Below are 69,459 nucleotides of genomic sequence, written 5' to 3' on the forward strand. Positions count from 1 at the left end.
GCCCGGGGAGGGGCAGGGTGGGTCCCCTCAGGGGGCGCAGGGCCAGCTCGCCCCCCCTGCTCTGGGACACCTCTGTTTGCCCTTGGGGTGCCCCAGGGCCCCCATGGCAGTCTGGTCCCCTCAGGGCTGCTCCTATCCTCGCCTGCTCCCCCCTGACCGTTGCTCGCTGCCCCTGTCCTCATGCACGCCAGTGAGCACCCCACGGGGACACACATGGCATGAGGTGCGAAGGGAACGAGCCCCGAAGGAAAGCTCTCCTCCACAGGGACCCTCTGGGCTGCTTCCTCACTGCTGCCACCCACCCCCTGGGGAGCAGAGCCAAACTCAGGGGTCTCCACCAGCAGCCTGGGGTCCCCGGGGCCCTCACACACCTCTGGGGCCTTTGAGTCCTCCCAAACCCTGACACTACTCAGGGGTCCAGAAGGGGTCCCCCATCTCCCTCACGCTGTGGGACTGTGGAGTGTTTGCCCTCGGGGGCCAGTGCCCCCAACCCCTGACCTGATCTGTGACAGGATCCAGGTGTCCGGGCCCTCCTGGTGTGCTGCAGGGGCCCTGCAGCCCTGCAGCCCTCTCCCACGGGGTGGGCAGTGGGGCTCCGCTCTCCCTGCCTCCCCTTTCTCAGGGAACAGGGGCAGAGACAGAGGCATCTTGAGGAGATCCCCTCCTTAGACCAGGAAAACAAAGCCCAAAACAGGGAAGGAAAGAAAGAGATTTAGAAAAGAACGGGGCAAAGAAAGGACACTGATCTTAGGGCTCCTTCAAGCAAAACCTTCACCTGGTTTCTTTCCAGCACTGCCGGGAGCAGCCTGGGCCGCCATCCTCCACCACAGGCACCCAGACAGGGTGTCTGGCAAAAAGGGAACAAATTAATCCACCGGGATCATGGCATAGGGTCACACTCATGCAGGGGACCAAACCTCCCACCCAGGACCCTGCTGCCAAGTGGCAATATGAGTGTCTGTGACAGGGTCCTTGCAGTGGTGTCCGCGGCTGAATCAGGAGAGACTCCCCGCACCATAGTTCTGCTCCATCCTTATGACCTACCTGCAGCAGTCGTCCTTGTAAGCTACCTCCATCTTTGTAACCTACCTGTAAGCTTGGGTGGCCAACCCAGCACATGCATGACCCATTGCTATTGATACACCTTAACTACGTACAAAAGCCTGTCTTAAGTGACCATTTCTGCAAGAACAATGTCTCCTGACTCTTTACACATGTCTTAACTGTGTCCAATTTGGTCACTTAGGCAGCAAGACCTACCCACGGGAGTCTTTAGGACATTCCACCCAGGATGGTAACCAACACATTTAAGCGTACACATTGGGCTAGACACAGCAGGAATTGCCTGAGGACATTTCTTAAACCGTCCAAAATTTCTACCTGGCGGGCTCTTGTAACAAGCAGTCGACTACTGAATTGTGAAGGGTCAGTCCATCTGTCCTTTGTCTCCAGCCACTCTCTTTTCTTGGAAGTTCAGATAACCAGCCGGGGAGTCCCTGGTCCACCACGGAAGTAACGGCCGATGTGAGCTGCGTGCACGTACAGCCTTGATGCCCAGCAGGACCACAATAAGTAAAGAATAAGTTGCATTTTTATCCTTACAACTCACTTTTAATTTCAGCCCTGTAGCTCTTGAAATATGAAGCATCTGAATTAGGCAGTGATGTCTGGGCAGAGGTTCATCTCAACCACCTTTTTGGTGCAAGAAATTTGGGCATCTGGTTAAGGGTAGCTGTGCGGGGCCTTTCATGGGTAGCTCTTACGATAGGATAGAAAGGCCTGTCTCAGCTTACTCTTAGGGGAACCTCGACATTGAGTTGGCACTCAAAGACTAATTTTTCAAAGATGGCAATTTAGGTGAAACAAATTTGTAGGTACAAATGAATGTGTCTATTTGTGGACAGGCAGAGGATTGAAAATGTAAGAAAAGACTTTTTCACTCTGAGGGTGGTTGAACACCGGAACAGGTTGCTGACAGAGGTTGTGGAGTCTCCAGTCTTGGAGCTATTCAAAACCCAACTGGACACGTCCCTGGGCAACCTGCTCTAGCTAACTCTGCTTGAGCAGGGGGTCAGGACAGATAATCCCCCGAGGTCTCTTCGAACCTCAGCTACTCTGTGATTCTGTCATTGGGTGGGTGGGAGTGCGAAGCGGGGAAGGTGCTTGCACTTCTCGGTCTAGTGAGGCAAGAGATCCTTTTATGCAAAATTGAGTCATTCTTGAAGTCACAGCAGTTTAGACATAAGAAAGGAATGAGATTGCAGTAGATAAAATGTTACGGTATTTCAAAATGCAATAAAGAACAAAACTTGGGGCTGTATTTTCTTGATGTGTATTCTCTTTAATGCTTCAATCCATAGGTTGTCCTGGCAAGAGCTTCTTAACCAAATACTCATATTTTATCTGTGAAAACCTTAATTGCGATGATGTGGAGTGGTACAGTGAAACGGTGCTGTGGTGAGGCAACAAAAGGTGCTGAACGAATAAAGATGGCAGTAAGAGTCAGAAAAATGCTTTTAGCAAGAAAGAAAAATGTCAGCAGCAGAAGCAGACGAAACTGAAAAACTACTCCTTTTGACACAATCCTGGTCTATGTTACTGACAGCGGAGATACACAAACACAAAGCACCCAGGAGCAAGGTCAGACCCTTGTCCCCCCTCCCCAGTCTGGGAAGTGCAAGTGAGTCCTAGGCCACAGTCTAATTACAAGAGAGAGGCACCATAACGTCCTTTGGGACTAAGGTGCTGCCTGTGCTAAGAGGACTAGAAACCTTCAGGCCCAGCAGGCAACAGCCACTTCTCTCGGCCTTTGAGCAGGAAACATCAGTAGCGAAGTATCCTCCTGGGGTGGGATTCGAGAGCTATGTGAGCCCCCAGGCTGACCCATTGGCTTGGGACTGGCAGGTAGGATGTGGGGCGGTAGGAGGATGGGACCCCCGCCCTCTTGGAGCATTGCTGGCACGCCATGGTGCCACGAGTGCCCGTGTATGGGCAGCCCTGGAGTCTATCTGCTGGGTGTCTCAGGGTTTGCGTTGCCTCCCAGAGAAGTTAGAGGACAAAGCAAAGACAGAGCAACGCGGGGCAGGCAGCAGGGGTTTCTGGAGCCCTGGCTTAGGTGATCTGTCCAAAGGCTAAGCATTTTAGGCACACCAGCCTGGTGAGGGGCTTAGGAACAAGGGCACGCAGAGGCTTCTGCACCACACCAAAAGGCCCATTGATGCTCCTGGATTGCAAAGCAAGTCAGCTGGAGGCCCCTGGGGCATGTCATAAGGCTCTTGGAGGGCCCTCAGTGCAGGGAAAGACCAAGCAAGTGATTTGGGGAATGCTGAGAAGTATTCGGAGAGCTCTTGGGCCGTCCTGCATTTGCCGCTTTACCCACCTCCTCGGCTTCTGGCAGCCAGTGCCCGCTGCAGCTGCTGGACAGGCACTGCTAGAAAAGCTTCCTCCCCCCGCCGGAGCGCTGCAGACCGGGCTGCTCCTCCCCAGCCACCGAGTCCTCAGGTGCCCAGGGGCCAAGCGGGGCTGGGTGCAGGGGCAGGCCATCTCACTGACTTCTGCTACGGCTTCCGCAGTGCTACAAAGGGACTGAGAGCCCTTCATTGCCCCCAACACAAGCACCGGCCGGGCTGGGCTCAGCACCTCCAGTGCAGTGAGAGCAGGATCTGGCCATCTGCTCTGGCCGTTGCAGGGGCAGAGAGGGCTGGAGCCAGGGCGGGCACCCCTGGCTGCCTGCTGCTGGCGCGGGGCTCTTGCCTGGGACACTCGGTGTGGTGTAGCCTGAATGGGAGGGCGAGAGGGCTTGGGTGGGACACGAGCGCTTCTCCCTCTTCTTCCTCGCGCTGGCTATGGCCTGTGCAATCCCCGGCACCACAGCAGTGTTTCAGCAAAGCCCAGCATGCCCGCGACAGGCCTGGGGCTGCTCCTTGAGGCTCAGCCATGCTGGTGTTCTTCCCGTCCCTGGCCCCATGCAGCACAGGGGCTTTGCTCTGGGGTGGGACCCCCTGGGTGGGACCCCCGGGTGGGACCACCCCCCCCCCCACGCCGCCCTGCCTGGGCTCAGCGCTCAGCCCGGCGGGAAATTTGCCATGCAAGCAGACTTCTCCTGACACCCCATCAGCTGTGCCAAAAGCATCCCCCCCCTCCCTTCTCCTAGCTATCCCAGGGACCCTGCTAGCACAGCTCTCCTTGCTCCACCACCAGCTCCTGCAGCAGCTAGTGCCAGCTGCCTCCCACTCTGGGGGGGGTCAGGGCAGGGCTGCCCCACACCTGCCACCAGCCCCAGCCAGCCCTGATCCCCCTTCCTTCTTCTGCGCCCCGCTCCCCAGGGAAGGGACACCTTCAATCGGCCCCTGCACCCCAGTGCCTTCCCTTGCACTCCCTGGGGGGAGTGGGCAGCCCCATGCCTCCACCAAGGGCTGCGTGTGCAGGCGAGGGCAGCCCCAAGGGCTGCGTCAGCCCCCGTCTCCCTGCCGTGGCGCTGGGCACTACGGCACTTGCAGGGACCCACGCACACGGCCCTCGGGAGCCTGGGGCCCCGGTGGGGCTCCTCTGCCTCCAAGGTGCCCGCGCTGATGCTCCACACGTCTCTCCCGGGACTCGGAGACCAAGAGAGGGCCCCAGTGCAAGGGAAGAGCAGCAGAGGGCTGCGGGGACACGGACACCGCAGGCGCCGGGGCGTCCTGGAAAGCAGGCAGAGGGAGGCAGAGGGCAACAGCAGGCAGAGAGGAGGGCGGGAGAGAAGGCGTGCGGGGTGTTGGTGTCGCCTTCAGCACTCGCACGGGCACTGCTGGTTCTGCCCTCCCCGAGGGCCGCAGGGGCAGCCCGGTGGAGAGCCAGAGCCGAGCGGTCGAGGGCAGCGGCCGCACGGGGCTGGGCGAGCTGCCGAGCCCGTGACACCGACTAGGGGGTTAGGGTCTAGTGAAGTGAAGTCCCCACTCTGCAGCACTGATGTACTGAGCACCGCTGGTTGCACAAGGGGCCCAGAGGCCTGATGCCTCCTGGATGGGCTGTGGTGATCTGCTTTATGCACAGCTATTTAGGGGCTCCTGCTTTTAATTCTGGCTGATCAGCAATAGTGATGGGGGGTGTTACAGCAGGGATCACCCTGATTGTGGCCATGGAGAAGAAGGGCCTTGAAGGAGAGAAACCACCAGGCATCAAACCCTCATCGGAAAGGTGTAAAATCTCTGGGCAAACAACATGCCATCGCTTTGAAGGGGCACGCTCAGCATCTTCCTGCTGTTACACTGGGCTTCTGCAGTCAGGGTGCCCGAAGAGCTCCAGCTGCAGAGGGGCTGGAGCCTCTCGTGCCTGTGCAGAGCTCGGGGCCCTGCTGCGCTGGTGCCTGCATGGGCAAATCCTGCGGGGCCTACCAGAGCATCCCAGCAGCCTGCTAACTCCTGGGCTCAGCCACACCAGGGGAAGCCAGAGCCAGCGAGGGGCCAGCTCATGCAGGGCCCGTCCTCATGCAGAAGAGATCATGGCTTTGCAGGGCAGAACCCTGTCAAGACTGCTGCCATTCCTGACCCTGCTGTCCGGAGAAATGGGGTGCTTCTCTGACTGCTGGAAGGGGGGTATGTTGTGGCTGCCCCAGACTGCTGGAGAGCGTGTGTGCCCTCCCCCTCCCAGGGTGACCCCGATTCCTTCAGCACCTGACTTTTCTACCCATTCCTTTGCCCAAAGAAAAGACACTGAGCCGTGGTGAAGAGACAGGGCTGCTTCTTTGGGGAAAGCCCAGCAGAGGGGGGACTGGCAGCACAAGCCTGGGACGGGCTGGGCCTGAGGGCTGGAGCTGTCCTGCGGGCAGGGAGAGAGGCCAGGAACCCCCCGACTTCCCCGCACACTCAGGTGGCCGCTGCGGGCAGAGCAGCCTGGCATCAGGAGGCAGCCGAGCTCCAGCAGCAGACACGGCCACCGCGCAGAGGACAGTGCCACCGCTCCCACAGTCTCCTCAGCCGGTAGCACAGGCCTTCTGTGGTGCCTGGGGAGGGAGACATCTTCCCTAGAGCTCTCAGGAGCAGGATGGTTTGTGTCGCCAGGGAACGGATGGACGGGCTGCTGTCCTCCTGCAAGCCTTGCAGGGCTGAGAGAGAAAGGAGCAGAGCAGAGATCAAGGCGCCGTGTCTGCACAGACGCCAGGCATCCCCTGCTGACGCAGCCAGTCCCACCCAGCTCTTCCCACAGCCAGGAGGCAGCAGGAGCAAGAAAGGGATGAGGTGGGAGTTGCTGGCCAGGACCGTCCCAAAGGCGCCTGAAATCTTCTCTCTACTCTACCCACAGCGGCCCTGCTCTGCACGGGCAGCAGAGCCCTCCTCGCCTGGGGCAGGGGTGGCAGCTCCCTGCCCAGCATCTGTCTGCCTCCCACCAGCCCTGCCTGACACCCTGCTGCCCTCACTCACCCTTGCAGATGTCCTCCAGCTTCTCCTTGCTCCGGCCCCTCAGGTGCTGCCCAATGAGCCCTAGGCACACACACAGCCCCCCATAAATCCTGCTCCCCAGCCCACCCCCAGCAGCGAACCTGTCCCCCGGCTCGGCCATGCACTCACCTCCCCTCGGGCAGGGCTGACCCCAGTGTGCTTTCCCCAGCGTAACACCCAAGGGCGTTGCTGTGAGGCACTCAACAAGGCCCCCACCAGCCCCACACGTGTGGACAGAGATGGCGGAGGGTGACACGGAGCCCCCAGGCACCCAGGCCCTGCATCAGGCACACAGCAGCTGCAGCTGCAAGGCTGCTTCTTGCTGCTAGCGCAGCAGCCGGGGCTGGGACCAAGCTGCCCCGGGACAGAGAGGGACCCCAGGGGTTGGGACTCACCAGTGAACCTCACGGCTGCCTCTCGCAAGGACTCCTGCGGGCTCTCCAAGTACGTCAGGCTCTGGCTCAGGTACTCTTCTGCTCTTCTGCTGCCCCCCTCCAGCTGGGGAGGGCACAAGGGCACGGGCTTGGCGCACCCCCCCCTCACCCAGCCAGGCAGTCCCTGCGCCCAGGACCGGCCTCCCCGGCCTTGCCCTGCCAGGACGCTCATGGCTCCCACACACGAGCTGGGCAGTGCCGAGCTTCGGAGGGAGCAGAGGGCAGGCTGCTCCCCAGGCACGCTGAGGTGCCCTCCTGCTGCCAAGGCCCAGCTGGGCCAGGGGCTGCTTTAGCATCCCAGGGGGCAGCGAGGGCAGAGGAGCCTGGAGAAGAGCTCGCCAGGGCAGCGTGCTTGGAGAAGGGCAGCGTGAGTGCTGCTCCAGCCTGGCGACTTTGGGTGCCAGCCAGGGCCAGGGGCACAGCTGCCTGCCCCACACACTGGGCATGGAGGGGGACAGGCCTTGCGCAGGCTGGCTCTGGGGGCTTTGGGGCCATTCTTACCAGGCACTCGCCGATCCTCCATGTCTGCGCTGTCTCAGCCAGGTGCCTGAGCTGCTTCCACTTCAGGAACTTGGCAGCGCCAAGGAGGGCTTCCCGAGAGGCCTGCACAGCAGCAGAGACGGGGAGGTGCCACTGCAGCCCAGGGGACAAGACCCTGTGTCCCCCTGCTCTTGGCAAGCCTCGGGGCCTTGCCTGGCCCACCATGGGAAGAGGCAGCAGCTGGGACCTGGGTCTGCCATGGGGTTCAATGTCCTGGGCAGAGATGGGGGGCAACCACCACCTCAAGCACCTCGTCCATTGCTGCTGCCTCGTGCCCCAGCTCCAGAGCTGGGTACCTGGGACGCAGGGCCCAGCCCCTCCCCTGACTGCATCTCCCTCCCTGGGGCTCTCCCCTCCCCAGGCTCGGGGGCTGGGGAACATGTTGGCTCCCCAAACCAGCTTGCAGGTGCTGCACCTCTGTGCAGCCCAAGGACACTGGGGCCACAGGGTGAACTCAGGGAGCAGGTGTCTCCTCCTCCTGGAGAGGGCTGGGCATGCCCCAGCCCAGCCGTCTCCAGGAGCCCTGGGCAGAGCACAGGGGCAAAAGGGATTGGGGGTCAAACCCCATCCTTGGACACCTGCAGGCACAGCTGGGAAGCTGGGGCTCTGCACCCTCCTCAGGCACTCAGGAGGTTGGGCCTCAAGGTGACCCATGTTCAGAGGGGCCCACTGCCAGCAGCCCTTGCTCCTGATGCTCACGCCCACCCAAAGGGGGTCACCCCTCAAAATGACCGCTCAGGGTAGACATCCATACCTGGGCCACACCTGGGCTCTCATCATGCAGATGGAAGAGCAGTGGGAGCAGGCTCTTGTGCACTTGCATCTTCAGCTGCTGGTTTTTGCTGCCCACTGCAGCCTCCACCACATCTCTGAAGACGTGCATGGAGAGTTTTCGCACACAGCCAGACTCCTGGAGGCAAGGAAGAGGGGACACCTCAGCACTGCCTGCTCCAAGCCCACAGTCAGCATAGGGGGCACTGTGGCTGATGGGGAGATGACGGTTTCTGACCCTCCCTCCGCACCAAGGAGCTGTGGGCCAGGTCTGCAGACCCTGCAAAATGGCCCCAAGCCCAGGCAGGGCAATGCAGTGCGCTTCTGTAACAGGCTGCAGCCAGGAGAGCACAGCTGGGGGAGACGTCTGTGCCTCAAACGGCTCCTCTGGCCCTGGCCACATGCCCCCGGTCACCCCCAGCCGAGGCCCAGAAGAGCTGCCCCAGGAGAGCCCTCCACAGTGCCTCCTGGGCGCATCCCGCCCACTCCAGGCCTCGCCTGCCTGCCCCGGGGAGAGGCGCGAGCTCGCGGTCTTGCCCAGCCACAGTGCCTAGCAGGGCCGTCGGGGTGCTGGGAGCAAGCCTCGGCCTGCAGACGGTCTGCCCAGGGGCTGGGGTGGGCATGCAATGCCTGGCACAGAGGCTGGGATCCCCCGGGGATGGGAGAAGCCGTGGGGGGGCTGCTAGGGGCTGCGGGGACATTGGCATTGTCGAGCGCGCGTTTCCAGGGAGGGGCAGCAGCAGGACAGGCTTCTCTGAGCTCTGCCTGCCTGGCCCTTCCGGGGAGCCTTTCTCCATCGCCCTGGGGCTCCACCAGTGCTCCCAGCTCAAGACGCCAGCAGAAAGAGGCAGCCATGGGGCACAGCTGCTCTCTCGCGCCCAGGCCTGCTCCTGGCTCTTTGGGCAGCACCTGCCCAGGCCTCGGGAAGGGCCGCAGGGGCCAAGCACAATACAGTTGCCCAGGGCACGGAGGGGGCTGCTTCGATGCAGTCCTGCAGCCCAGGACACCATGGGCAGCACAAGGCAATGATCCCAATTGCCACCAGGCAAAAAGGCTCCTGGCAGCGCCCGGGGCCTGTGGTGGGAAGCACAAATTCACACGCCGGGGGCACACGCACAGGGGAACACACCACAGCCGTGACCCTGCACACAGCCTCACAGACACACCAGCAGGGCCCCGGGCTCTCCCCCCAGCCTCACCTCATCAAAGAGCGGCAGGAGCTTCTCGGCCAGCAGCGGAGCGATGTGGGCAACCCTCCGTCCATCCGTGACAGGGACCACATTGCTGAACACCAGCAGGGCATTTGTGCTCATGTCCCTGTCCACGTCCTGCAGGTGCCTCATTACCAGTGGCCACAGGTACTGCATTTTGCTTACCTGTGGGAAACGCAACCTCATTTCCTGAAGCAATAAAAGACTGCCCTGGCAAAAATGCCGCCTTATTAGACACCACCTTCCCCTCTGGCTTCCCAGAAGCTGGCACAGCAATTACTGCAGCAACCTTCTGGCTGGCTGGGCTTACTGGCACATGGGCCTGAGCGGGTCTGGGGCATAGGGAGGGAGGAGAGGCCAACACAGTCTCCTCTGCACCTGACCAGTCGCCCTCTTCTCCGCCAGACTTGAATGGGCACCGTGGTTAGTAACCAATGCTGTCTGGAAACCTGCCCGGCCCGTGAGCAGTCCCAACCCTAGCAGGCTCCTTTCCCAGCGAGGCTCAGCGCTCCGTTGCCACGGCCCTGCGGACACCCACGGCTTGTGCACAGAGGCTGCAGCGCAGCGCAGACACCCCCAAGGTGGCACTCAGCACACGGTGGCCTCTGCAGAGTGGGGGCTGCTGCCTCGCGCCCCGGAAGCTGCCTGTGCCCAAAGCCTGGCCCCGCGCTCAGGCTCCCCCTCCACCTCGCAGCAGGATGCTCCCTCTGGGCACAGCACTCTCGCGACACAAACCGTCTGGAGATGGCTTGCTTGGTGCTGGCTCAAGATATCTACAGCATCCCCTGGCCAGCCCCACGCTGCCTGCACAGCTTCACCCGGCTATCCCCTGCTCACCATCTCCTGTCTCTTGCACAGCAGGACAAGGCCTCGGAGGGCCAGCCCACGCATCACTCTGCACTGACTCCGCAGAGACATCAAAAGGGTTCCCAGGAAATCGTCCTTGTCGCCAGGAAGGTCACTGCAGGCCAGCAGCTGAAACACACAGCACAGAGAAACTGGCAATGGCGGCAGGACTCCCTGCATCGGGCAGTGCTGCATCCCACCAACAGCTCAGGACAAGGGGCCACCAGGCACAGACAAAGCCCAGTGCACAGGCAGCAGGGAGTGTGGAGAGCCCCTGGGGCCCCACTCCCTGCCCTGGGCCTCAGGGCACACCATGCAGATCCCCTGCCTGCTCCTCTGCTCCTCTCCACCAGCTGCAGCCTCTTATCCTCAGGCCTTTGAGGAGCTGCTGAAGAGAGAGCTGGCACAAAGGAGGCATCAAATACAGGTGGCGACAAGAGTTACCCCACCACAGAGGGGCCAAGGCCAAGGGCACTAATTGCAGGGCACTCCCTGCCCCACTTCCACTCGCTGCCATCCATCCCACAGGTGGGTAGAAGAGAGCACCGGAGCTAGAGGCACTCCAGAAAGGCACCGTCTGCCATCAGGCTCACCTCCACGAGGAAAGCCATGGCGGGGATCTCCCGGCAGGACTCCTTGCTCTTGAGCAGCGCTGTCAGCCGTTGGAAGAGGAAAACACGTACGTGTCTTGGGGTCTTCCTCATCTCTCTGGCAGAGGGAAGAAGGCACTGTCAGTTCTGAGCAGCCCAGGCAAACCTGGGCTTCTGCGACTGCCCTCCCAAACCCTCTCACCAGTGCCCTATGGGCCATGACAGGCAGGGCAAGGCCACGGTTGTGCTCGGCTCTGGCAGCCAGCAGCACTGCCCAGCGTCATCAGGCTCCTTTTGCCAGGGGAGACTGGAAGAACACCCTTCCGGCCCTGAACTCCAGCCTTCCAACGTGACCCCTTTCCTGCCCCCTTGAGTCAGGCACCCCTGGGCTCTTCCAGGGGCACCTTGCCCCTTCCCTGGGGGCTGCCCTTGACGGGGCTGCCTGCACACACACACCCCGGGGCTCCTGTGGCACGAGCCCAGGCCCCACGGGAGGGGACTCCACGCCTTTGGGAGGGAACTGCTCCTGGCCATCCCCCTCTCTTGTGCCTCCCAACACCGCCTCTCCCCCAGCAGCTCGCAGAGCCTGGCAGCGATGGAGCCGGGGCTCCCTTGGCCGCTCAACTCGGCCAGGCCGCTGTCACAAGCGCTGAGGCTGCAGCCCCTTTCTTGGGGAGCTGGGCACCCCTGCGGGCTCGGTGGGGCACCGCATCTGCAGGGGAGAAATGCTGGGGCAGAGCGGGCACAAGGGGGCTCTCACCTGGCCAGCAAAGCCACTCCGCTGTGGTGGGTCTCAGCGCTGAGGAGCATGTCCCAGGCGCTCTTCCTCACCATGGCCAGCACCAGATTCTCATAGCCAGCATGGCAGAGCAGTGCTTTCATGGTCCGCACTGTTAACCTGTGTGCAGAGCAAACACCAGCTCACACTGGCACCCTGGCCCTGCCTCCAGGTCCGTGGCAGAGATGGTGGGGCTGGGATGGAGCACCTCACGGGGCTCGTGGGAGTGGACTCTTCCCCTCCGCATTCCTTCCAGCACATCTCAGCCTCTTCTGGTGTCAGCTCTGCGGTGAAGGAAATCTGGAATAGCAGCGCCAGGAAGAGCCGGGGGAAAAACTCCTCTAGCACCTGCAGGCAGGGGGGCTGCTGGAGGACCTCCTGTAGCGCTCTGGTTGCCTGCAGAAAAAGCCCAGAGGCAGCTCTCGCTGCTGAGACGTCCCTGTTGCGCTGCCCGAGCTTGGGGGTGAGGCTCAGGCACTGCCCTGCACCTGGGGAGAAGCAGCAGTGCCTGCCCTGGCTGTGTGGCCTCCCTCACATGCTGTGCCTGTGCGCCCTGGGGGAGGTCAGGGCTTGGCGGTAGATGAGGAAGGGGAGAGGGCTCCCTGCCTCTTGCCTGCAGAGGCAAGCGCAGCCCTAGGAGAGAGCGAGGCTTCCTCCAGAAACTCACGGCCAGGGAAGAGACGTCCACGACATCCCCAGCCGAGGTTACTGTCTCATACAGCGGCCAGTCCTCCAGCACGCTGAGCAGCTCCTGCAGCACCCGCTCCGCAGCCGCGGGCTTCGACGCCAGCACCCTCCACATGGCCGCGGCAGCACTGCAGGCCCAGAGCGCCCTGTCAGCGGGTGCCGCAGCCGCAGCGCCGTGGCCTGGGCAGCCCCACAGGGCCTTGGCTGGCCGCCAGCCCTGCCGCTGCCCGCTGCCCGCTGCCCGCTGCCCGCTGCCCACTGCCCCGTGCCGGCAGCACCCAGCCGGCCCTGCCCCAGCAGGCACCACACCGCCAAGCTCAAGTCCCTTGTGGGGCAGGGAGGGAGCCCAAGGCAGCCAGGCTTGCTCAGCTCTGGCTGCTGCAGCCCTGCCTGAGGCAGCGGGGCTGGCACACGGGGACACCGGGAGGGCCCAGCCCCTCAGCAGAGTCCTGAAAAATCTCCCTCTCCCCCGCAGCCCACACGGGACGAGCTCTAAGGCCTGCGGGGCCCCAAGCACTAGAGGCAGCAGGGCCCGTACCTGTCGCAGGATGGGGAACAGCGCAGCAGGCTCACAACCACCTCCTCGGGGTACGCGCAGGCCAGCTTGAGAAGGGCCCTGTCCAGGCTGTGCTGCGCAGACTCCTCCGTGATGGACAGCACGCTTCTCCACAGGCACCTCACCATCTCTGGCACCTGGAGGGCACACGGCTCCGAGTGGGGCTGCTGCCAGCCTGCAGCCGTTTGCCCAGCTCCCACCCAGAACTTTGGCCTCAGAGGGTGTCGGGTGCCTGGCATGCCTGGACTCAGGGGAAAAACAATCTCCCAGAGGCCTCGAGCCTCAGCCACACCACCCACAGGCTACTTACATTCGCCAAAAGGGAGGCATCGTCCGTCACAAACACATCCAGCATGTGAGTAGCTGCCTGTGTGTCATAGGTGCTGCAGGCTCTCATGCCCCTGATGGCTGTGACGATGATATCGGCCCTCTCAGCGGGCTGGAGGTATTTCCCAAACAGCTATGGGAGAAAGGAGGGCAGCCAAGACGGATACATCACACCCAGGGTCCCAACAGCAGTGCCTGGCTGAGTAGCAAGTGGCCCTGGAGAGAGTCGTGGGGCAGTGCTGGCACAGAGACTCCTGGAGAGCCAGGAGCAGGGCTTCTGCTGGGCTGGGTGATGGCACTGGGCTGGAGCTGGATGGTTGGGGTCAGGGTCCCCATGCACTGGTCCTGCGGGGAACCAGAGCTCGCTGGGGGCAGGAGGGAAGCCTTTGGCTAGCCCCAACCCATGGGCAGTGCGAGCCCTCACCCAGTGACCGCAAGGCCCCATCAGCCTCACGCGTTAGCCATCCCTCTCTTCATCCAAGTCGCATGCTGACCCCACGGCTGGCAGCCCCAACCAGGGAGGTGCTCCTTACCCTGCTCATTTCGCTGGCATCCTTGCACCCTGAAAGCCAGAAGGGGTTCGCAGCTTCCCCGTCCCTTTGGAGCTGCAGGTGCTCTGGGCTATCCTGCAACAGCTCCCTGCCTGCACAAGAGGGGAAAAGCAGGGCGGTCAGCAGGAAGGCTGCAGAGGTGGAGATGGCCCACTGAGGGCATCAGGGAGGAATCTGCCCTGGCAGACAACGGGGGCATGCCAGGAAAGTCTGGGCGGCAGGACGCCCAGGGAGGGGCTGCGCCTGTTGCCAGGCGGGGGAAGGAGAAATGGCTTGCAAGAATACAGAAAGGCAGAAGGACTCTGATCAGATGGTCTGGTGTGAAGCAAGACAGCAGACCTCGGAGCAGCAGGTGCTGCTGAAGGTTTCCCAGGCCGCTGCTAAGCAGAACAGGGCTGAGTGTCTGTGGTCTGGCTGCCCGTGTGTGCAAGAACCCAGCCCAATGCAGCTTCTTACTCTCTTCCCGCAGCAGGAATCTGTACAGGTGCCAAAGAGCATCCGCTGCCCTGTGACTGCTCCCCTCGTCCTTGTAGGCGCAGCACAGGGTGAGATGCCCCACCAGCTGCCCCAGGATTGGCACATGCTGCTGGTCGAGGGAGGCAGAGCTGGCACTGGATCCTTGAAAGCAGCCGCGGGCCTGGGGGAGGGAGGTAGCGCTGACACCAGGCCTGAGGGGCAGCGCTTGGGTCAAAGCCCTGAACCCGGGCTCCATGCAGGGCTGCATCCCAGGTGAGCCAGAGCTTTGGTGGCCCCTTCTGGCCCTGGCTCCCAAAGCAGCTGCGCAGCAGCCCAGGGCACGGAGGGCTGCCAGACGCGCTGGGCCCACGGCATGCGCCCAGGGCAGGCCTGGCCTGCATGGGCCAGGGGCACCGCCGGCTCCTGAGAGAGCAGAGACCACAGGGCGAAGCCCAAAGAGGCAGGCCAAGATCTTAGCTCCAGGGCAGGCTCTTGCTGAGGGCCCTAACCTCTGCCCAGGCTTCCCTCAGAGGGAGCCCGCAGCTGCAGGGCACTCCGGGGAGCTGACAAGGGGTGAGGGGGGGGCTGGAGCTTCCCTGCACCACAGGCTCCTTACCGGCAGCAAGGAAGAACTGGTCAGGAGACCACTCAGCCTCGCAATGCGTCCCACGGCCCTCTCATGCACAGCTGCTCGCTGGCAGTCGGTGAAGGTCAGCAGGACCTGGGAGGAGAAAAGCTGCTGCTCTGCCCTGCGCCCTGACGGCTGCTCCAAGGCAGGCAGCTCTGCTAAACACCTGGCCACATTTACGCTTCGGCTCCTTGGAGCACGAGCAAAGGCTCTAAGGAGGTTCTTGCCTCCAGAGTCCCTCGCAGCCATGGCGCAAATGCCCCAGACGGGCCTGCTGCGGCCACACTGATAGCTGAAGGCCATGAGGGCTCCAAGAGCACTGTGGGGAACCCTGCTCCCATGAGGGAGCCAGGCCCCTCCCGGCAGCATGCTCTCCGCTGCTGCTGCTGGCAGGGGGGTCCACCTGAGGGGGGAACTTCCCTTACAAACGAGGGACTGGTCCTGGGACCCTTTCTCTTGTCAAATACCAGACCTGCAGGATGCTCTGCATCTCCAGGAGGCCAGAGGTCGGGGAGTAGAGCACCAGAACCTGCAGCATGTTGTCCATAGCATCCAGGGTCTGCGAGGGGGACAGAGGGTTGAGGTGCTTCTTCCCCATTGCCCCCTACCTGCCGGAGAGGGGCTGGAATTCCTCCTGCCGGAGGGGGACACCTCTGGTCCTGCGGAGCCCAGGGAGAGGCCCCAGGGCAGGGGAGCTGCCTGGCGGCACTGCCCGTTGGCCTGCGCAGGGCAAGGGGAAGAAGGGATGCAGGTGGGAAACCGAGCTGGCAGCCAGCCCTACCTTGGAGCTCACTCTCGTCTCTCAGCACAGGGCAGCCAGGCAGCAGCCCAGGCAGCCTGGCGGGCCTCTGCAACCCACGCAGCACATACCTTGGAGTAGAGGGCAGCATCCAGGCACTGCAGCTCCTCCCTTGGAGGCAGAGTGAAGATGCTGCAGAAGCAGGCATGCAGCAGGCTCTTCTTGTTCTCCAGAAGCAGCCCGACTTTGCTGCAAGCACAGAGAGGGGCCTGTCACTCCCTGGGGCTGGCAGCAGTACCTTCCTGCCCTGGGAAGGTGGACGCGCACCTGGGGGTGGGAGACCTGCGGGGGATATCTGCACTAGGTGGGGGAGCCCTATGGGCAGCCACCTCTTCCCCCCAGGATGCTGGCCAGGGACACAGGACACGCCTGGCAGGGAGAGGGCATCAGGCCCCATGTGCCTGCCTCACCCTTCTGGGGGAAGCCCAAGAGACATGGCGCAGTCCCAGGGCCCTCTCTGCCCTCCCATCTCCACCACTCTCGGGCCCAGCGCAAGCCCAGCAAATGGCACTGGGAGACTCCTCCAGGATGGGGGAAGCCTCCCAGCTAGGACTGGGGCCATCGGGCCATCTGATGGGGAGGCCCTGGCCAAGCCAGGGGCTGGGGCAGCTACCTCATTGCGCTGATGGCGAGCATGACTTGCTGCCGCACCACCGTGCCCAGGTGGTCGATGGGCTCCTCTTGCAGCAGCACCTGGAGAGCACAACCGGGATGGGCCATGGGAGCTGCCAGGGCCCAGCAAGCAGGCTGCAGGGCTGGCAGAGCCCGGGTGCCCCCACGCCACCACCGACACCCGGGGCAGCCCCCTCGTTGCCCAGGGCTCAGCTCCCCCGACTCCTCGGTGGCTCCTGCAGCCCCCGCAAGGGCTGTGGCCACGAGCCAGGGCCCCACACCTCCCTGTGCTCAGACACCCCCATCCTGCCCTCATCGCTGGGCCAGTGCCCCCTCCACCAGGCCTGCTGGCGGTCCCCTCTCCCCTCACCTCCAGCGACTCCGCCAGTTCCCATTTGCGCAGAAAAAGCTCCTCCCATAACACGGCATCGGAGCAGGCCCCTGTGCAGAGGGTGCAGACGCAGGCCAGAAACCACAGCTTCTCGGCCTCTCCCTGGTACCAGGAGCAGAGGGACAAAGAGAGCGCGTAAGAGGGGCAGGGGCAGGGCCAGCAGGACCAGAGCACTGCAGGGCCTGCAGCGACAGTGGGGCTCCACAGCCAGCAGCCCTCCGGGGGCTTCTGAGCGTGGTGCAGCCCGAGGGACCCACCGGCAGAGGCGGGCACAGCCCCGAGGGAGATGGCGACACTCACCTCCCCTCGGTGATTGAAAAAGGCACGCACATACTGCATGGGTTCCATGTCCTCTCTGGGCAGAGCCAGGTGAGGAGCTGAGGGGAGGAAGAGAGCAGGCAGAGCTGCAGGGCTGGCAGCGAGAGGAGAGGAGACAGCCGAGCCCTCTGCCCCACCGCACACCTGCGGCCACGCGCACAGGCAGCCCCGGGCTGGGCACCTGCACCGGGGCACGGACACCGCGGCTCCCTGGGCTCGCCAGGCCTGGGAGGTGCCCAGCGGATGGGGCGCAGCGCTGCAGCGCTTTCAGGCCCCACGGCCCGGCACCCCCACAGCAGCCGGCTAGACAGCCAGGAGACCGGGGCAGAGCAGGGCGGGCTCGCAGCCCCCGGCCCTGCCCAGCCCAGCGGTGGCCCCTCACTCACCCGTGGGCAGCGCCTGGGGCTCCCACCCCTCCTGGGGCTCCAGCTCACAGCTGCTTGCTGCAAGGGCCCCACCCTCCTCCTCCTCCTCCTCCTCCTTCTCCTCCGAGGCCACCCTGGGGCGGCTGGGGGGTCTCTCCGCCATCTTGGGCCACACGGCAAAAGCTCCGCAGGGCTCGAGGTGTCCCCCAGACATCTGCAGGAGAAAGGAGGGCAGCCCAGATAGATGCGGAGCACCCAGCGGTGCCCCCTCACTCAGCCGTTGGCAGCGCCTGGGGCGTGCGCACCTCGTGGGGCTGCAGCTCGCAGCTGCTCTCCGTAGGGACCCCACGGTCCTCAGCCTCCTCCTCCCAGGCCACCCTGGGGCGGCTGGGGGGTCTCTCCGCCATCTTGGGCCACGCGGCAAAGGCTCCGCGGGGCTCGAGGTGTCCCCCAGACATCTGCGGGAGAAAGGAGGGCAGCCCAGATAGATGCGGAGCACCCAGCAGTGCCCCCTCACTCAGCCGTTGGCAGTGCCTGGGGCGTGCGCACCTCGTGGGGCTGCAGCTCGCAGCTGCTCTCCGTAGGGACCCCACGGTCCTCAGCCTCCTCCTCCCAGGCCACCCTGGGGCGGCTGGGGGGTCTCTCCGCCATCCTAGGCGACGCGGCAAAGGCTCCGCGGGGCTGCCCGGGGACAAGAGGGAAAGGCCTGAGTGCACTCAGGGGGCTCCTTTGCCAGCCCCACGCACTCCCGTCCTCTCCCGTCACCGTCCTCCCGGACACTGCGGGGGCTGAGGCCGCAGGGGTGCCTGGCAACCCCGCGGGGTGTCACAGGAGCCCAGTCACAAAGGGCCCCACTGTCACCCTAGCGACGCTTGTCACCGGCCCGGGGAGGGGCAGGGTGGGTCCCCTCAGGGGGCGCAGGGCCAGCTCGCCCCCCCTGCTCTGGGACACCTCTGTTTGCCCTTGGGGTGCCCCAGGGCCCCCATGGCAGTCTGGTCCCCTCAGGGCTGCTCCTATCCTCGCCTGCTCCCCCCTGACCGTTGCTCGCTGCCCCTGTCCTCATGCACGCCAGTGAGCACCCCACGGGGACACACATGGCATGAGGTGCGAAGGGAACGAGCCCCGAAGGAAAGCTCTCCTCCACAGGGACCCTCTGGGCTGCTTCCTCACTGCTGCCACCCACCCCCTGGGGAGCAGAGCCAAACTCAGGGGTCTCCACCAGCAGCCTGGGGTCCCCGGGGCCCTCACACACCTCTGGGGCCTTTGAGTCCTCCCAAACCCTGACACTACTCAGGGGTCCAGAAGGGGTCCCCCATCTCCCTCACGCTGTGGGACTGTGGAGTGTTTGCCCTCGGGGGCCAGTGCCCCCAACCCCTGACCTGATCTGTGACAGGATCCAGGTGTCCGGGCCCTCCTGGTGTGCTGCAGGGGCCCTGCAGCCCTGCAGCCCTCTCCCACGGGGTGGGCAGTGGGGCTCCGCTCTCCCTGCCTCCCCTTTCTCAGGGAACAGGGGCAGAGACAGAGGCATCTTGAGGAGATCCCCTCCTTAGACCAGGAAAACAAAGCCCAAAACAGGGAAGGAAAGAAAGAGATTTAGAAAAGAACGGGGCAAAGAAAGGACACTGATCTTAGGGCTCCTTCAAGCAAAACCTTCACCTGGTTTCTTTCCAGCACTGCCGGGAGCAGCCTGGGCCGCCATCCTCCACCACAGGCACCCAGACAGGGTGTCTGGCAAAAAGGGAACAAATTAATCCACCGGGATCATGGCATAGGGTCACACTCATGCAGGGGACCAAACCTCCCACCCAGGACCCTGCTGCCAAGTGGCAATATGAGTGTCTGTGACAGGGTCCTTGCAGTGGTGTCCGCGGCTGAACCAGGAGAGACTCCCCGCACCATAGTTCTGCTCCATCCTTATGACCTACCTGCAGCAGTCGTCCTTGTAAGCTACCTCCATCTTTGTAACCTACCTGTAAGCTTGGGTGGCCAACCCAGCACATGCATGACCCATTGCTATTGATACACCTTAACTACGTACAAAAGCCTGTCTTAAGTGACCATTTCTGCAAGAACAATGTCTCCTGACTCTTTACACATGTCTAAACTGTGTCCAATTTGGTCACTTAGGCAGCAAGACCTACCCACGGGAGTCTTTAGGACATTCCACCCAGGATGGTAACCAACACATTTAAGCGTACACATTGGGCTAGACACAGCAGGAATTGCCTGAGGACATTTCTTAAACCGTCCAAAATTTCTACCTGGAGGGCTCTTGTAACAAGCAGTCGACTACTGAATTGTGAAGGGTCAGTCCATCTGTCCTTTGTCTCCAGCCACTCTCTTTTCTTGGAAGTTCAGATAACCAGCCGGGGAGTCCCTGGTCCACCACGGAAGTAACGGCCGATGTGAGCTGCGTGCACGTACAGCCTTGATGCCCAGCAGGACCACAATAAGTAAAGAATAAGTTGCATTTTTATCCTTACAACTCACTTTTAATTTCAGCCCTGTAGCTCTTGAAATATGAAGCATCTGAATTAGGCAGTGATGTCTGGGCAGAGGTTCATCTCAACCACCTTTTTGGTGCAAGAAATTTGGGCATCTGGTTAAGGGTAGCTGTGCGGGGCCTTTCATGGGTAGCTCTTACGATAGGATAGAAAGGCCTGTCTCAGCTTACTCTTAGGGGAACCTCGACATTGAGTTGGCACTCAAAGACTAATTTTTCAAAGATGGCAATTTAGGTGAAACAAATTTGTAGGTACAAATGAATGTGTCTATTTGTGGACAGGCAGAGGATTGAAAAAGTAAGAAAAGACTTTTTCACTCTGAGGGTGGTTGAACACCGGAACAGGTTGCTGACAGAGGTTGTGGAGTCTCCAGTCTTGGAGCTATTCAAAACCCAACTGGACACATCCCTGGGCAACCTGCTCTAGCTAACTCTGCTTGAGCAGGGGGTCAGGACAGATAATCCCCCGAGGTCTCTTCGAACCTCAGCTACTCTGTGATTCTGTCATTGGGTGGGTGGGGGTGCGAAGCGGGGAAGGTGCTTGCACTTCTCGGTCTAGTGAGGCAAGAGATCCTTTTATGCAAAATTGAGTCATTCTTGAAGTCACAGCAGTTTAGACATAAGAAAGGAATGAGATTGCAGTAGATAAAATGTTACGGTATTTCAAAATGCAATAAAGAACAAAACTTGGGGCTGTATTTTCTTGATGTGTATTCTCTTTAATGCTTCAATCCATAGGTTGTCCTGGCAAGAGCTTCTTAACCAAATACTCATATTTTATCTGTGAAAACCTTAATTGCGATGATGTGGAGTGGTACAGTGAAACGGTGCTGTGGTGAGGCAACAAAAGGTGCTGAACGAATAAAGATGGCAGTAAGAGTCAGAAAAATGCTTTTAGCAAGAAAGAAAAATAAGTCAGCAGCAGAAGCAGACGAAACTGAAAAACTACTCCTTTTGACACAATCCTGGTCTATGTTACTGACAGCGGAGATACACAAACACAAAGCACCCAGGAGCAAGGTCAGACCCTTGTCCCCCCTCCCCAGTCTGGGAAGTGCAAGTGAGTCCTAGGCCACAGTCTAATTACAAGAGAGAGGCACCATAACGTCCTTTGGGACTAAGGTGCTGCCTGTGCTAAGAGGACTAGAAACCTTCAGGCCCAGCAGGCAACAGCCACTTCTCTCGGCCTTTGAGCAGGAAACATCAGTAGCGAAGTATCCTCCTGGGGTGGGATTCGAGAGCTATGTGAGCCCCCAGGCTGACCCATTGGCTTGGGACTGGCAGGTAGGATGTGGGGCGGTAGGAGGATGGGACCCCCGCCCTCTTGGAGCATTGCTGGCACGCCATGGTGCCACGAGTGCCCGTGTATGGGCAGCCCTGGAGTCTATCTGCTGGGTGTCTCAGGGTTTGCGTTGCCTCCCAGAAAAGTTAGAGGACAAAGCAAAGACAGAGCAACGCGGGGCAGGCAGCAGGGGTTTCTGGAGCCCTGGCTTAGGTGATCTGTCCAAAGGCTAAGCATTTTAGGCACACCAGCCTGGTGAGGGGCTTAGGAACAAGGGCACGCAGAGGCTTCTGCACCACACCAAAAGGCCCATTGATGCTCCTGGATTGCAAAGCAAGTCAGCTGGAGGCCCCTGGGGCATGTCATAAGGCTCTTGGAGGGCCCTCAGTGCAGGGAAAGACCAAGCAAGTGATTTGGGGAATGCTGAGAAGTATTCGGAGAGCTCTTGGGCCGTCCTGCATTTGCCGCTTTACCCACCTCCTCGGCTTCTGGCAGCCAGTGCCCGCTGCAGCTGCTGGACAGGCACTGCTAGAAAAGCTTCCTCCCCCCGCCGGAGCGCTGCAGACCGGGCTGCTCCTCCACAGCCACCAAGTCCTCAGGTGCCCAGGGGCCAAGCGGGGCTGGGTGCAGGGGCAGGCCATCTCACTGACTTCTGCTACGGCTTCCGCAGTGCTACAGAGGGACTGAGAGCCCTTCATTGCCCCCAACACAAGCACCGGCCGGGCTGGGCTCAGCACCTCCAGTGCAGTGAGAGCAGGATCTGGCCATCTGCTCTGGCCGTTGCAGGGGCAGAGAGGGCTGGAGCCAGGGCGGGCACCCCTGGCTGCCTGCTGCTGGCGCGGGGCTCTTGCCTGGGACACTCGGTGTGGTGCAGCCTGAATGGGAGGGCGAGAGGGCTTGGGTGGGACACGAACGCTTCTCCCTCTTCTTCCTCGCGCTGGCTATGGCCTGTGCAATCCCCGGCACCACAGCAGTGTTTCAGCAAAGCCCAGCATGCCCGCGACAGGCCTGGGGCTGCTCCTTGAGGCTCAGCCATGCTGGTGTTCTTCCCGTCCCTGGCCCCATGCAGCACAGGGGCTTTGCTCTGGGGTGGGACCCCCTGGGTGGGACCCCTGGGTGGGACCACCCCCCCCACACACACCGCCCTGCCTGGGCTCAGCGCTCAGCCCGGCGGGAAATTTGCCATGCAAGCAGACTTCTCCTGACACCCCATCAGCTGTGCCAAAAGCATCCCCCCCCTCCCTTCTCCTAGCTATCCCAGGGACCCTGCTAGCACAGCTCTCCTTGCTCCACCACCAGCTCCTGCAGCAGCTAGTGCCAGCTGCCTCCCACTCTGGGGGGGTCAGGGCAGGGCTGCCCCACACCTGCCACCAGCCCCAGCCAGCCCTGATCCCCCTTCCTTCTTCTGCGCCCCGCTCCCCAGGGAAGGGACACCTTCAATCGGCCCCTGCACCCCAGTGCCTTCCCTTGCACTCCCTGGGGGGAGTGGGCAGCCCCATGCCTCCACCAAGGGCTGCGTGTGCAGGCGAGGGCAGCCCCAAGGGCTGCGTCAGCCCCCGTCTCCCTGCCGTGGCGCTGGGCACTACGGCACTTGCAGGGACCCACGCACACGGCCCTCGGGAGCCTGGGGCCCCGGTGGGGCTCCTCCGCCTCCAAGGTGCCCGCGCTGATGCTCCACACGTCTCTCCCGGGACTCGGAGACCAAGAGAGGGCCCCAGTGCAAGGGAAGAGCAGCAGAGGGCTGCGGGGACACGGACACCGCAGGCGCCGGGGCGTCCTGGAAAGCAGGCAGAGGGAGGCAGAGGGCAACAGCAGGCAGAGAGGAGGGCGGGAGAGAAGGCGTGCGGGGTGTTGGTGTCGCCTTCAGCGCTCGCACGGGCACTGCTGGTTCTGCCCTCCCCGAGGGCCGCAGGGGCAGCCCGGTGGAGAGCCAGAGCCGAGCGGTCGAGGGCAGCGGCCGCACGGGGCTGGGCGAGCTGCCGAGCCCGTGACACCGACTAGGGGGTTAGGGTCTAGTGAAGTGAAGTCCCCACTCTGCAGCACTGATGTACTGAGCACCGCTGGTTGCACAAGGGGCCCAGAGGCCTGATGCCTCCTGGATGGGCTGTGGTGATCTGCTTTATGCACAGCTATTTAGGGGCTCCTGCTTTTAATTCTGGCTGATCAGCAATAGTGATGGGGGGTGTTACAGCAGGGATCACCCTGATTGTGGCCATGGAGAAGAAGGGCCTTGAAGGAGAGAAACCACCAGGCATCAAACCCTCATCGGAAAGGTGTAAAATCTCTGGGCAAACAACATGCCATCGCTTTGAAGGGGCACGCTCAGCATCTTCCTGCTGTTACACTGGGCTTCTGCAGTCAGGGTGCCCGAAGAGCTCCGGCTGCAGAGGGGCTGGAGCCTCTCGTGCCTGTGCAGAGCTCGGGGCCCTGCTGCGCTGGTGCCTGCATGGGCAAATCCTGCGGGGCCTACCAGAGCATCCCAGCAGCCTGCTAACTCCTGGGCTCAGCCACACCAGGGGAAGCCAGCGCCAGCGAGGGGCCAGCTCATGCAGGGCCCTTCCTCATGCAGAAGAGGTCATAGCTTTGCAGGGCAGAACCCTGTCAAGACTGCTGCCATTCCTGACCCTGCTGTCCGGAGAAATGGGGTGCTTCTCTGACTGCTGGAAGGGGGGTATGTTGTGGCTGCCCCAGACTGCTGGAGAGCGTGTGTGCCCTCCCCCTCCCAGGGTGACCCCGATTCCTTCAGCACCTGACTTTTCTACCCATTCCTTTGCCCAAAGAAAAGACACTGAGCCGTGGTGAAGAGACAGGGCTGCTTCTTTGGGGAAAGCCCAGCAGAGGGGGGACTGGCAGCATAAGCCTGGGACGGGCTGGGCCTGAGGGCCGGAGCTGTCCTGCGGGCAGGGAGAGAGGCCAGGAACCCCCCGACTTCCCCGCACACTCAGGTGGCCGCTGCGGGCAGAGCAGCCTGGCATCAGGAGGCAGCCGAGCTCCAGCAGCAGACACGGCCACCGCGCAGAGGACAGTGCCACCGCTCCCACGCTCTCCTCAGGCGGTAGCACAGGCCTTCTGTGGTGCCTGGGGAGGGAGACATCTTCCCTAGAGCTCTCAGGAGCAGGATGGTTTGTGTCGCCAGGGAACAGATGGACGGGCTGCTGTCCTCCTGCAAGCCTTGCAGGGCTGAGAGAGAAAGGAGCAGAGCAGAGATCAAGGCGCCGTGTCTGCACAGACGCCAGGCATCCCCTGCTGACGCAGCCAGTCCCACCCAGCTCTTCCCACAGCCAGGAGGCAGCAGGAGCAAGAAAGGGATGAGGTGGGAGTTGCTGGCCAGGACCGTCCCAAAGGCGCCTGAAATCTTCTCTCTACTCTACCCACAGCGGCCCTGCTCTGCACGGGCAGCAGAGCCCTCCTCGCCTGGGGCAGGGGTGGCAGCTCCCTGCCCAGCATCTGTCTGCCTCCCACCAGCCCTGCCTGACACCCTGCTGCCCTCACTCACCCTTGCAGATGTCCTCCAGCTTCTCCTTGCTCCGGCCCCTCAGGTGCTGCCCAATGAGCCCTAGGCACACACACAGCCCCCCATAAATCCTGCTCCCCAGCCCACCCCCAGCAGCGAACCTGTCCCCCGGCTCGGCCATGCACTCACCTCCCCTCGGGCAGGGCTGACCCCAGTGTGCTTTCCCCAGCGTAACACCCAAGGGCGTTGCTGTGAGGCACTCAACAAGGCCCCCACCAGCCCCACACGTGTGGACAGAGATGGCGGAGGGTGACACGGAGCCCCCAGGCACCCAGGCCCTGCATCAGGCACACAGCAGCTGCAGCTGCAAGGCTGCTTCTTGCTGCTAGCGCAGCAGCCGGGGCTGGGACCAAGCTGCCCCGGGACAGAGAGGGACCCCAGGGGTTGGGACTCACCAGTGAACCTCACGGCTGCCTCTCGCAAGGACTCCTGCGGGCTCTCCAAGTACGTCAGGCTCTGGCTCAGGTACTCTTCTGCTCTTCTGCTGCCCCCCTCCAGCTGGGGAGGGCACAAGGGCACGGGCTTGGCGCACCCCCCCCTCACCCAGCCAGGCAGTCCCTGCGCCCAGGACCGGCCTCCCCGGCCTTGCCCTGCCAGGACGCTCATGGCTCCCACACACGAGCTGGGCAGTGCCGAGCTTCGGAGGGAGCAGAGGGCAGGCTGCTCCCCAGGCACGCTGAGGTGCCCTCCTGCTGCCAAGGCCCAGCTGGGCCAGGGGCTGCTTTAGCATCCCAGGGGGCAGCGAGGGCAGAGGAGCCTGGAGAAGAGCTCGCCAGGGCAGCGTGCTTGGAGAAGGGCAGCGTGAGTGCTGCTCCAGCCTGGCGGCTTTGGGTGCCAGCCAGGGCCAGGGGCACAGCTGCCTGCCCCACACACTGGGCATGGAGGGGGACAGGCCTTGCGCAGGCTGGCTCTGGGGGCTTTGGGGCCATTCTTACCAGGCACTCGCCGATCCTCCATGTCTGCGCTGTCTCAGCCAGGTGCCTGAGCTGCTTCCACTTCAGGAACTTGGCAGCGCCAAGGAGGGCTTCCCGAGAGGCCTGCACAGCAGCAGAGACGGGGAGGTGCCACTGCAGCCCAGGGGACAAGACCCTGCGTCCCCCTGCTCTTGGCAAGCCTCGGGGCCTTGCCTGGCCCACCATGGGAAGAGGCAGCAGCTGGGACCTGGGTCTGCCATGGGGTTCAATGTCCTGGGCAGAGATGGGGGGCAACCACCACCTCAAGCACCTCGTCCATTGCTGCTGCCTCGTGCCCCAGCTCCAGAGCTGGGTACCTGGGACGCAGGGCCCAGCCCCTCCCCTGACTGCATCTCCCTCCCTGGGGCTCTCCCCTCCCCAGGCTCGGGGGCTGGGGAACATGTTGGCTCCCCAAACCAGCTTGCAGGTGCTGCACCTCTGTGCAGCCCAAGGACACTGGGGCCACAGGGTGAACTCAGGGAGCAGGTGTCTCCTCCTCCTGGAGAGGGCTGGGCATGCCCCAGCCCAGCCGTCTCCAGGAGCCCTGGGCAGAGCACAGGGGCAAAAGGAATTGGGGGGTCAAACCCCATCCTTGGACACCTGCAGGCACAGCTGGGAAGCTGGGGCTCTGCACCCTCCTCAGGCACTCAGGAGGTTGGGCCTCAAGGTGACTCATGTTCAGAGGGGCCCACTGCCAGCAGCCCTTGCTCCTGATGCTCACGCCCACCCAAAGGGGGTCACCCCTCAAAATGACCGCTCAGGGTAGACATCCATACCTGGGCCACACCTGGGCTCTCATCATGCAGATGGAAGAGCAGTGGGAGCAGGCTCTTGTGCACTTGCATCTTCAGCTGCTGGTTTTTGCTGCCCACTGCAGCCTCCACCACATCTCTGAAGACGTGCATGGAGAGTTTTCGCACACAGCCAGACTCCTGGAGGCAAGGAAGAGGGGGCACCTCAGCACTGCCTGCTCCAAGCCCACAGTCAGCATAGGGGGCACTGTGGCTGATGGGGAGATGACGGTTTCTGACCCTCCCTCCGCACCAAGGAGCTGTGGGCCAGGTCTGCAGACCCTGCAAAATGGCCCCAAGCCCAGGCAGGGCAATGCAGTGCGCTTCTGTAACAGGCTGCAGCCAGGAGAGCACAGCTGGGGGAGACGTCTGTGCCTCAAACGGCTCCTCTGGCCCTGGCCACATGCCCCCGGTCACCCCCAGCCGAGGCCCAGAAGAGCTGCCCCAGGAGAGCCCTCCACAGTGCCTCCTGGGCGCATCCCGCCCACTCCAGGCCTCGCCTGCCTGCCCCGGGGAGAGGCGCGAGCTCGCGGTCTTGCCCAGCCACAGTGCCTAGCAGGGCCGTCGGGGTGCTGGGAGCAAGCCTCGGCCTGCAGACGGTCTGCCCAGGGGCTGGGGTGGGCATGCAATGCCTGGCACAGAGGCTGGGATCCCCCGGGGATGGGAGAAGCCGTGGGGGGGCTGCTAGGGGCTGGGGGACATTGGCATTGTCGAGCGCGCGTTTCCAGGGAGGGGCAGCAGCAGGACAGGCTTCTCTGAGCTCTGCCTGCCTGGCCCTTCCGGGGAGCCTTTCTCCATCGCCCTGGGGCTCCACCAGTGCTCCCAGCTCAAGACGCCAGCAGAAAGAGGCAGCCATGGGGCACAGCTGCTCTCTCGCGCCCAGGCCTGCTCCTGGCTCTTTGGGCAGCACCTGCCCAGGCCTCGGGAAGGGCCGCAGGGGCCAAGCACAATACAGTTGCCCAGGGCACGGAGAGGGCTGCTTCGATGCAGTCCTGCAGCCCAGGACACCATGGGCAGCACAAGGCAATGATCCCAATTGCCACCAGGCAAAAAGGCTCCTGGCAGCGCCCGGGGCCTGTGGTGGGAAGCACAAATTCACACGCCGGGGGCACACGCACAGGGGAACACACCACAGCCGTGACCCTGCACACAGCCTCACAGACACACCAGCAGGGCCCCGGGCTCTCCCCCCAGCCTCACCTCATCAAAGAGCGGCAGGAGCTTCTCGGCCAGCAGCGGAGCGATGTGGGCAACCCTCCGTCCATCCGTGACAGGGACCACATTGCTGAACACCAGCAGGGCATTTGTGCTCATGTCCCTGTCCACGTCCTGCAGGTGCCTCATTACCAGTGGCCACAGGTACTGCATTTTGCTTACCTGTGGGAAACGCAACCTCATTTCCTGAAGCAATAAAAGACTGCCCTGGCAAAAATGCCGCCTTATTAGACACCACCTTCCCCTCTGGCTTCCCAGAAGCTGGCACAGCAATTACTGCAGCAACCTTCTGGCTGGCTGGGCTTACTGGCACATGGGCCTGAGCGGGTCTGGGGCATAGGGAGGGAGGAGAGGCCAACACAGTCTCCTCTGCACCTGACCAGTCGCCCTCTTCTCCGCCAGACTTGAATGGGCACCGTGGTTAGTAACCAATGCTGTCTGGAAACCTGCCCGGCCCGTGAGCAGTCCCAACCCTAGCAGGCTCCTTTCCCAGCGAGGCTCAGCGCTCCGTTGCCACGGCCCTGCGGACACCCACGGCTTGTGCACAGAGGCTGCAGCGCAGCGCAGACACCCCCAAGGTGGCACTCAGCACACGGTGGCCTCTGCAGAGTGGGGGCTGCTGCCTCGCGCCCCGGAAGCTGCCTGTGCCCAAAGCCTGGCCCCGCGCTCAGGCTCCCCCTCCACCTCGCAGCAGGATGCTCCCTCTGGGCACAGCACTCTCGCGACACAAACCGTCTGGAGATGGCTTGCTTGGTGCTGGCTCGAGATATCTACAGCATCCCCTGGCCAGCCCCACGCTGCCTGCACAGCTTCACCCGGCTGTCCCCTGCTCACCATCTCCTGTCTCTTGCACAGCAGGACAAGGCCTCGGAGGGCCAGCCCACGCATCACTCTGCACTGACTCCGCAGAGACATCAAAAGGGTTCCCAGGAAATCGTCCTTGTCGCCAGGAAGGTCACTGCAGGCCAGCAGCTGAAACACACAGCACAGAGAAACTGGCAATGGCGGCAGGACTCCCTGCATCGGGCAGCGCTGCATCCCACCAACAGCTCAGGACAAGGGGCCACCAGGCACAGACAAAGCCCAGTGCACAGGCAGCAGGGAGTGTGGAGAGCCCCTGGGGCCCCACTCCCTGCCCTGGGCCTCAGGGCACACCATGCAGATCCCCTGCCTGCTCCTCTGCTCCTCTCCACCAGCTGCAGCCTCTTATCCTCAGGCCTTTGAGGAGCTGCTGAAGAGAGAGCTGGCACAAAGGAGGCATCAAATACAGGTGGCGACAAGAGTTACCCCACCACAGAGGGGCCAAGGCCAAGGGCACTAATTGCAGGGCACTCCCTGCCCCACTGCCACTCGCTGCCATCCATCCCACAGGTGGGTAGAAGAGAGCACCGGAGCTAGAGGCACTCCAGAAAGGCACCGTCTGCCATCAGGCTCACCTCCACGAGGAAAGCCATGGCGGGGATCTCCCGGCAGGACTCCTTGCTCTTGAGCAGCGCTGTCAGCCGTTGGAAGAGGAAAACACGTACGTGTCTTGGGGTCTTCCTCATCTCTCTGGCAGAGGGAAGAAGGCACTGTCAGTTCTGAGCAGCCCAGGCAAACCTGGGCTTCTGCGACTGCCCTCCCAAACCCTCTCACCAGTGCCCTATGGGCCATGACAGGCAGGGCAAGGCCACGGTTGTGCTCGGCTCTGGCAGCCAGCAGCACTGCCCAGCGTCATCAGGCTCCTTTTGCCAGGGGAGACTGGAAGAACACCCTTCCGGCCCTGAACTCCAGCCTTCCAACGTGACCCCTTTCCTGCCCCCTTGAGTCAGGCACCCCTGGGCTCTTCCAGGGGCACCTTGCCCCTTCCCTGGGGGCTGCCCTTGACGGGGCTGCCTGCACACACACACCCCGGGGCTCCTGTGGCACGAGCCCAGGCCCCACGGGAGGGGACTCCACGCCTTTGGGAGGGAACTGCTCCTGGCCACCCCCCCTCTCTTGTGCCTCCCAACACCACCTCTCCCCCAGCAGCTCGCAGAGCCTGGCAGCGATGGAGCCGGGGCTCCCTTGGCCGCTCAACTCGGCCAGGCCGCTGTCACAAGCGCTGAGGCTGCAGCCCCTTTCTTGGGGAGCTGGGCACCCCTGCGGGCTCGGTGGGGCACCGCATCTGCAGGGGAGAAATGCTGGGGCAGAGCGGGCACAAGGGGGCTCTCACCTGGCCAGCAAAGCCACTCCGCTGTGGTGGGTCTCAGCGCTGAGGAGCATGTCCCAGGCGCTCTTCCTCACCATGGCCAGCACCAGATTCTCATAGCCAGCATGGCAGAGCAGTGCTTTCATGGTCCGCACTGTTAACCTGTGTGCAGAGCAAACACCAGCTCACACTGGCACCCCGGCCCTGCCTCCAGGTCCGTGGCAGAGATGGTGGGGCTGGGATGGAGCACCTCACGGGGCTCGTGGGAGTGGACTCTTCCCCTCCGCATTCCTTCCAGCACATCTCAGCCTCTTCTGGTGTCAGCTCTGCGGTGAAGGAAATCTGGAATAGCAGCGCCAGGAAGAGCCGGGGGAAAAACTCCTCTAGCACCTGCAGGCAGGGGGGCTGCTGGAGGACCTCCTGTAGCGCTCTGGTTGCCTGCAGAAAAAGCCCAGAGGCAGCTCTCGCTGCTGAGACGTCCCTGTTGCGCTGCCCGAGCTTGGGGGTGAGGCTCAGGCACTGCCCTGCACCTGGGGAGAAGCAGCAGTGCCTGCCCTGGCTGTGTGGCCTCCCTCACATGCTGTGCCTGTGCGCCCTGGGGGAGGTCAGGGCTTGGCGGTAGATGAGGAAGGGGAGAGGGCTCCCTGCCTCTTGCCTGCAGAGGCAAGCGCAGCCCTAGGAGAGAGCGAGGCTTCCTCCAGAAACTCACGGCCAGGGAAGAGACGTCCACGACATCCCCAGCCGAGGTTACTGTCTCATACAGCGGCCAGTCCTCCAGCACGCTGAGCAGCTCCTGCAGCACCCGCTCCACAGCCGCGGGCTTCGACGCCAGCACCCTCCACATGGCCGCGGCAGCACTGCAGGCCCAGAGCGCCCTGTCAGCGGGTGCCGCAGCCGCAGCGCCGTGGCCTGGGCAGCCCCACAGGGCCTGGGCTGGCCGCCAGCCCTGCCGCTGCCCGCTGCCCGCTGCCCGCTGCCCACTGCCCCGTGCCGGCAGCACCCAGCCGGCCCTGCCCCAGCAGGCACCACACCGCCAAGCTCAAGTCCCTTGTGGGGCAGGGAGGGAGCCAGGCGACCAGGCTCAGGGGCCCAAGGCAGCCAGGCTTGCTCAGCTCTGGCTGCTGCAGCCCTGCCTGAGGCAGCGGGGCTGGCACACGGGGACACCGGGAGGGCCCAGCCCCTCAGCAGAGTCCTGAAAATCTCCCTCTCCCCCGCAGCCCACACGGGACGAGCTCTAAGGCCTGCGGGGCCCCAAGCACTAGAGGCAGCAGGGCCCGTACCTGTCGCAGGATGGGGAACAGCGCAGCAGGCTCACAACCACCTCCTCGGGGTACGCGCAGGCCAGCTTGAGAAGAGCCCTGTCCAGGCTGCGCTGCGCAGACTCCTCCGTGATGGACAGCACGCTTCTCCACAGGCACCTCACCATCTCTGGCACCTGGAGGGCACACGGCTCCGAGTGGGGCTGCTGCCAGCCTGCAGCCGTTTGCCCAGCTCCCACCCAGAACTTTGGCCTCAGAGGGTGTCGGGTGCCTGGCATGCCTGGACTCAGGGGAAAAACAATCTCCCAGAGGCCTCGAGCCTCAGCCACACCACCCACAGGCTACTTACATTCGCCAAAAGGGAGGCATCGTCCGTCACAAACACATCCAGCATGTGAGTAGCTGCCTGTGTGTCATAGGTGCTGCAGGCTCTCATGCCCCTGATGGCTGTGACGATGATATCGGCCCTCTCAGCGGGCTGGAGGTATTTCCCAAACAGCTATGGGAGAAAGGAGGGCAGCCAAGACGGATACATCACACCCAGGGTCCCAACAGCAGTGCCTGGCTGAGTAGCAAGTGGCCCTGGAGAGAGTCGTGGGGCAGTGCTGGCACAGAGACTCCTGGAGAGCCAGGAGCAGGGCTTCTGCTGGGCTGGGTGATGGCACTGGGCTGGAGCTGGATGGTTGGGGTCAGGGTCCCCATGCACTGGTCCTGCGGGGAACCAGAGCTCGCTGGGGGCAGGAGGGAAGCCTTTGGCTAGCCCCAACCCATGGGCAGTGCGAGCCCTCACCCAGTGACCGCAAGGCCCCATCAGCCTCACGCGTTAGCCATCCCTCTCTTCATCCAAGTCGCATGCTGACCCCACGGCTGGCAGCCCCAACCAGGGAGGTGCTCCTTACCCTGCTCATTTCGCTGGCATCCTTGCACCCTGAAAGCCAGAAGGGGTTCGCAGCTTCCCCGTCCCTTTGGAGCTGCAGGTGCTCTGGGCTATCCTGCAACAGCTCCCTGCCTGCACAAGAGGGGAAAAGCAGGGCGGTCAGCAGGAAGGCTGCAGAGGTGGAGATGGCCCACTGAGGGCATCAGGGAGGAATCTGCCCTGGCAGACAACGGGGGCATGCCAGGAAAGTCTGGGCGGCAGGACGCCCAGGGAGGGGCTGCGCCTGTTGCCAGGCGGGGGAAGGAGAAATGGCTTGCAAGAATACAGAAAGGCAGAAGGACTCTGATCAGATGGTCTGGTGTGAAGCAAGACAGCAGACCTCGGAGCAGCAGGTGCTGCTGAAGGTTTCCCAGGCCGCTGCTAAGCAGAACAGGGCTGAGTGTCTGTGGTCTGGCTGCCCGTGTGTGCAAGAACCCAGCCCAATGCAGCTTCTTACTCTCTTCCCGCAGCAGGAATCTGTACAGGTGCCAAAGAGCATCCGCTGCCCTGTGACTGCTCCCCTCGTCCTTGTAGGCGCAGCACAGGGTGAGATGCCCCACCAGCTGCCCCAGGATTGGCACATGCTGCTGGTCGAGGGAGGCAGAGCTGGCACTGGATCCTTGAAAGCAGCCACGGGCCTGGGGGAGGGAGGTAGCGCTGACACCAGGCCTGAGGGGCAGCGCTTGGGTCAAAGCCCTGAACCCGGGCTCCATGCAGGGCTGCATCCCAGGTGAGCCAGAGCTTTGGTGGCCCCTTCTGGCCCTGGCTCCCAAAGCAGCTGCGCAGCAGCCCAGGGCACGGAAGGCTGCCAGACGCGCTGGGCCCACGGCATGCGCCCAGGGCAGGCCTGGCCTGCATGGGCCAGGGGCACCGCTGGCTCCTGAGAGAGCAGAGACCACAGGGCAAAGCCCAAAGAGGCAGGCCAAGATCTTAGCTCCAGGGCAGGCTCTTGCTGAGGGCCCTAACCTCTGCCCAGGCTTCCCTCAGAGGGAGCCCGCAGCTGCAGGGCACTCCGGGGAGCTGACAAGGGGTGAGGGGGGGGCTGGAGCTTCCCTGCACCACAGGCTCCTTACCGGCAGCAAGGAAGAACTGGTCAGGAGACCACTCAGCCTCGCAATGCGTCCCACGGCCCTCTCATGCACAGCTGCTCGCTGGCAGTCGGTGAAGGTCAGCAGGACCTGGGAGGAGAAAAGCTGCTGCTCTGCCCTGCGCCCTGACGGCTGCTCCAAGGCAGGCAGCTCTGCTAAACACCTGGCCACATTTACGCTTCGGCTCCTTGGAGCACGAGCAAAGGCTCTAAGGAGGTTCTTGCCTCCAGAGTCCCTCGCAGCCATGGCGCAAATGCCCCAGACGGGCCTGCTGCGGCCACACTGATAGCTGAAGGCCATGAGGGCTCCAAGAGCACTGTGGGGAACCCTGCTCCCATGAGGGAGCCAGGCCCCTCCCGGCAGCATGCTCTCCGCTGCTGCTGCTGGCAGGGGGGTCCACCTGAGGGGGGAACTTCCCTTACAAACGAGGGACTGGTCCTGGGACCCTTTCTCTTGGCAAATACCAGACCTGCAGGATGCTCTGCATCTCCAGGAGGCCAGAGGTCGGGGAGTAGAGCACCAGAACCTGCAGCATGTTGTCCATAGCATCCAGGGTCTGCGAGGGGGACAGAGGGTTGAGGTGCTTCTTCCCCATTGCCCCCTACCTGCCGGAGAGGGGCTGGAATTCCTCCTGCCGGAGGGGGACACCTCTGGTCCTGCGGAGCCCAGGGAGAGGCCCCAGGGCAGGGGAGCTGCCTGGCGGCACTGCCCGTTGGCCTGCGCAGGGCAAGGGGAAGAAGGGATGCAGGTGGGAAACCGAGCTGGCAGCCAGCCCTACCTTGGAGCTCACTCTCGTCTCTCAGCACAGGGCAGCCAGGCAGCAGCCCAGGCAGCCTGGCGGGCCTCTGCAACCCACGCAGCACATACCTTGGAGTAGAGGGCAGCATCCAGGCACTGCAGCTCCTCCCTTGGAGGCAGAGTGAAGATGCTGCAGAAGCAGGCATGCAGCAGGCTCTTCTTGTTCTCCAGAAGCAGCCCGACTTTGCTGCAAGCACAGAGAGGGGCCTGTCACTCCCTGGGGCTGGCAGCAGTACCTTCCTGCCCTGGGAAGGTGGACGCGCACCTGGGGGTGGGAGACCTGCGGGGGATATCTGCACTAGGTGGGGGAGCCCTATGGGCAGCCACCTCTTCCCCCCAGGATGCTGGCCAGGGACACAGGACACGCCTGGCAGGGAGAGGGCATCAGGCCCCATGTGCCTGCCTCACCCTTCTGGGGGAAGCCCAAGAGACATGGCGCAGTCCCAGGGCCCTCTCTGCCCTCCCCTCTCCACCACTCTCGGGCCCAGTGCAAGCCCAGCAAATGGCACTGGGAGACTCCTCCAGGATGGGGGAAGCCTCCCAGCTAGGACTGGGGCCATCGGGCCATCTGATGGGGAGGCCCTGGCCAAGCCAGGGGCTGGGGCAGCTACCTCATTGCGCTGATGGCGAGCATGACTTGCTGCCGCACCACCGTGCCCAGGTGGTCGATGGGCTCCTCTTGCAGCAGCACCTGGAGAGCACAACCGGGATGGGCCATGGGAGCTGCCAGGGCCCAGCAAGCAGGCTGCAGGGCTGGCAGAGCCCGGGTGCCCCCACGCCACCACCGACACCCGGGGCAGCCCCCTCGTTGCCCAGGGCTCAGCTCCCCCGACTCCTCGGTGGCTCCTGCAGCCCCCGCAAGGGCTGTGGCCACGAGCCAGGGCCCCACACCTCCCTGTGCTCAGACACCCCCATCCTGCCCTCATCGCTGGGCCAGTGCCCCCTCCACCAGGCCTGCTGGCGGTCCCCTCTCCCCTCACCTCCAGCGACTCCGCCAGTTCCCATTTGCGCAGAAAAAGCTCCTCCCATAACACGGCATCGGAGCAGGCCCCTGTGCAGAGGGTGCAGACGCAGGCCAGAAACCACAGCTTCTCGGCCTCTCCCTGGTACCAGGAGCAGAGGGACAAAGAGAGCGCGTAAGAGGGGCAGGGGCAGGGCCAGCAGGACCAGAGCACTGCAGGGCCTGCAGCGACAGTGGGGCTCCACAGCCAGCAGCCCTCCGGGGGCTTCTGAGCGTGGTGCAGCCCGAGGGACCCACCGGCAGAGGCGGGCACAGCCCCGAGGGGGATGGCGACACTCACCTCCCCTCGGTGATTGAAAAAGGCACGCACATACTGCATGGGTTCCATGTCCTCTCTGGGCAGAGCCAGGTGAGGAGCTGAGGGGAGGAAGAGAGCAGGCAGAGCTGCAGGGCTGGCAGCGAGAGGAGAGGAGACAGCCGAGCCCTCTGCCCCACCGCACACCTGCGGCCACGCGCACAGGCAGCCCCGGGCTGGGCACCTGCACCGGGGCACGGACACCGCGGCTCCCTGGGCTCGCCAGGCCTGGGAGGCGCCCAGCGAACGGGGCGCAGCGCTGCAGTGCTTTCAGGCCCCACGGCCCGGCACCCCCACAGCAGCCGGCTAGACAGCCAGGAGACCGGGGCAGAGCAGGGCGGGCTCGCAGCCCCCGGCCCTGCCCAGCCCAGCGGTGGCCCCTCACTCACCCATGGGCAGCGCCTGGGGCTCCCACCCCTCCTGGGGCTCCAGCTCACAGCTGCTTGCTGCAAGGGCCCCACCCTCCTCCTCCTCCTCCTCCTCCTTCTCCTCCGAGGCCACCCTGGGGCGGCTGGGGGGTCTCTCCGCCATCTTGGGCCACACGGCAAAAGCTCCGCAGGGCTCGAGGTGTCCCCCAGACATCTGCGGGAGAAAGGAGGGCAGCCCAGATAGATGCGGAGCACCCAGCGGTGCCCCCTCACTCAGCCGTTGGCAGCGCCTGGGGCGTGCGCACCTCGTGGGGCTGCAGCTCGCAGCTGCTCTCCGTAGGGACCCCACGGTCCTCAGCCTCCTCCTCCCAGGCCACCCTGGGGCGGCTGGGGGGTCTCTCCGCCATCTTGGGCCACGCGGCAAAGGCTCCGCGGGGCTCGAGGTGTCCCCCAGACATCTGCGGGAGAAAGGAGGGCAGCCCAGATAGATGCGGAGCACCCAGCGGTGCCCCCTCACTCAGCCGTTGGCAGCGCCTGGGGCGTGCGCACCTCGTGGGGCTGCAGCTCGCAGCTGCTCTCCGTAGGGACCCCACGGTCCTCAGCCTCCTCCTCCCAGGCCACCCTGGGGCGGCTGGGGGGTCTCTCCGCCATCCTAGGCGACGCGGCAAAGGCTCCGCGGGGCTGCCCGGGGACAAGAGGGAAAGGCCTGAGTGCACTCAGGGGGCTCCTTTGCCAGCCCCACGCACTCCCGTCCTCTCCCGTCACCGTCCTCCCGGACACTGCGGGGGCTGAGGCCGCAGGGGTGCCTGGCAACCCCGCGGGGTGTCATAGGAGCCCAGTCACAAAGGGCCCCACTGTCACCCTAGCGACACTTGTCACCGGCCCGGGGAGGGGCAGGGTGGGTCCCCTCAGGGGGTGCAGGGCCGGCTCGCCCCCCCTGCTCTGGGACACCTCTGTTTGCCCTTGGGGTGCCCCAGGGCCCCCATGGCAGTCTGGTCCCCTCAGGGCTGCTCCTATCCTCGCCTGCTCCCCCCTGACCGTTGCTCGCTGCCCCTGTCCTCATGCACGCCAGTGAGCACCCCACGGGGACACACATGGCATGAGGTGCGAAGGGAACGAGCCCCGAAGGAAAGCTCTCCTCCACAGGGACCCTCTGGGCTGCTTCCTCACTGCTGCCACCCACCCCCTGGGGAGCAGAGCCAAACTCAGGGGTCTCCACCAGCAGCCTGGGGTCCCCGGGGCCCTCACACACCTCTGGGGCCTTTGAGTCCTCCCAAACCCTGACACTACTCAGGGGTCCAGAAGGGGTCCCCCATCTCCCTCACGCTGTGGGACTGTGGAGTGTTTGCCCTCGGGGGCCAGTGCCCCCAACCCCTGACCTGATCTGTGACAGGATCCAGGTGTCCGGGCCCTCCTGGTGTGCTGCAGGGGCCCTGCAGCCCTGCAGCCCTCTCCCACGGGGTGGGCAGTGGGGCTCCGCTCTCCCTGCCTCCCCTTTCTCAGGGAACAGGGGCAGAGACAGAGGCATCTTGAGGAGATCCCCTCCTTAGACCAGGAAAACAAAGCCCAAAACAGGGAAGGAAAGAAAGAGATTTAGAAAAGAACGGGGCAAAGAAAGGACACTGATCTTAGGGCTCCTTCAAGCAAAACCTTCACCTGGTTTCTTTCCAGCACTGCCGGGAGCAGCCTGGGCCGCCATCCTCCACCACAGGCACCCAGACAGGGTGTCTGGCAAAAAGGGAACAAATTAATCCACCGGGATCATGGCATAGGGTCACACTCATGCAGGGGACCAAACCTCCCACCCAGGACCCTGCTGCCAAGTGGCAATATGAGTGTCTGTGACAGGGTCCTTGCAGTGGTGTCCGCGGCTGAATCAGGAGAGACTCCCCGCACCATAGTTCTGCTCCATCCTTATGACCTACCTGCAGCAGTCGTCCTTGTAAGCTACCTCCATCTTTGTAACCTACCTGTAAGCTTGGGTGGCCAACCCAGCACATGCATGACCCATTGCTATTGATACACCTTAACTACGTACAAAAGCCTGTCTTAAGTGACCATTTCTGCAAGAACAATGTCTCCTGACTCTTTACACATGTCTGAACTGTGTCCAATTTGGTCACTTAGGCAGCAAGACCTACCCACGGGAGTCTTTAGGACATTCCACCCAGGATGGTAACCAACACATTTAAGCGTACACATTGGGCTAGACACAGCAGGAATTGCCTGAGGACATTTCTTAAACTGTCCAAAATTTCTACCTGGAGGGCTCTTGTAACAAGCAGTCGACTACTGAATTGTGAAGGGTCAGTCCATCTGTCCTTTGTCTCCAGCCACTCTCTTTTCTTGGAAGTTCAGATAACCAGCCGGGGAGTCCCTGGTCCACCACGGAAGTAACGGCCGATGTGAGCTGCGTGCACGTACAGCCTTGATGCCCAGCAGGACCACAATAAGTAAAGAATAAGTTGCATTTTTATCCTTACAACTCACTTTTAATTTCAGCCCTGTAGCTCTTGAAATATGAAGCATCTGAATTAGGCAGTGATGTCTGGGCAGAGGTTCATCTCAACCACCTTTTTGGTGCAAGAAATTTGGGCATCTGGTTAAGGGTAGCTGTGCGGGGCCTTTCATGGGTAGCTCTTACGATAGGATAGAAAGGCCTGTCTCAGCTTACTCTTAGGGGAACCTCGACATTGAGTTGGCACTCAAAGACTAATTTTTCAAAGATGGCAATTTAGGTGAAACAAATTTGTAGGTACAAATGAATGTGTCTATTTGTGGACAGGCAGAGGATTGAAAATGTAAGAAAAGACTTTTTCACTCTGAGGGTGGTTGAACACCGGAACAGGTTGCTGACAGAGGTTGTGGAGTCTCCAGTCTTGGAGCTATTCAAAACCCAACTGGACACATCCCTGGGCAACCTGCTCTAGCTAACTCTGCTTGAGCAGGGGGTCAGGACAGATAATCCCCCGAGGTCTCTTCGAACCTCAGCTACTCTGTGATTCTGTCATTGGGTGGGTGGGGGTGCGAAGCGGGGAAGGTGCTTGCACTTCTCGGTCTAGTGAGGCAAGAGATCCTTTTATGCAAAATTGAGTCATTCTTGAAGTCACAGCAGTTTAGACATAAGAAAGGAATGAGATTGCAGTAGATAAAATGTTACGGTATTTCAAAATGCAATAAAGAACAAAACTTGGGGCTGTATTTTCTTGATGTGTATTCTCTTTAATGCTTCAATCCATAGGTTGTCCTGGCAAGAGCTTCTTAACCAAATACTCATATTTTATCTGTGAAAACCTTAATTGCGATGATGTGGAGTGGTACAGTGAAACGGTGCTGTGGTGAGGCAACAAAAGGTGCTGAACGAATAAAGATGGCAGTAAGAGTCAGAAAAATGCTTTTAGCAAGAAAGAAAAATAAGTCAGCAGCAGAAGCAGACGAAACTGAAAAACTACTCCTTTTGACACAATCCTGGTCTATGTTACTGACAGCGGAGATACACAAACACAAAGCACCCAGGAGCAAGGTCAGACCCTTGTCCCCCCTCCCCAGTCTGGGAAGTGCAAGTGAGTCCTAGGCCACAGTCTAATTACAAGAGAGAGGCACCATAACGTCCTTTGGGACCAAGGTGCTGCCTGTGCTAAGAGGACTAGAAACCTTCAGGCCCAGCAGGCAACAGCCACTTCTCTCGGCCTTTGAGCAGGAAACATCAGTAGCGAAGTATCCTCCTGGGGTGGGATTCGAGAGCTATGTGAGCCCCCAGGCTGACCCATTGGCTTGGGACTGGCAGGTAGGATGTGGGGCGGTAGGAGGATGGGACCCCCGCCCTCTTGGAGCATTGCTGGCACGCCATGGTGCCACGAGTGCCCGTGTATGGGCAGCCCTGGAGTCTATCTGCTGGGTGTCTCAGGGTTTGCGTTGCCTCCCAGAGAAGTTAGAGGACAAAGCAAAGACAGAGCAACGCGGGGCAGGCAGCAGGGGTTTCTGGAGCCCTGGCTTAGGTGATCTGTCCAAAGGCTAAGCATTTTAGACACACCAGCCTGGTGAGGGGCTTAGGAACAAGGGCTTCTGCACCACACCAAAAGGCCCATTGATGCTCCTGGATTGCAAAGCAAGTCAGCTGGAGGCCCCTGGGGCATGTCATAAGGCTCTTGGAGGGCCCTCAGTGCAGGGAAAGACCAAGCAAGTGATTTGGGGAATGCTGAGAAGTATTCGGAGAGCTCTTGGGCCGTCCTGCATTTGCCGCTTTACCCACCTCCTCGGCTTCTGGCAGCCAGTGCCCGCTGCAGCTGCTGGACAGGCACTGCTAGAAAAGCTTCCTCCCCCCGCCGGAGCGCTGCAGACCGGGCTGCTCCTCCACAGCCACCGAGTCCTCAGGTGCCCAGGGGCCAAGCGGGGCTGGGTGCAGGGGCAGGCCATCTCACTGACTTCTGCTACGGCTTCCGCAGTGCTACAAAGGGACTGAGAGCCCTTCATTGCCCCCAACACTAGCACCGGCCGGGCTGGGCTCAGCACCTCCAGTGCAGTGAGAGCAGGATCTGGCCATCTGCTCTGGCCGTTGCAGGGGCAGAGAGGGCTGGAGCCAGGGCGGGCACCCCTGGCTGCCTGCTGCTGGCGCGGGGCTCTTGCCTGGGACACTCGGTGTGGTGTAGCCTGAATGGGAGGGCGAGAGGGCTTGGGTGGGACACGAACGCTTCTCCCTCTTCTTCCTCGCGCTGGCTATGGCCTGTGCAATCCCCGGCACCACAGCAGTGTTTCAGCAAAGCCCAGCATGCCCGCGACAGGCCTGGGGCTGCTCCTTGAGGCTCAGCCATGCTGGTGTTCTTCCCGTCCCTGGCCCCATGCAGCACAGGGGCTTTGCTCTGGGGTGGGACCCCCTGGGTGGGACCCCCGGGTGGGACCACCCCCCCACACACACCGCCCTGCCTGGGCTCAGCGCTCAGCCCGGCGGGAAATTTGCCATGCAAGCAGACTTCTCCTGACACCCCATCAGCTGTGCCAAAAGCATCCCCCCCCTCCCTTCTCCTAGCTATCCCAGGGACCCTGCTAGCACAGCTCTCCTTGCTCCACCACCAGCTCCTGCAGCAGCTAGTGCCAGCTGCCTCCCACTCTGGGGGGGTCAGGGCAGGGCTGCCCCACACCTGCCACCAGCCCCAGCCAGCCCTGATCCCCCTTCCTTCTTCTGCGCCCCGCTCCCCAGGGAAGGGACACCTTCAATCGGCCCCTGCACCCCAGTGCCTTCCCTTGCACTCCCTGGGGGGAGTGGGCAGCCCCATGCCTCCACCAAGGGCTGCATGTGCAGGCGAGGGCAGCCCCAAGGGGCTGCGTCAGCCCCCGTCTCCCTGCCGTGGCGCTGGGCACTACGGCACTTGCAGGGACCCACGCACACGGCCCTCGGGAGCCTGGGGCCCCGGTGGGGCTCCTCCGCCTCCAAGGTGCCCGCGCTGATGCTCCACACGTCTCTCCCGGGACTCGGAGACCAAGAGAGGGCCCCAGTGCAAGGGAAGAGCAGCAGAGGGCTGCGGGGACACGGACACCGCAGGCGCCGGGGCGTCCTGGAAAGCAGGCAAAGGGAGGCAGAGGGCAACGGCAGGCAGAGAGGAGGGCGGGAGAGAAGGCGTGCGGGGTGTTGGTGTCGCCTTCAGCGCTCGCACGGGCACTGCTGGTTCTGCCCTCCCCGAGGGCCGCAGGGGCAGCCCGGTGGAGAGCCAGAGCCGAGCGGTCGAGGGCAGCGGCCGCACGGGGCTGGGCGAGCTGCCGAGCCCGTGACACCGACTAGGGGGTTAGGGTCTAGTGAAGTGAAGTCCCCACTCTGCAGCACTGATGTACTGAGCACCGCTGGTTGCACAAGGGGCCCAGAGGCCTGATGCCTCCTGGATGGGCTGTGGTGATCTGCTTTATGCACAGCTATTTAGGGGCTCCTGCTTTTAATTCTGGCTGATCAGCAATAGTGATGGGGGGTGTTACAGCAGGGATCACCCTGATTGTGGCCATGGAGAAGAAGGGCCTTGAAGGAGAGAAACCACCAGGCATCAAACCCTCATCGGAAAGGTGTAAAATCTCTGGGCAAATAACATGCCATCGCTTTGAAGGGGCACGCTCAGCATCTTCCTGCTGTTACACTGGGCTTCTGCAGTCAGGGTGCCCGAAGAGCTCCGGCTGCAGAGGGGCTGGAGCCTCTCGTGCCTGTGCAGAGCTCGGGGCCCTGCTGCGCTGGTGCCTGCATGGGCAAATCCTGCGGGGCCTACCAGAGCATCCCAGCAGCCTGCTAACTCCTGGGCTCAGCCACACCAGGGGAAGCCAGCGCCAGCGAGGGGCCAGCTCATGCAGGGTCCTTCCTCATGCAGAGGAGGTCATGGCTTTGCAGGGCAGAACCCTGTCAAGACTGCTGCCATTCCTGACCCTGCTGTCCGGAGAAATGGGGTGCTTCTCTGACTGCTGGAAGGGGGGTATGTTGTGGCTGCCCCAGACTGCTGGAGAGTGTGTGTGCCCCCCCCCCCCCAGGGTGACCCCGATTCCTTCAGCACCTGACTTTTCCACCACTTCCTTTGCCCAAAGAAAAGACACTGAGCCATGGTGAAGAGACAGGGCTGCTTCTTTGGGGAAAGCCCAGCAGAGGGGGGACTGGCAGCATAAGCCTGGGACGGGCTGGGCCTGAGGGCCGGAGCTGTCCTGCGGGCAGGGAGAGAGGCCAGGAACCCCCCGACTTCCCCGCACACTCAGGTGGCCGCTGCGGGCAGAGCAGCCTGGCATCAGGAGGCAGCCGAGCTCCAGCAGCAGACACGGCCACCGCGCAGAGGACAGTGCCACCGCTCCCACAGTCTCCTCAGGCGGTAGCGCAGGCCTTCTGTGGTGCCTGGGGAGGGAGTCATCTTCCCTGGAGCTCTCAGGAGCAGGATGGTTTGCGTCACCAGGGAACGGATGGACAGGCTGCTGTCCTCCTGCAAGCCTTGCAGGGCTGAGAGAGAAAGGAGCAGAGCAGAGATCAAGGCGCCGTGTCTGCACAGACGCCAGGCATCCCTTGCTGACGCAGCCAGTCCCACCCAGCTCTTCCCACAGCCAGGAGGCAGCAGGAGCAAGAAAGGGATGAGGTGGGAGTTGCTGGCCAGGACCGTCCCAAAGGCGCCTGAAATCTTCTCTCTACTCTACCCACAGCGGCCCTGCTCTGCACGGGCAGCAGAGCCCTCCTCGCCTGGGGCAGGGGTGGCAGCTCCCTGCCCAGCATCTGTCTGCCTCCCACCAGCCCTGCCTGACACCCTGCTGCCCTCGCTCACCCGTGCAGATGTCCTCCAGCTTCTCCTTGCTCCGGCCCCTCAGGTGCTGCCCGACAAGCCCTAGGCACACACACACAGCCGCTCAGAAATCTGGCTCCCCAGCCCACCCCCAGCAGCACAGCTGCCTCCAGGCCCTGCCAGCCTGGCCACGCTCCCTCCTCCCTTTTGCAGCGCTGACGCCAGGGTGCTCCGCACTGCGTGCCACCCAAGGGCGTTGCTGTGAGGGCACAGCAGGAGGCTCCCAGCAGCCCCACACGTGTGGACAGAGATGGCGGAGGGTGACACGGAGCCCCCAGGCACCCAGGCCCTGCATCAGGCACACAGCAGCTGCAGCTGCAAGGCTGCTTCTTGCTGCTAGCGCAGCAGCCGGGGCTGGGACCAAGCTGCCCCGGGACAGAGAGGGACCCCAGGGGTTGGGACTCACCAGTGAACCTCACGGCTGCCTCTCGCAAGGACTCCTGCGGGCTCTCCAAGTACGTCAGGCTCTGGCTCAGGTACTCTTCTGCTCTTCTGCTGCCCCCCTCCAGCTGGGGAGGGCACAAGGGCACGGGCTTGGCGCACCCCCCCCTCACCCAGCCAGGCAGTCCCTGCGCCCAGGACCGGCCTCCCCGGCCTTGCCCTGCCAGGACGCTCATGGCTCCCACACACGAGCTGGGCAGTGCCGAGCTTCGGAGGGAGCAGAGGGCAGGCTGCTCCCCAGGCACGCTGAGGTGCCCTCCTGCTGCCAAGGCCCAGCTGGGCCAGGGGCTGCTTTAGCATCCCAGGGGGCAGCGAGGGCAGAGGAGCCTGGAGAAGAGCTCGCCAGGGCAGCGTGCTTGGAGAAGGGCAGCGTGAGTGCTGCTCCAGCCTGGCGGCTTTGGGTGCCAGCCAGGGCCAGGGGCACAGCTGCCTGCCCCACACACTGGGCATGGAGGGGGACAGGCCTTGCGCAGGCTGGCTCTGGGGGCTTTGGGGCCATTCTTACCAGGCACTCGCCGATCCTCCATGTCTGCGCTGTCTCAGCCAGGTGCCTGAGCTGCTTCCACTTCAGGAACTTGGCAGCGCCAAGGAGGGCTTCCCGAGAGGCCTGCACAGCAGCAGAGACGGGGAGGTGCCACTGCAGCCCAGGGGACAAGACCCTGCGTCCCCCTGCTCTTGGCAAGCCTCGGGGCCTTGCCTGGCCCACCATGGGAAGAGGCAGCAGCTGGGACCTGGGTCTGCCATGGGGTTCAATGTCCTGGGCAGAGATGGGGGGCAACCACCACCTCAAGCACCTCGTCCATTGCTGCTGCCTCGTGCCCCAGCTCCAGAGCTGGGTACCTGGGACGCAGGGCCCAGCCCCTCCCCTGACTGCATCTCCCTCCCTGGGGCTCTCCCCTCCCCAGGCTCGGGGGCTGGGGAACATGTTGGCTCCCCAAACCAGCTTGCAGGTGCTGCACCTCTGTGCAGCCCAAGGACACTGGGGCCACAGGGTGAACTCAGGGAGCAGGTGTCTCCTCCTCCTGGAGAGGGCTGGGCATGCCCCAGCCCAGCCGTCTCCAGGAGCCCTGGGCAGAGCACAGGGGCAAAAGGGATTGGGGGGTCAAACCCCATCCTTGGACACCTGCAGGCACAGCTGGGAAGCTGGGGCTCTGCACCCTCCTCAGGCACTCAGGAGGTTGGGCCTCAAGGTGACCCATGTTCAGAGGGGCCCACTGCCAGCAGCCCTTGCTCCTGATGCTCACGCCCACCCAAAGGGGGTCACCCCTCAAAATGACCGCTCAGGGTAGACATCCATACCTGGGCCACACCTGGGCTCTCATCATGCAGATGGAAGAGCAGTGGGAGCAGGCTCTTGTGCACTTGCATCTTCAGCTGCTGGTTTTTGCTGCCCACTGCAGCCTCCACCACATCTCTGAAGACGTGCATGGAGAGTTTTCGCACACAGCCAGACTCCTGGAGGCAAGGAAGAGGGGGCACCTCAGCACTGCCTGCTCCAAGCCCACAGTCAGCATAGGGGGCACTGTGGCTGATGGGGAGATGACGGTTTCTGACCCTCCCTCCGCACCAAGGAGCTGTGGGCCAGGTCTGCAGACCCTGCAAAATGGCCCCAAGCCCAGGCAGGGCAATGCAGTGCGCTTCTGTAACAGGCTGCAGCCAGGAGAGCACAGCTGGGGGAGACGTCTGTGCCTCAAACGGCTCCTCTGGCCCTGGCCACATGCCCCCGGTCACCCCCAGCCGAGGCCCAGAAGAGCTGCCCCAGGAGAGCCCTCCACAGTGCCTCCTGGGCGCATCCCACCCACTCCAGGCCTCGCCTGCCTGCCCCGGGGAGAGGCGCGAGCTCGCGGTCTTGCCCAGCCACAGTGCCTAGCAGGGCCGTCGGGGTGCTGGGAGCAAGCCTCGGCCTGCAGACGGTCTGCCCAGGGGCTGGGGTGGGCATGCAATGCCTGGCACAGAGGCTGGGATCCCCTGGGGATGGGAGAAGCCGTGGGGGGGCTGCTAGGGGCTGGGGGACATTGGCATTGTCGAGCGCGCGTTTCCAGGGAGGGGCAGCAGCAGGACAGGCTTCTCTGAGCTCTGCCTGCCTGGCCCTTCCGGGGAGCCTTTCTCCATCGCCCTGGGGCTCCACCAGTGCTCCCAGCTCAAGACGCCAGCAGAAAGAGGCAGCCATGGGGCACAGCTGCTCTCTCGCGCCCAGGCCTGCTCCTGGCTCTTTGGGCAGCACCTGCCCAGGCCTCGGGAAGGGCCGCAGGGGCCAAGCACAATACAGTTGCCCAGGGCACGGAGGGGGCTGCTTCGATGCAGTCCTGCAGCCCAGGACACCATGGGCAGCACAAGGCAATGATCCCAATTGCCACCAGGCAAAAAGGCTCCTGGCAGCGCCCGGGGCCTGTGGTGGGAAGCACAAATTCACACGCCGGGGGCACACGCACAGGGGAACACACCACAGCCGTGACCCTGCACACAGCCTCACAGACACACCAGCAGGGCCCCGGGCTCTCCCCCCAGCCTCACCTCATCAAAGAGCGGCAGGAGCTTCTCGGCCAGCAGCGGAGCGATGTGGGCAACCCTCCGTCCATCCGTGACAGGGACCACATTGCTGAACACCAGCAGGGCATTTGTGCTCATGTCCCTGTCCACGTCCTGCAGGTGCCTCATTACCAGTGGCCACAGGTACTGCATTTTGCTTACCTGTGGGAAACGCAACCTCATTTCCTGAAGCAATAAAAGACTGCCCTGGCAAAAATGCCGCCTTATTAGACACCACCTTCCCCTCTGGCTTCCCAGAAGCTGGCACAGCAATTACTGCAGCAACCTTCTGGCTGGCTGGGCTTACTGGCACATGGGCCTGAGCGGGTCTGGGGCATAGGGAGGGAGGAGAGGCCAACACAGTCTCCTCTGCACCTGACCAGTCGCCCTCTTCTCCGCCAGACTTGAATGGGCACCGTGGTTAGTAACCAATGCTGTCTGGAAACCTGCCCGGCCCGTGAGCAGTCCCAACCCTAGCAGGCTCCTTTCCCAGCGAGGCTCAGCGCTCCGTTGCCACGGCCCTGCGGACACCCACGGCTTGTGCACAGAGGCTGCAGCGCAGCGCAGACACCCCCAAGGTGGCACTCAGCACACGGTGGCCTCTGCAGAGTGGGGGCTGCTGCCTCGCGCCCCGGAAGCTGCCTGTGCCCAAAGCCTGGCCCTGCGCTCAGGCTCCCCCTCCACCTCGCAGCAGGATGCTCCCTCTGGGCACAGCACTCTCGCGACACAAACCGTCTGGAGATGGCTTGCTTGGTGCTGGCTCAAGATATCTACAGCATCCCCTGGCCAGCCCCACGCTGCCTGCACAGCTTCACCCGGCTGTCCCCTGCTCACCATCTCCTGTCTCTTGCACAGCAGGACAAGGCCTCGGAGGGCCAGCCCACGCATCACTCTGCACTGACTCCGCAGAGACATCAAAAGGGTTCCCAGGAAATCGTCCTTGTCGCCAGGAAGGTCACTGCAGGCCAGCAGCTGAAACACACAGCACAGAGAAACTGGCAATGGCGGCAGGACTCCCTGCATCGGGCAGCGCTGCATCCCACCAACAGCTCAGGACAAGGGGCCACCAGGCACAGACAAAGCCCAGTGCACAGGCAGCAGGGAGTGTGGAGAGCCCCTGGGGCCCCACTCCCTGCCCTGGGCCTCAGGGCACACCATGCAGATCCCCTGCCTGCTCCTCTGCTCCTCTCCACCAGCTGCAGCCTCTTATCCTCAGGCCTTTGAGGAGCTGCTGAAGAGAGAGCTGGCACAAAGGAGGCATCAAATACAGGTGGCGACAAGAGTTACCCCACCACAGAGGGGCCAAGGCCAAGGGCACTAATTGCAGGGCACTCCCTGCCCCACTTCCACTCGCTGCCATCCATCCCACAGGTGGGTAGAAGAGAGCACCGGAGCTAGAGGCACTCCAGAAAGGCACCGTCTGCCATCAGGCTCACCTCCACGAGGAAAGCCATGGCGGGGATCTCCTGGCAGGACTCCTTGCTCTTGAGCAGCGCTGTCAGCCGTTGGAAGAGGAAAACACGTACGTGTCTTGGGGTCTTCCTCATCTCTCTGGCAGAGGGAAGAAGGCACTGTCAGTTCTGAGCAGCCCAGGCAAACCTGGGCTTCTGCGACTGCCCTCCCAAACCCTCTCACCAGTGCCCTATGGGCCATGACAGGCAGGGCAAGGCCACGGTTGTGCTCGGCTCTGGCAGCCAGCAGCACTGCCCAGCGTCATCAGGCTCCTTTTGCCAGGGGAGACTGGAAGAACACCCTTCCAGCCCTGAACTCTAGCCTTCCAACGTGACCCCTTTCCTGCCCCCTTGAGTCAGGCACCCCTGGGCTCTTCCAGGGGCACCTTGCCCCTTCCCTGGGGGCTGCCCTTGACGGGGCTGCCTGCACACACACACCCCGGGGCTCCTGTGGCACGAGCCCAGGCCCCATGGGAGGGGACTCCACGCCTTTGGGAGGGAACTGCTCCTGGCCATCCCCCTCTCTTGTGCCTCCCAACACCACCTCTCCCCCAGCAGCTCGCAGAGCCTGGCAGCGATGGAGCCGGGGCTCCCTTGGCCGCTCAACTCGGCCAGGCCGCTGTCACAAGCGCTGAGGCTGCAGCCCCTTTCTTGGGGAGCTGGGCACCCCTGCGGGCTCGGTGGGGCACCGCATCTGCAGGGGAGAAATGCTGGGGCAGAGCGGGCACAAGGGGGCTCTCACCTGGCCAGCAAAGCCACTCCGCTGTGGTGGGTCTCAGCGCTGAGGAGCATGTCCCAGGCGCTCTTCCTCACCATGGCCAGCACCAGATTCTCATAGCCAGCATGGCAGAGCAGTGCTTTCATGGTCCGCACTGTTAACCTGTGTGCAGAGCAAACACCAGCTCACACTGGCACCCCGGCCCTGCCTCCAGGTCCGTGGCAGAGATGGTGGGGCTGGGATGGAGCACCTCACGGGGCTCGTGGGAGTGGACTCTTCCCCTCCGCATTCCTTCCAGCACATCTCAGCCTCTTCTGGTGTCAGCTCTGCGGTGAAGGAAATCTGGAATAGCAGCGCCAGGAAGAGCCGGGGGAAAAACTCCTCTAGCACCTGCAGGCAGGGGGGCTGCTGGAGGACCTCCTGTAGCGCTCTGGTTGCCTGCAGAAAAAGCCCAGAGGCAGCTCTCGCTGCTGAGACGTCCCTGTTGCGCTGCCCGAGCTTGGGGGTGAGGCTCAGGCACTGCCCTGCACCTGGGGAGAAGCAGCAGTGCCTGCCCTGGCTGTGTGGCCTCCCTCACATGCTGTGCCTGTGCGCCCTGGGGGAGGTCAGGGCTTGGCGGTAGATGAGGAAGGGGAGAGGGCTCCCTGCCTCTTGCCTGCAGAGGCAAGCGCAGCCCTAGGAGAGAGCGAGGCTTCCTCCAGAAACTCACGGCCAGGGAAGAGACGTCCACGACATCCCCAGCCGAGGTTACTGTCTCATACAGCGGCCAGTCCTCCAGCACGCTGAGCAGCTCCTGCAGCACCCGCTCCGCAGCCGTGGGCTTCGACGCCAGCACCCTCCACATGGCCGCGGCAGCACTGCAGGCCCAGAGCGCCCTGTCAGCGGGTGCCGCAGCCGCAGCGCCGTGGCCTGGGCAGCCCCACAGGGCCTGGGCTGGCCGCCAGCCCTGCCGCTGCCCGCTGCCCGCTGCCCGCTGCCCCGTGCCGGCAGCACCCAGCCGGCCCTGCCCCAGCAGGCACCACACCGCCAAGCTCAAGTCCCTTGTGGGGCAGGGAGGGAGCCAGGCGACCGGGCTCAGGGGCCCAAGGCAGCCAGGCTTGCTCAGCTCTGGCTGCTGCAGCCCTGCCTGAGGCAGCGGGGCTGGCACACGGGGACACCGGGAGGGCCCAGCCCCTCAGCAGAGTCCTGAAAATCTCCCTCTCCCCCGCAGCCCACACGGGACGAGCTCTAAGGCCTGCGGGGCCCCAAGCACTAGAGGCAGCAGGGCCCGTACCTGTCGCAGGATGGGGAACAGCGCAGCAGGCTCACAACCACCTCCTCGGGGTACGCGCAGGCCAGCTTGAGAAGAGCCCTGTCCAGGCTGCGCTGCGCAGACTCCTCCGTGATGGACAGCACGCTTCTCCACAGGCACCTCACCATCTCTGGCACCTGGAGGGCACACGGCTCCGAGTGGGGCTGCTGCCAGCCTGCAGCCATTTGCCCAGCTCCCACCCAGAACTTTGGCCTCAGAGGGTGTCGGGTGCCTGGCATGCCTGGACTCAGGGGAAAAACAATCTCCCAGAGGCCTCGAGCCTCAGCCACACCACCCACAGGCTACTTACATTCGCCAAAAGGGAGGCATCGTCCGTCACAAACACATCCAGCATGTGAGTAGCTGCCTGTGTGTCATAGGTGCTGCAGGCTCTCATGCCCCTGATGGCTGTGACGATGATATCGGCCCTCTCAGCGGGCTGGAGGTATTTCCCAAACAGCTATGGGAGAAAGGAGGGCAGCCAAGATGGATACATCACACCCAGGGTCCCAACAGCAGTGCCTGGCTGAGTAGCAAGTGGCCCTGGAGAGAGTCGTGGGGCAGTGCTGGCACAGAGACTCCTGGAGAGCCAGGAGCAGGGCTTCTGCTGGGCTGGGTGATGGCACTGGGCTGGAGCTGGATGGTTGGGGTCAGGGTCCCCATGCACTGGTCCTGCGGGGAACCAGAGCTCGCTGGGGGCAGGAGGGAAGCCTTTGGCTAGCCCCAACCCATGGGCAGTGCGAGCCCTCACCCAGTGACCGCAAGGCCCCATCAGCCTCACACGTTAGCCATCCCTCTCTTCATCCAAGTCGCATGCTGACCCCACGGCTGGCAGCCCCAACCAGGGAGGTGCTCCTTACCCTGCTCATTTCGCTGGCATCCTTGCACCCTGAAAGCCACAAGGGGTTCGCAGCTTCCCCGTCCCTTTGGAGCTGCAGGTGCTCTGGGCTATCCTGCAACAGCTCCCTGCCTGCACAAGAGGGGAAAAGCAGGGCGGTCAGCAGGAAGGCTGCAGAGGTGGAGATGGCCCACTGAGGGCATCAGGGAGGAATCTGCCCTGGCAGACAACGGGGGCATGCCAGGAAAGTCTGGGCGGCAGGACGCCCAGGGAGGGGCTGCGCCTGTTGCCAGGCGGGGGAAGGAGAAATGGCTTGCAAGAATACAGAAAGGCAGAAGGACTCTGATCAGATGGTCTGGTGTGAAGCAAGACAGCAGACCTCGGAGCAGCAGGTGCTGCTGAAGGTTTCCCAGGCCGCTGCTAAGCAGAACAGGGCTGAGTGTCTGTGGTCTGGCTGCCCGTGTGTGCAAGAACCCAGCCCAATGCAGCTTCTTACTCTCTTCCCGCAGCAGGAATCTGTACAGGTGCCAAAGAGCATCCGCTGCCCTGTGACTGCTCCCCTCGTCCTTGTAGGCGCAGCACAGGGTGAGATGCCCCACCAGCTGCCCCAGGATTGGCACATGCTGCTGGTCGAGGGAGGCAGAGCTGGCACTGGATCCTTGAAAGCAGCCGCGGGCCTGGGGGAGGGAGGTAGCGCTGACACCAGGCCTGAGGGGCAGCGCTTGGGTCAAAGCCCTGAACCCGGGCTCCATGCAGGGCTGCATCCCAGGTGAGCCAGAGCTTTGGTGGCCCCTTCTGGCCCTGGCTCCCAAAGCAGCTGCGCAGCAGCCCAGGGCACGGAGGGCTGCCAGACGCGCTGGGCCCACGGCATGCGCCCAGGGCAGGCCTGGCCTGCATGGGCCAGGGGCACCGCTGGCTCCTGAGAGAGCAGAGACCACAGGGCAAAGCCCAAAGAGGCAGGCCAAGATCTTAGCTCCAGGGCAGGCTCTTGCTGAGGGCCCTAACCTCTGCCCAGGCTTCCCTCAGAGGGAGCCCGCAGCTGCAGGGCACTCCGGGGAGCTGACAAGGGGTGAGGGGGGGGCTGGAGCTTCCCTGCACCACAGGCTCCTTACCGGCAGCAAGGAAGAACTGGTCAGGAGACCACTCAGCCTCGCAATGCGTCCCACGGCCCTCTCATGCACAGCTGCTCGCTGGCAGTCGGTGAAGGTCAGCAGGACCTGGGAGGAGAAAAGCTGCTGCTCTGCCCTGCGCCCTGACGGCTGCTCCAAGGCAGGCAGCTCTGCTAAACACCTGGCCACATTTACGCTTCGGCTCCTTGGAGCACGAGCAAAGGCTCTAAGGAGGTTCTTGCCTCCAGAGTCCCTCGCAGCCATGGCGCAAATGCCCCAGACGGGCCTGCTGCGGCCACACTGATAGCTGAAGGCCATGAGGGCTCCAAGAGCACTGTGGGGAACCCTGCTCCCATGAGGGAGCCAGGCCCCTCCCGGCAGCATGCTCTCCGCTGCTGCTGCTGGCAGGGGGGTCCACCTGAGGGGGGAACTTCCCTTACAAACGAGGGACTGGTCCTGGGACCCTTTCTCTTGGCAAATACCAGACCTGCAGGATGCTCTGCATCTCCAGGAGGCCAGAGGTCGGGGAGTAGAGCACCAGAACCTGCAGCATGTTGTCCATAGCATCCAGGGTCTGCGAGGGGGACAGAGGGTTGAGGTGCTTCTTCCCCATTGCCCCCTACCTGCCGGAGAGGGGCTGGAATTCCTCCTGCCGGAGGGGGACACCTCTGGTCCTGCGGAGCCCAGGGAGAGGCCCCAGGGCAGGGGAGCTGCCTGGCGGCACTGCCCGTTGGCCTGCGCAGGGCAAGGGGAAGAAGGGATGCAGGTGGGAAACCGAGCTGGCAGCCAGCCCTACCTTGGAGCTCACTCTCGTCTCTCAGCACAGGGCAGCCAGGCAGCAGCCCAGGCAGCCTGGCGGGCCTCTGCAACCCACGCAGCACATACCTTGGAGTAGAGGGCAGCATCCAGGCACTGCAGCTCCTCCCTTGGAGGCAGAGTGAAGACGCTGCAGAAGCAGGCATGCAGCAGGCTCTTCTTGTTCTCCAGAAGCAGCCCGACTTTGCTGCAAGCACAGAGAGGGGCCTGTCACTCCCTGGGGCTGGCAGCAGTACCTTCCTGCCCTGGGAAGGTGGACGCGCACCTGGGGGTGGGAGACCTGCGGGGGATACCTGCACTAGGTGGGGGAGCCCTATGGGCAGCCACCTCTTCCCCCCAGGATGCTGGCCAGGGACACAGGACACGCCTGGCAGGGAGAGGGCATCAGGCCCCATGTGCCTGCCTCACCCTTCTGGGGGAAGCCCAAGAGACATGGCGCAGTCCCAGGGCCCTCTCTGCCCTCCCATCTCCACCACTCTCGGGCCCAGCGCAAGCCCAGCAAATGGCACTGGGAGACTCCTCCAGGATGGGGGAAGCCTCCCAGCTAGGACTGGGGCCATCGGGCCATCTGATGGGGAGGCCCTGGCCAAGCCAGGGGCTGGGGCAGCTACCTCATTGCGCTGATGGCGAGCATGACTTGCTGCCGCACCACCGTGCCCAGGTGGTCGATGGGCTCCTCTTGCAGCAGCACCTGGAGAGCACAACCGGGATGGGCCATGGGAGCTGCCAGGGCCCAGCAAGCAGGCTGCAGGGCTGGCAGAGCCCGGGTGCCCCCACGCCACCACCGACACCCGGGGCAGCCCCCTCGTTGCCCAGGGCTCAGCTCCCCCGACTCCTCGGTGGCTCCTGCAGCCCCCGCAAGGGCTGTGGCCACGAGCCAGGGCCCCACACCTCCCTGTGCTCAGACACCCCCATCCTGCCCTCATCGCTGGGCCAGTGCCCCCTCCACCAGGCCTGCTGGCGGTCCCCTCTCCCCTCACCTCCAGCGACTCCGCCAGTTCCCATTTGCGCAGAAAAAGCTCCTCCCATAACACGGCATCGGAGCAGGCCCCTGTGCAGAGGGTGCAGACGCAGGCCAGAAACCACAGCTTCTCGGCCTCTCCCTGGTACCAGGAGCAGAGGGACAAAGAGAGCGCGTAAGAGGGGCAGGGGCAGGGCCAGCAGGACCAGAGCACTGCAGGGCCTGCAGCGACAGTGGGGCTCCACAGCCAGCAGCCCTCCGGGGGCTTCTGAGCGTGGTGCAGCCCGAGGGACCCACCGGCAGAGGCGGGCACAGCCCCGAGGGGGATGGCGACACTCACCTCCCCTCGGTGATTGAAAAAGGCACGCACATACTGCATGGGTTCCATGTCCTCTCTGGGCAGAGCCAGGTGAGGAGCTGAGGGGAGGAAGAGAGCAGGCAGAGCTGCAGGGCTGGCAGCGAGAGGAGAGGAGACAGCCGAGCCCTCTGCCCCACCGCACACCTGCGGCCACGCGCACAGGCAGCCCCGGGCTGGGCACCTGCACCGGGGCACGGACACCGCGGCTCCCTGGGCTCGCCAGGCCTGGGAGGCGCCCAGCGAACGGGGCGCAGCGCTGCAGCGCTTTCAGGCCCCACGGCCCGGCACCCCCACAGCAGCCGGCTAGACAGCCAGGAGACCGGGGCAGAGCAGGGCGGGCTCGCAGCCCCCGGCCCTGCCCAGCCCAGCGGTGGCCCCTCACTCACCCATGGGCAGCGCCTGGGGCTCCCACCCCTCCTGGGGCTGCAGCTCACAGCTGCTTGCTGCAAGGGCCCCACCCTCCTCCTCCTCCTCCTCCTCCTTCTCCTCCGAGGCCACCCTGGGGCGGCTGGGGGGTCTCTCCGCCATCTTGGGCCACACGGCAAAAGCTCCGCAGGGCTCGAGGTGTCCCCCAGACATCTGCGGGAGAAAGGAGGGCAGCCCAGATAGATGCGGAGCACCCAGCGGTGCCCCCTCACTCAGCCGTTGGCAGTGCCTGGGGCGTGCGCACCTCGTGGGGCTGCAGCTCGCAGCTGCTCTCCGTAGGGACCCCACGGTCCTCAGCCTCCTCCTCCCAGGCCACCCTGGGGCGGCTGGGGGGTCTCTCCGCCATCCTAGGCGACGCGGCAAAGGCTCCGCGGGGCTGCCCGGGGACAAGAGGGAAAGGCCTGAGTGCACTCAGGGGGCTCCTTTGCCAGCCCCACGCACTCCCGTCCTCTCCCGTCACCGTCCTCCCGGACACTGCGGGGGCTGAGGCCGCAGGGGTGCCTGGCAACCCCGCGGGGTGTCATAGGAGCCCAGTCACAAAGGGCCCCACTGTCACCCTAGCGACACTTGTCACCGGCCCGGGGAGGGGCAGGGTGGGTCCCCTCAGGGGGTGCAGGGCCGGCTCGCCCCCCCTGCTCTGGGACACCTCTGTTTGCCCTTGGGGTGCCCCAGGGCCCCCATGGCAGTCTGGTCCCCTCAGGGCTGCTCCTATCCTCGCCTGCTCCCCCCTGACCGTTGCTCGCTGCCCCTGTCCTCATGCACGCCAGTGAGCACCCCACGGGGACACACATGGCATGAGGTGCGAAGGGAACGAGCCCCGAAGGAAAGCTCTCCTCCACAGGGACCCTCTGGGCTGCTTCCTCACTGCTGCCACCCACCCCCTGGGGAGCAGAGCCAAACTCAGGGGTCTCCACCAGCAGCCTGGGGTCCCCGGGGCCCTCACACACCTCTGGGGCCTTTGAGTCCTCCCAAACCCTGACACTACTCAGGGGTCCAGAAGGGGTCCCCCATCTCCCTCACGCTGTGGGACTGTGGAGTGTTTGCCCTCGGGGGCCAGTGCCCCCAACCCCTGACCTGATCTGTGACAGGATCCAGGTGTCCGGGCCCTCCTGGTGTGCTGCAGGGGCCCTGCAGCCCTGCAGCCCTCTCCCACGGGGTGGGCAGTGGGGCTCCGCTCTCCCTGCCTCCCCTTTCTCAGGGAACAGGGGCAGAGACAGAGGCATCTTGAGGAGATCCCCTCCTTAGACCAGGAAAACAAAGCCCAAAACAGGGAAGGAAAGAAAGAGATTTAGAAAAGAACGGGGCAAAGAAAGGACACTGATCTTAGGGCTCCTTCAAGCAAAACCTTCACCTGGTTTCTTTCCAGCACTGCCGGGAGCAGCCTGGGCCGCCATCCTCCACCACAGGCACCCAGACAGGGTGTCTGGCAAAAAGGGAACAAATTAATCCACCGGGATCATGGCATAGGGTCACACTCATGCAGGGGACCAAACCTCCCACCCAGGACCCTGCTGCCAAGTGGCAATATGAGTGTCTGTGACAGGGTCCTTGCAGTGGTGTCCGCGGCTGAACCAGGAGAGACTCCCCGCACCATAGTTCTGCTCCATCCTTATGACCTACCTGCAGCAGTCGTCCTTGTAAGCTACCTCCATCTTTGTAACCTACCTGTAAGCTTGGGTGGCCAACCCAGCACATGCATGACCCATTGCTATTGATACACCTTAACTACGTACAAAAGCCTGTCTTAAGTGACCATTTCTGCAAGAACAATGTCTCCTGACTCTTTACACATGTCTAAACTGTGTCCAATTTGGTCACTTAGGCAGCAAGACCTACCCACGGGAGCCTTTAGGACATTCCACCCAGGATGGTAACCAACACATTTAAGCATACACATTGGGCTAGACACAGCAGGAATTGCCTGAGGACATTTCTTAAACCGTCCAAAATTTCTACCTGGCGGGCTCTTGTAACAAGCAGTCGACTACTGAATTGTGAAGGGTCAGTCCATCTGTCCTTTGTCTCCAGCCACTCTCTTTTCTTGGAAGTTCAGATAACCAGCCGGGGAGTCCCTGGTCCACCACGGAAGTAACGGCCGATGTGAGCTGCGTGCACGTACAGCCTTGATGCCCAGCAGGACCACAATAAGTAAAGAATAAGTTGCATTTTTATCCTTACAACTCACTTTTAATTTCAGCCCTGTAGCTCTTGAAATATGAAGCATCTGAATTAGGCAGTGATGTCTGGGCAGAGGTTCATCTCAACCACCTTTTTGGTGCAAGAAATTTGGGCATCTGGTTAAGGGTAGCTGTGCGGGGCCTTTCATGGGTAGCTCTTACGATAGGATAGAAAGGCCTGTCTCAGCTTACTCTTAGGGGAACCTCGACATTGAGTTGGCACTCAAAGACTAATTTTTCAAAGATGGCAATTTAGGTGAAACAAATTTGTAGGTACAAATGAATGTGTCTATTTGTGGACAGGCAGAGGATTGAAAATGTAAGAAAAGACTTTTTCACTCTGAGGGTGGTTGAACACCGGAACAGGTTGCTGACAGAGGTTGTGGAGTCTCCAGTCTTGGAGCTATTCAAAACCCAACTGGACACATCCCTGGGCAACCTGCTCTAGCTAACTCTGCTTGAGCAGGGGGTCAGGACAGATAATCCCCCGAGGTCTCTTCGAACCTCAGCTACTCTGATTCTGTCATTGGGTGGGTGGGGGTGCGAAGCGGGGAAGGTGCTTGCACTTCTCGGTCTAGTGAGGCAAGAGATCCTTTTATGCAAAATTGAGTCATTCTTGAAGTCACAGCAGTTTAGACATAAGAAAGGAATGAGATTGCAGTAGATAAAATGTTACGGTATTTCAAAATGCAATAAAGAACAAAACTTGGGGCTGTATTTTCTTGATGTGTATTCTCTTTAATGCTTCAATCCATAGGTTGTCCTGGCAAGAGCTTCTTAACCAAATACTCATATTTTATCTGTGAAAACCTTAATTGCGATGATGTGGAGTGGTACAGTGAAACGGTGCTGTGGTGAGGCAACAAAAGGTGCTGAACGAATAAAGATGGCAGTAAGAGTCAGAAAAATGCTTTTAGCAAGAAAGAAAAATAAGTCAGCAGCAGAAGCAGACGAAACTGAAAAACTACTCCTTTTGACACAATCCTGGTCTATGTTGCTGACAGCGGAGATACACAAACACAAAGCACCCAGGAGCAAGGTCAGACCCTTGTCCCCCCTCCCCAGTCTGGGAAGTGCAAGTGAGTCCTAGGCCACAGTCTAATTACAAGAGAGAGGCACCATAACGTCCTTTGGGACTAAGGTGCTGCCTGTGCTAAGAGGACTAGAAACCTTCAGGCCCAGCAGGCAACAGCCACTTCTCTCGGCCTTTGAGCAGGAAACATCAGTAGCGAAGTATCCTCCTGGGGTGGGATTCGAGAGCTATGTGAGCCCCCAGGCTGACCCATTGGCTTGGGACTGGCAGGTAGGATGTGGGGCGGTAGGAGGATGGGACCCCCGCCCTCTTGGAGCATTGCTGGCACGCCATGGTGCCACGAGTGCCCGTGTATGGGCAGCCCTGGAGTCTATCTGCTGGGTGTCTCAGGGTTTGCGTTGCCTCCCAGAGAAGTTAGAGGACAAAGCAAAGACAGAGCAACGCGGGGCAGGCAGCAGGGGTTTCTGGAGCCCTGGCTTAGGTGATCTGTCCAAAGGCTAAGCATTTTAGGCACACCAGCCTGGTGAGGGGCTTAGGAACAAGGGCACGCAGAGGCTTCTGCACCACACCAAAAGGCCCATTGATGCTCCTGGATTGCAAAGCAAGTCAGCTGGAGGCCCCTGGGGCATGTCATAAGGCTCTTGGAGGGCCCTCAGTGCAGGGAAAGACCAAGCAAGTGATTTGGGGAATGCTGAGAAGTATTCGGAGAGCTCTTGGGCCGTCCTGCATTTGCCGCTTTACCCACCTCCTCGGCTTCTGGCAGCCAGTGCCCGCTGCAGCTGCTGGACAGGCACTGCTAGAAAAGCTTCCTCCCCCCGCCGGAGCGCTGCAGACCGGGCTGCTCCTCCACAGCCACCGAGTCCTCAGGTGCCCAGGGGCCAAGCGGGGCTGGGTGCAGGGGCAGGCCATCTCACTGACTTCTGCTACGGCTTCCGCAGTGCTACAAAGGGACTGAGAGCCCTTCATTGCCCCCAACACTAGCACCGGCCGGGCTGGGCTCAGCACCTCCAGTGCAGTGAGAGCAGGATCTGGCCATCTGCTCTGGCCGTTGCAGGGGCAGAGAGGGCTGGAGCCAGGGCGGGCACCCCTGGCTGCCTGCTGCTGGCGCGGGGCTCTTGCCTGGGACACTCGGTGTGGTGCAGCCTGAATGGGAGGGCGAGAGGGCTTGGGTGGGACACGAACGCTTCTCCCTCTTCTTCCTCGCGCTGGCTATGGCCTGTGCAATCCCCGGCACCACAGCAGTGTTTCAGCAAAGCCCAGCATGCCCGCGACAGGCCTGGGGCTGCTCCTTGAGGCTCAGCCATGCTGGTGTTCTTCCCGTCCCTGGCCCCATGCAGCACAGGGGCTTTGCTCTGGGGTGGGACCCCCTGGGTGGGACCCCCGGGTGGGACCACCCCCCCACACACACCGCCCTGCCTGGGCTCAGCGCTCAGCCCGGCGGGAAATTTGCCATGCAAGCAGACTTCTCCTGACACCCCATCAGCTGTGCCAAAAGCATCCCCCCCCTCCCTTCTCCTAGCTATCCCAGGGACCCTGCTAGCACAGCTCTCCTTGCTCCACCACCAGCTCCTGCAGCAGCTAGTGCCAGCTGCCTCCCACTCTGGGGGGGTCAGGGCAGGGCTGCCCCACACCTGCCACCAGCCCCAGCCAGCCCTGATCCCCCTTCCTTCTTCTGCGCCCCGCTCCCCAGGGAAGGGACACCTTCAATCGGCCCCTGCACCCCAGTGCCTTCCCTTGCACTCCCTGGGGGGAGTGGGCAGCCCCATGCCTCCACCAAGGGCTGCATGTGCAGGCGAGGGCAGCCCCAAGGGGCTGCGTCAGCCCCCGTCTCCCTGCCGTGGCGCTGGGCACTACGGCACTTGCAGGGACCCACGCACACGGCCCTCGGGAGCCTGGGGCCCCGGTGGGGCTCCTCCGCCTCCAAGGTGCCCGCGCTGATGCTCCACACGTCTCTCCCGGGACTCGGAGACCAAGAGAGGGCCCCAGTGCAAGGGAAGAGCAGCAGAGGGCTGCGGGGACACGGACACCGCAGGCGCCGGGGCGTCCTGGAAAGCAGGCAAAGGGAGGCAGAGGGCAACGGCAGGCAGAGAGGAGGGCGGGAGAGAAGGCGTGCGGGGTGTTGGTGTCGCCTTCAGCGCTCGCACGGGCACTGCTGGTTCTGCCCTCCCCGAGGGCCGCAGGGGCAGCCCGGTGGAGAGCCAGAGCCGAGCGGTCGAGGGCAGCGGCCGCACGGGGCTGGGCGAGCTGCCGAGCCCGTGACACCGACTAGGGGGTTAGGGTCTAGTGAAGTGAAGTCCCCACTCTGCAGCACTGATGTACTGAGCACCGCTGGTTGCACAAGGGGCCCAGAGGCCTGATGCCTCCTGGATGGGCTGTGGTGATCTGCTTTATGCACAGCTATTTAGGGGCTCCTGCTTTTAATTCTGGCTGATCAGCAATAGTGATGGGGGGTGTTACAGCAGGGATCACCCTGATTGTGGCCATGGAGAAGAAGGGCCTTGAAGGAGAGAAACCACCAGGCATCAAACCCTCATCGGAAAGGTGTAAAATCTCTGGGCAAATAACATGCCATCGCTTTGAAGGGGCACGCTCAGCATCTTCCTGCTGTTACACTGGGCTTCTGCAGTCAGGGTGCCCGAAGAGCTCCGGCTGCAGAGGGGCTGGAGCCTCTCGTGCCTGTGCAGAGCTCGGGGCCCTGCTGTGCTGGTGCCTGCATGGGCAAATCCTGCGGGGCCTACCAGAGCATCCCAGCAGCCTGCTAACTCCTGGGCTCAGCCACACCAGGGGAAGCCAGCGCCAGCGAGGGGCCAGCTCATGCAGGGTCCTTCCTCATGCAGAAGAGGTCATGGCTTTGCAGGGCAGAACCCTGTCAAGACTGCTGCCATTCCTGACCCTGCTGTCCGGAGAAATGGGGTGCTTCTCTGACTGCTGGAAGGGGGGTATGTTGTGGCTGCCCCAGACTGCTGGAGAGTGTGTGTGCCCCCCCCCCTCCCAGGGTGACCCCGATTCCTTCAGCACCTGACTTTTCCACCACTTCCTTTGCCCAAAGAAAAGACACTGAGCCGTGGTGAAGAGACAGGGCTGCTTCTTTGGGGAAAGCCCAGCAGAGGGGGGACTGGCAGCATAAGCCTGGGACGGGCTGGGCCTGAGGGCCGGAGCTGTCCTGCGGGCAGGGAGAGAGGCCAGGAACCCCCCGACTTCCCCGCACACTCAGGTGGCCGCTGCGGGCAGAGCAGCCTGGCATCAGGAGGCAGCCGAGCTCCAGCAGCAGACACGGCCACCGCGCAGAGGACAGTGCCACCGCTCCCACAGTCTCCTCAGGCGGTAGCACAGGCCTTCTGTGGTGCCTGGGGAGGGAGTCATCTTCCCTGGAGCTCTCAGGAGCAGGATGGTTTGCGTCGCCAGGGAACGGATGGACAGGCTGCTGTCCTCCTGCAAGCCTTGCAGGGCTGAGAGAGAAAGGAGCAGAGCAGAGATCAAGGCGCCGTGTCTGCACAGACGCCAGGCATCCCTTGCTGACGCAGCCAGTCCCACCCAGCTCTTCCCACAGCCAGGAGGCAGCAGGAGCAAGAAAGGGATGAGGTGGGAGTTGCTGGCCAGGACCGTCCCAAAGGCGCCTGAAATCTTCTCTCTACTCTACCCACAGCGGCCCTGCTCTGCACGGGCAGCAGAGCCCTCCTCGCCTGGGGCAGGGGTGGCAGCTCCCTGCCCAGCATCTGTCTGCCTCCCACCAGCCCTGCCTGACACCCTGCTGCCCTCGCTCACCCGTGCAGATGTCCTCCAGCTTCTCCTTGCTCCGGCCCCTCAGGTGCTGCCCGACAAGCCCTAGGCACACACACACAGCCGCTCACAAATCCGGCTCCCCAGCCCACCCCCAGCAGCACAGCTGCCTCCAGGCCCTGCCAGCCTGGCCACGCTCCCTCCTCCCTTTTGCAGCGCTGACGCCAGGGTGCTCCGCACTGCGTGCCACCCAAGGGCATTGCTGTGAGGGCACAGCAGGAGGCTCCCACCAGCCCCACACGTGTGGACAGAGATGGCGGAGGGTGACACGGAGCCCCCAGGCACCCAGGCCCTGCATCAGGCACACAGCAGCTGCAGCTGCAAGGCTGCTTCTTGCTGCTAGCGCAGCAGCCGGGGCTGGGACCAAGCTGCCCCAGGACAGAGAGGGACCCCAGGGGTTGGGACTCACCAGTGAACCTCACGGCTGCCTCTCGCAAGGACTCCTGCGGGCTCTCCAAGTACGTCAGGCTCTGGCTCAGGTACTCTTCTGCTCTTCTGCTGCCCCCCTCCAGCTGGGGAGGGCACAAGGGCACGGGCTTGGCGCACCCCCCCCTCACCCAGCCAGGCAGTCCCTGCGCCCAGGACCGGCCTCCCCGGCCTTGCCCTGCCAGGACGCTCATGGCTCCCACACACGAGCTGGGCAGTGCCGAGCTTCGGAGGGAGCAGAGGGCAGGCTGCTCCCCAGGCACGCTGAGGTGCCCTCCTGCTGCCAAGGCCCAGCTGGGCCAGGGGCTGCTTTAGCATCCCAGGGGGCAGCGAGGGCAGAGGAGCCTGGAGAAGAGCTCGCCAGGGCAGCGTGCTTGGAGAAGGGCAGCGTGAGTGCTGCTCCAGCCTGGCGGCTTTGGGTGCCAGCCAGGGCCAGGGGCACAGCTGCCTGCCCCACACACTGGGCATGGAGGGGGACAGGCCTTGCGCAGGCTGGCTCTGGGGGCTTTGGGGCCATTCTTACCAGGCACTCGCCGATCCTCCATGTCTGCGCTGTCTCAGCCAGGTGCCTGAGCTGCTTCCACTTCAGGAACTTGGCAGCGCCAAGGAGGGCTTCCCGAGAGGCCTGCACAGCAGCAGAGACGGGGAGGTGCCACTGCAGCCCAGGGGACAAGACCCTGCGTCCCCCTGCTCTTGGCAAGCCTCGGGGCCTTGCCTGGCCCACCATGGGAAGAGGCAGCAGCTGGGACCTGGGTCTGCCATGGGGTTCAATGTCCTGGGCAGAGATGGGGGGCAACCACCACCTCAAGCACCTCGTCCATTGCTGCTGCCTCGTGCCCCAGCTCCAGAGCTGGGTACCTGGGACGCAGGGCCCAGCCCCTCCCCTGACTGCATCTCCCTCCCTGGGGCTCTCCCCTCCCCAGGCTCGGGGGCTGGGGAACATGTTGGCTCCCCAAACCAGCTTGCAGGTGCTGCACCTCTGTGCAGCCCAAGGACACTGGGGCCACAGGGTGAACTCAGGGAGCAGGTGTCTCCTCCTCCTGGAGAGGGCTGGGCATGCCCCAGCCCAGCCGTCTCCAGGAGCCCTGGGCAGAGCACAGGGGCAAAAGGGATTGGGGGTCAAACCCCATCCTTGGACACCTGCAGGCACAGCTGGGAAGCTGGGGCTCTGCACCCTCCTCAGGCACTCAGGAGGTTGGGCCTCAAGGTGACCCATGTTCAGAGGGGCCCACTGCCAGCAGCCCTTGCTCCTGATGCTCACGCCCACCCAAAGGGGGTCACCCCTCAAAATGACCGCTCAGGGTAGACATCCATACCTGGGCCACACCTGGGCTCTCATCATGCAGATGGAAGAGCAGTGGGAGCAGGCTCTTGTGCACTTGCATCTTCAGCTGCTGGTTTTTGCTGCCCACTGCAGCCTCCACCACATCTCTGAAGACGTGCATGGAGAGTTTTCGCACACAGCCAGACTCCTGGAGGCAAGGAAGAGGGGGCACCTCAGCACTGCCTGCTCCAAGCCCACAGTCAGCATAGGGGGCACTGTGGCTGATGGGGAGATGACGGTTTCTGACCCTCCCTCCGCACCAAGGAGCTGTGGGCCAGGTCTGCAGACCCTGCAAAATGGCCCCAAGCCCAGGCAGGGCAATGCAGTGCGCTTCTGTAACAGGCTGCAGCCAGGAGAGCACAGCTGGGGGAGACGTCTGTGCCTCAAACGGCTCCTCTGGCCCTGGCCACATGCCCCCGGTCACCCCCAGCCGAGGCCCAGAAGAGCTGCCCCAGGAGAGCCCTCCACAGTGCCTCCTGGGCGCATCCCGCCCACTCCAGGCCTCGCCTGCCTGCCCCGGGGAGAGGCGCGAGCTCGCGGTCTTGCCCAGCCACAGTGCCTAGCAGGGCCATCGGGGTGCTGGGAGCAAGCCTCGGCCTGCAGACGGTCTGCCCAGGGGCTGGGGTGGGCATGCAATGCCTGGCACAGAGGCTGGGATCCCCCGGGGATGGGAGAAGCCGTGGGGGGGCTGCTAGGGGCTGGGGGACATTGGCATTGTCGAGCGCGCGTTTCCAGGGAGGGGCAGCAGCAGGACAGGCTTCTCTGAGCTCTGCCTGCCTGGCCCTTCCGGGGAGCCTTTCTCCATCGCCCTGGGGCTCCACCAGTGCTCCCAGCTCAAGACGCCAGCAGAAAGAGGCAGCCATGGGGCACAGCTGCTCTCTCGCGCCCAGGCCTGCTCCTGGCTCTTTGGGCAGCACCTGCCCAGGCCTCGGGAAGGGCCGCAGGGGCCAAGCACAATACAGTTGCCCAGGGCACGGAGGGGGCTGCTTCGATGCAGTCCTGCAGCCCAGGACACCATGGGCAGCACAAGGCAATGATCCCAATTGCCACCAGGCAAAAAGGCTCCTGGCAGCGCCCGGGGCCTGTGGTGGGAAGCACAAATTCACACGCCGGGGGCACACGCACAGGGGAACACACCACAGCCGTGACCCTGCACACAGCCTCACAGACACGCCAGCAGGGCCCCGGGCTCTCCCCCCAGCCTCACCTCATCAAAGAGCGGCAGGAGCTTCTCGGCCAGCAGCGGAGCGATGTGGGCAACCCTCCGTCCATCCGTGACAGGGACCACATTGCTGAACACCAGCAGGGCATTTGTGCTCATGTCCCTGTCCACGTCCTGCAGGTGCCTCATTACCAGTGGCCACAGGTACTGCATTTTGCTTACCTGTGGGAAACGCAACCTCATTTCCTGAAGCAATAAAAGACTGCCCTGGCAAAAATGCCGCCTTATTAGACACCACCTTCCCCTCTGGCTTCCCAGAAGCTGGCACAGCAATTACTGCAGCAACCTTCTGGCTGGCTGGGCTTACTGGCACATGGGCCTGAGCGGGTCTGGGGCATAGGGAGGGAGGAGAGGCCAACACAGTCTCCTCTGCACCTGACCAGTCGCCCTCTTCTCCGCCAGACTTGAATGGGCACCGTGGTTAGTAACCAATGCTGTCTGGAAACCTGCCCGGCCCGTGAGCAGTCCCAACCCTAGCAGGCTCCTTTCCCAGCGAGGCTCAGCGCTCCGTTGCCACGGCCCTGCGGACACCCACGGCTTGTGCACAGAGGCTGCAGCGCAGCGCAGACACCCCCAAGGTGGCACTCAGCACACGGTGGCCTCTGCAGAGTGGGGGCTGCTGCCTCGCGCCCCGGAAGCTGCCTGTGCCCAAAGCCTGGCCCCGCGCTCAGGCTCCCCCTCCACCTCGCAGCAGGATGCTCCCTCTGGGCACAGCACTCTCGCGACACAAACCGTCTGGAGATGGCTTGCTTGGTGCTGGCTCGAGATATCTACAGCATCCCCTGGCCAGCCCCACGCTGCCTGCACAGCTTCACCCGGCTGTCCCCTGCTCACCATCTCCTGTCTCTTGCACAGCAGGACAAGGCCTCGGAGGGCCAGCCCACGCATCACTCTGCACTGACTCCGCAGAGACATCAAAAGGGTTCCCAGGAAATCGTCCTTGTCGCCAGGAAGGTCACTGCAGGCCAGCAGCTGAAACACACAGCACAGAGAAACTGGCAATGGCGGCAGGACTCCCTGCATCGGGCAGCGCTGCATCCCACCAACAGCTCAGGACAAGGGGCCACCAGGCACAGACAAAGCCCAGTGCACAGGCAGCAGGGAGTGTGGAGAGCCCCTGGGGCCCCACTCCCTGCCCTGGGCCTCAGGGCACACCATGCAGATCCCCTGCCTGCTCCTCTGCTCCTCTCCACCAGCTGCAGCCTCTTATCCTCAGGCCTTTGAGGAGCTGCTGAAGAGAGAGCTGGCACAAAGGAGGCATCAAATACAGGTGGCGACAAGAGTTACCCCACCACAGAGGGGCCAAGGCCAAGGGCACTAATTGCAGGGCACTCCCTGCCCCACTTCCACTCGCTGCCATCCATCCCACAGGTGGGTAGAAGAGAGCACCGGAGCTAGAGGCACTCCAGAAAGGCACCGTCTGCCATCAGGCTCACCTCCACGAGGAAAGCCATGGCAGGGATCTCCCGGCAGGACTCCTTGCTCTTGAGCAGCGCTGTCAGCCGTTGGAAGAGGAAAACACGTACGTGTCTTGGGGTCTTCCTCATCTCTCTGGCAGAGGGAAGAAGGCACTGTCAGTTCTGAGCAGCCCAGGCAAACCTGGGCTTCTGCGACTGCCCTCCCAAACCCTCTCACCAGTGCCCTATGGGCCATGACAGGCAGGGCAAGGCCACGGTTGTGCTCGGCTCTGGCAGCCAGCAGCACTGCCCAGCGTCATCAGGCTCCTTTTGCCAGGGGAGACTGGAAGAACACCCTTCCGGCCCTGAACTCCAGCCTTCCAACGTGACCCCTTTCCTGCCCCCTTGAGTCAGGCACCCCTGGGCTCTTCCAGGGGCACCTTGCCCCTTCCCTGGGGGCTGCCCTTGACGGGGCTGCCTGCACACACACACCCCGGGGCTCCTGTGGCACGAGCCCAGGCCCCACGGGAGGGGACTCCACGCCTTTGGGAGGGAACTGCTCCTGGCCATCCCCCTCTCTTGTGCCTCCCAACACCACCTCTCCCCCAGCAGCTCGCAGAGCCTGGCAGCGATGGAGCCGGGGCTCCCTTGGCCGCTCAACTCGGCCAGGCCGCTGTCACAAGCGCTGAGGCTGCAGCCCCTTTCTTGGGGAGCTGGGCACCCCTGCGGGCTCGGTGGGGCACCGCATCTGCAGGGGAGAAATGCTGGGGCAGAGCGGGCACAAGGGGGCTCTCACCTGGCCAGCAAAGCCACTCCGCTGTGGTGGGTCTCAGCGCTGAGGAGCATGTCCCAGGCGCTCTTCCTCACCATGGCCAGCACCAGATTCTCATAGCCAGCATGGCAGAGCAGTGCTTTCATGGTCCGCACTGTTAACCTGTGTGCAGAGCAAACACCAGCTCACACTGGCACCCTGGCCCTGCCTCCAGGTCCGTGGCAGAGATGGTGGGGCTGGGATGGAGCACCTCACGGGGCTCGTGGGAGTGGACTCTTCCCCTCCGCATTCCTTCCAGCACATCTCAGCCTCTTCTGGTGTCAGCTCTGCGGTGAAGGAAATCTGGAATAGCAGCGCCAGGAAGAGCCGGGGGAAAAACTCCTCTAGCACCTGCAGGCAGGGGGGCTGCTGGAGGACCTCCTGTAGCGCTCTGGTTGCCTGCAGAAAAAGCCCAGAGGCAGCTCTCGCTGCTGAGACGTCCCTGTTGCGCTGCCCGAGCTTGGGGGTGAGGCTCAGGCACTGCCCTGCACCTGGGGAGAAGCAGCAGTGCCTGCCCTGGCTGTGTGGCCTCCCTCACATGCTGTGCCTGTGCGCCCTGGGGGAGGTCAGGGCTTGGCGGTAGATGAGGAAGGGGAGAGGGCTCCCTGCCTCTTGCCTGCAGAGGCAAGCGCAGCCCTAGGAGAGAGCGAGGCTTCCTCCAGAAACTCACGGCCAGGGAAGAGACGTCCACGACATCCCCAGCCGAGGTTACTGTCTCATACAGCGGCCAGTCCTCCAGCACGCTGAGCAGCTCCTGCAGCACCCGCTCCGCAGCCGCGGGCTTCGACACCAGCACCCTCCACATGGCCGCGGCAGCACTGCAGGCCCAGAGCGCCCTGTCAGCGGGTGCCGCAGCCGCAGCGCCGTGGCCTGGGCAGCCCCACAGGGCCTGGGCTGGCCGCCAGCCCTGCCGCTGCCCGCTGCCCGCTGCCCCGTGCCGGCAGCACCCAGCCGGCCCTGCCCCAGCAGGCACCACACCGCCAAGCTCAAGTCCCTTGTGGGGCAGGGAGGGAGCCAGGCGACCGGGCTCAGGGGCCCAAGGCAGCCAGGCTTGCTCAGCTCTGGCTGCTGCAGCCCTGCCTGAGGCAGCGGGGCTGGCACACGGGGACACCGGGAGGGCCCAGCCCCTCAGCAGAGTCCTGAAAATCTCCCTCTCCCCCGCAGCCCACACGGGACGAGCTCTAAGGCCTGCGGGGCCCCAAGCACTAGAGGCAGCAGGGCCCGTACCTGTCGCAGGATGGGGAACAGCGCAGCAGGCTCACAACCACCTCCTCGGGGTACGCGCAGGCCAGCTTGAGAAGAGCCCTGTCCAGGCTGCGCTGCGCAGACTCCTCCGTGATGGACAGCACGCTTCTCCACAGGCACCTCACCATCTCTGGCACCTGGAGGGCACACGGCTCCGAGTGGGGCTGCTGCCAGCCTGCAGCCATTTGCCCAGCTCCCACCCAGAACTTTGGCCTCAGAGGGTGTCGGGTGCCTGGCATGCCTGGACTCAGGGGAAAAACAATCTCCCAGAGGCCTCGAGCCTCAGCCACACCACCCACAGGCTACTTACATTCGCCAAAAGGGAGGCATCGTCCGTCACAAACACATCCAGCATGTGAGTAGCTGCCTGTGTGTCATAGGTGCTGCAGGCTCTCATGCCCCTGATGGCTGTGACGATGATATCGGCCCTCTCAGCGGGCTGGAGGTATTTCCCAAACAGCTATGGGAGAAAGGAGGGCAGCCAAGATGGATACATCACACCCAGGGTCCCAACAGCAGTGCCTGGCTGAGTAGCAAGTGGCCCTGGAGAGAGTCGTGGGGCAGTGCTGGCACAGAGACTCCTGGAGAGCCAGGAGCAGGGCTTCTGCTGGGCTGGGTGATGGCACTGGGCTGGAGCTGGATGGTTGGGGTCAGGGTCCCCATGCACTGGTCCTGCGGGGAACCAGAGCTCGCTGGGGGCAGGAGGGAAGCCTTTGGCTAGCCCCAACCCATGGGCAGTGCGAGCCCTCACCCAGTGACCGCAAGGCCCCATCAGCCTCACGCGTTAGCCATCCCTCTCTTCATCCAAGTCGCATGCTGACCCCACGGCTGGCAGCCCCAACCAGGGAGGTGCTCCTTACCCTGCTCATTTCACTGGCATCCTTGCACCCTGAAAGCCACAAGGGGTTCGCAGCTTCCCCGTCCCTTTGGAGCTGCAGGTGCTCTGGGCTATCCTGCGACAGCTCCCTGCCTGCACAAGAGGGGAAAAGCAGGGCGGTCAGCAGGAAGGCTGCAGAGGTGGAGATGGCCCACTGAGGGCATCAGGGAGGAATCTGCCCTGGCAGACAACGGGGGCATGCCAGGAAAGTCTGGGCGGCAGGACGCCCAGGGAGGGGCTGCGCCTGTTGCCAGGCGGGGGAAGGAGAAATGGCTTGCAAGAATACAGAAAGGCAGAAGGACTCTGATCAGATGGTCTGGTGTGAAGCAAGACAGCAGACCTCGGAGCAGCAGGTGCTGCTGAAGGTTTCCCAGGCCGCTGCTAAGCAGAACAGGGCTGAGTGTCTGTGGTCTGGCTGCCCGTGTGTGCAAGAACCCAGCCCAATGCAGCTTCTTACTCTCTTCCCGCAGCAGGAATCTGTACAGGTGCCAAAGAGCATCCGCTGCCCTGTGACTGCTCCCCTCGTCCTTGTAGGCGCAGCACAGGGTGAGATGCCCCACCAGCTGCCCCAGGATTGGCACATGCTGCTGGTCGAGGGAGGCAGAGCTGGCACTGGATCCTTGAAAGCAGCCGCGGGCCTGGGGGAGGGAGGTAGCGCTGACACCAGGCCTGAGGGGCAGCGCTTGGGTCAAAGCCCTGAACCCGGGCTCCATGCAGGGCTGCATCCCAGGTGAGCCAGAGCTTTGGTGGCCCCTTCTGGCCCTGGCTCCCAAAGCAGCTGCGCAGCAGCCCAGGGCACGGAGGGCTGCCAGACGCGCTGGGCCCACGGCATGCGCCCAGGGCAGGCCTGGCCTGCATGGGCCAGGGGCACCGCTGGCTCCTGAGAGAGCAGAGACCACAGGGCAAAGCCCAAAGAGGCAGGCCAAGATCTTAGCTCCAGGGCAGGCTCTTGCTGAGGGCCCTAACCTCTGCCCAGGCTTCCCTCAGAGGGAGCCCGCAGCTGCAGGGCACTCCGGGGAGCTGACAAGGGGTGAGGGGGGGGCTGGAGCTTCCCTGCACCACAGGCTCCTTACCGGCAGCAAGGAAGAACTGGTCAGGAGACCACTCAGCCTCGCAATGCGTCCCACGGCCCTCTCATGCACAGCTGCTCGCTGGCAGTCGGTGAAGGTCAGCAGGACCTGGGAGGAGAAAAGCTGCTGCTCTGCCCTGCGCCCTGACGGCTGCTCCAAGGCAGGCAGCTCTGCTAAACACCTGGCCACATTTACGCTTCGGCTCCTTGGAGCACGAGCAAAGGCTCTAAGGAGGTTCTTGCCTCCAGAGTCCCTCGCAGCCATGGCGCAAATGCCCCAGACGGGCCTGCTGCGGCCACACTGATAGCTGAAGGCCATGAGGGCTCCAAGAGCACTGTGGGGAACCCTGCTCCCATGAGGGAGCCAGGCCCCTCCCGGCAGCATGCTCTCCGCTGCTGCTGCTGGCAGGGGGGTCCACCTG

This window comes from Dromaius novaehollandiae, chromosome 7 (assembly GCF_036370855.1).
Source record: "Dromaius novaehollandiae isolate bDroNov1 chromosome 7, bDroNov1.hap1, whole genome shotgun sequence".
In the NCBI taxonomy this organism is placed as follows: Eukaryota; Metazoa; Chordata; class Aves; order Casuariiformes; family Dromaiidae; genus Dromaius; species Dromaius novaehollandiae.